The 70,143-nt window shown below is 41.8% G+C and overlaps 6 protein-coding genes across 13 annotated transcripts in view; 4 read left to right on the top strand and 2 right to left on the bottom strand.

Moving 5' to 3' along the window:
• Window positions 1-1,857, top strand: part of LOC115674685 (bZIP transcription factor 17) — a 3,680-nt gene extending 1,823 nt beyond the window's left edge. The window contains exons 1-2 of the mRNA XM_030597156.2: window positions 1-104; window positions 1,161-1,857. The exon at window positions 1-104 is cut by the window's left edge and continues 1,823 nt beyond it. Of these exons, the coding sequence (XP_030453016.1) occupies window positions 1-104; window positions 1,161-1,594 (538 nt within the window). The 3' untranslated portion in view covers window positions 1,595-1,857. The remainder of the gene's footprint in view (window positions 105-1,160) is intronic.
• Window positions 1,858-2,502: 645 nt separating this feature from the next.
• Window positions 2,503-6,177, top strand: LOC115674705 (exocyst complex component SEC15A). 2 transcript variants are annotated; one of them, XM_030597190.2, is made up of 3 exons: window positions 2,503-2,777; window positions 3,454-3,517; window positions 3,612-6,177. In XM_030597190.2, exon 3 carries the CDS (start codon window positions 3,655-3,657, stop codon window positions 6,022-6,024), a length of 2,370 nt encoding a protein of 789 aa, XP_030453050.2. In that variant the 5' UTR covers window positions 2,503-2,777; window positions 3,454-3,517; window positions 3,612-3,654; the 3' UTR covers window positions 6,025-6,177. The 2 variants fall into 2 exon arrangements, with proteins under 2 accessions (XP_030453050.2, XP_030453049.2); XM_030597189.2 differs by having other exon boundaries at window positions 2,504-2,777; window positions 3,629-6,177.
• A 6,459-nt stretch (window positions 6,178-12,636) lies between these two features.
• LOC115674875 (protein NRT1/ PTR FAMILY 3.1-like) lies at window positions 12,637-16,182 on the top strand. The gene is made up of 5 exons (XM_030597394.2): window positions 12,637-12,863; window positions 13,152-13,369; window positions 14,208-14,767; window positions 14,963-15,240; window positions 15,345-16,182. Exons 1-5 carry the CDS (start codon window positions 12,731-12,733, stop codon window positions 16,016-16,018), a joined length of 1,863 nt encoding a protein of 620 aa, XP_030453254.1. The 5' UTR covers window positions 12,637-12,730; the 3' UTR covers window positions 16,019-16,182.
• Window positions 16,183-17,131: 949 nt separating this feature from the next.
• LOC115674680 (ubiquitin carboxyl-terminal hydrolase 5) lies at window positions 17,132-25,718 on the top strand. Its single transcript, XM_030597150.2, has 13 exons — window positions 17,132-17,508; window positions 18,174-18,428; window positions 18,985-19,129; window positions 19,259-19,318; window positions 19,435-19,530; window positions 21,435-21,848; window positions 22,024-22,164; window positions 22,243-22,413; window positions 23,018-23,275; window positions 23,363-23,511; window positions 23,821-24,357; window positions 24,767-25,040; window positions 25,158-25,718. The coding sequence occupies exons 1-13, from the start codon at window positions 17,375-17,377 to the stop codon at window positions 25,326-25,328; spliced, it is 2,805 nt and encodes a 934-aa protein (XP_030453010.2). The 5' UTR covers window positions 17,132-17,374; the 3' UTR covers window positions 25,329-25,718.
• Window positions 25,719-35,952: 10,234 nt separating this feature from the next.
• LOC115665044 (cytochrome P450 CYP94D108-like) lies at window positions 35,953-38,341 on the bottom strand. 5 transcript variants are annotated; one of them, XR_008814288.1, is made up of 3 exons: window positions 37,429-38,341; window positions 36,420-37,145; window positions 35,953-36,258 (listed from the first exon to the last, which is right to left on the bottom strand). XR_008814288.1 is itself a non-coding variant. In XM_056302470.1 (3 exons), exons 1-2 carry the CDS (start codon window positions 38,293-38,295, stop codon window positions 36,471-36,473), a joined length of 1,542 nt encoding a protein of 513 aa, XP_056158445.1. In that variant the 5' UTR covers window positions 38,296-38,341; the 3' UTR covers window positions 35,953-36,258; window positions 36,424-36,470. The 5 variants fall into 5 exon arrangements, 3 of the variants coding, with proteins under 3 accessions (XP_056158445.1, XP_056158444.1, XP_030442783.2); XR_008814287.1 differs by having other exon boundaries at window positions 35,953-36,262; XM_056302470.1 differs by having other exon boundaries at window positions 36,424-37,145.
• A 9,990-nt stretch (window positions 38,342-48,331) lies between these two features.
• On the bottom strand, window positions 48,332-50,502 carry LOC115665052 (cytochrome P450 CYP94D108). 3 transcript variants are annotated; one of them, XR_008814268.1, is made up of 3 exons: window positions 49,590-50,502; window positions 48,581-49,306; window positions 48,332-48,453 (listed from the first exon to the last, which is right to left on the bottom strand). XR_008814268.1 is itself a non-coding variant. In XM_056302399.1 (2 exons), the coding sequence occupies exons 1-2, from the start codon at window positions 50,454-50,456 to the stop codon at window positions 48,632-48,634; spliced, it is 1,542 nt and encodes a 513-aa protein (XP_056158374.1). In that variant the 5' UTR covers window positions 50,457-50,502; the 3' UTR covers window positions 48,523-48,631. The 3 variants fall into 3 exon arrangements, 1 of the variants encoding a protein (XP_056158374.1); XR_008814269.1 differs by having other exon boundaries at window positions 48,332-48,501; XM_056302399.1 differs by lacking the exon at window positions 48,332-48,453 and having other exon boundaries at window positions 48,523-49,306.
• Window positions 50,503-70,143: the final 19,641 nt, after the last annotated feature.

Below are 70,143 nucleotides of genomic sequence, written 5' to 3' on the forward strand. Positions count from 1 at the left end.
GCAGAGGGCCCTTGCTTCTGGGAATGGCGATCCATTGAAGGAGCACATGAAGTCAACACCAGCAGATGGTAAGCTGCAACAGTGGTTCCGCGAAGGCCTTGCAGGTAATGATGGTACTTTGCTTTCAGTACCTGTGTACATTGTACCCATGTTAGAGTCTTTTGGGTTTGATGTAAATCTACAAACAGATATTGTTTTCACTGAGTTACCTTCTTTACCCGAAACCCTGTTATTATCTGAGTTCGAATGATCAGTTTATTTTGGTGCTTAACGCAGCAGTGAATAGATTCACTTCAATGGAGTAAGCTGGATCTATTCTTCGCTAGTGTGAAATGTTAAATTGCTGAGGTTTTGGCAGCTTGAAATTGCTAAACTATCTTTGTTTTTATTTATTGAAATTGATTATTTATTGCTTCTAGTGAGGATTTATCCACCGATGTGTTGTTTGATTGAATTCAGCTGTTATCAGCTGCATTACCTGTATGGTCTTCTTCATATACGGGTTGTCTTGCTGATGTTTCCTAGATCTTATTTAGGCTGATCCGTAGATTGCCGTCTATGAAGCTATCATGTTTCGTTCGGTAGCACTTTTATTTCCTTTTCACATTACTTTATCTATTATTAATAGGTGGGTGTTTGATCCTTAATCTTTTTATTCCCCGTGTTCTCTCCTTTGTAACTATGGGTTGCCAAGCTGATACTCGATCTCCTAGATATAGATAAAGATTTATCTGTAGATAGCTGTTTATGCAGCTATGTTATTTTGGCTGAAGTTTTACTTTTTTTTTTTCACACCACTTCATGTTAATAATTGGCGAGATCTGATCCTTAATATCTTCATTCTTTTCATGTTCTTCGATTTTTTCCAAGTCATCATTCTTCTATAAAGGGTGATCTCTTGCAAGCTCAGGGTCTATGTTCCACTTAGGTCATAGATCACACTGCTGTACTTAATTTGCATCATGGGTAATAATCATGTTGTTGCATCGTCAGTCAATCTGCTGCTTCAAGCAATTTTTGCCTTCATTATCTTTTCTGTCGGTGATTGAAATTAGGTTGTAGATTACCTGTTTTACGCTGTCATTTTGCCTGCAGTGTTATTATGAAGATGCACATCACGTATTCCTGTGAATGAGTGCGGCTATTTTTTCTTGTTGCAGGGCCCATGCTGAGTTCTGGCCTGTGCACTGAAGTGTTTCAGTTTGATGTCTCCTCGGCTAAAGGAGCCATAGTACCTGCTTCTCCAGTTGGTAACATGACTACTCGTCGGAACGCCACTCAAGCGGGCAAGGGGAGAAACAGAAGATTCCTTCACAATTTACCCAATCGCCTTGCTGGGTCCAATTTCAATGTGTCCGAGGAGCAAGCGAGAAGAAACTCGAAGACTCGGGACCTTCCAACTAACAAGTCTCTTTCCTCGATGGTGGTGTCCGTGCTTGTGGATCCCAGAGAAGCTGGAGACGGCGACGTCGATGGCATGATCCCACCAAAGTCCATGTCTCGCATCTTCGTGGTGGTACTAATGGATAGTATCAAGTACGTGACGTATTCCTGCGTGATTCCGCGTGCCGCTCCTCATCTGGTGGCCACTTGAGGTGGAGAGAAGTTCGAGAGCGGTGCGGCAACGACATAACTCACAGTTTTGTATATATGTCAGAGAGACGAGCTAATATGACCGGTACTATTACCTTGTAAGGGCTTTCCTGGAAGCAATCGAACTATTTAACTTTTGCTTATCTTATCGCTTCTCCGATCTCGAGTCCTGTTTTGTAAGGGTGATGGGAACTTTTGAGTTCTTCGGATGGTGTGGTGGGGTGTTCTTTCTAATCATAGAAATAAGGCAAATACAGTTCGACATACTCTTGTATCTTGCATCATCAAGTGGATGCTATCAGCTGAAAGTAGTTTGGTATTGCTTAGAATGCCAATGATCATCATCATACCTTTAGGCTTTTGCTTTCCATTAGGGTTCTGTAATTCGAAATTGATCTCGAGCTCATTTCAACGTGAGTAGGCTGAGAATCGAAGAACGGAAGAGACGAGATCCTTACACAAGACGTTTCAATCGTTTCGATCGAAATCCGGGTGCTACGGTCGAACCATCCATGATACATTCGGTGCCGGTCTTAACAATCCCGTGTTCGAAACCCGACTCGAGAAGTTACGAGATATTATAAAGAAATAATTTAATAATAAGCGAGAGTTTTTTTGAAATAGAAATGCAAAAATTATTTGGAACGTCTATGTCATGCGAGTAATATGATTGATCGATTACATTGTCCTAATCGCGTGGCTAATACAAGGATGCCTTTTGTCGCTTTACAACGTGGGAGCTCGCTTTGCTTAAGGAATATCGATGACACCAAATCTCTCTACTCGCTTTTGTTCGGGAGTGTTGGGAAAGGCTCCCCAAATTCGATCTCAGCCCTCCATCTGCTCCACGTGGACAGCGCGGGCAATTTTACCGAATATTTGTCGTCCTTCATTAAACAAATTCAATTTGAAGGAATAGAAAAAAAGGGGAAGAATCTCTCCCTTCTCTGAGTTTTTTCCCGAGAAAACGAAAGACAGTAACTCCTCTTTTCCTCGGCGGAAAATTCTCCCAGATCAATTCGCGTCACCTGCGTCTTCCTCCCCCCGGCGATTCGAAGCTGACAATTTCGAGGAAAACGGACGGACGAAGGAGGAGCAAAAGGGAAGCGAAAGTCGCGGCTCCATCGGCGAAGCTCCAGTTCCTCTTCCGATCGGCTCGCGGGCTCCTATCCTCGGCCGTGGAGGTATGAACGAGTTTTCTTTTCGAGGGATAGGTTTCGCGTGCGAAAAAGCTGACGAGAAACTCGCGTCCGCGCTTTCGGCGCCGCTTCCGGTGCTGTGGCCGTTGGCTCGACGTCGAACGGCCGCCGCCATTGCCGGTGTCTCTGCCTTTCGGAGGCCGAGACACGGCCGATTGCGTCATTTCACATGTTGACCGCGCCGGATACCGTGAGGACCGGTGGGTTTTCGTAGGTGCATTGGCGATTTCGTTTCAGTTCGTTGTGCTGTTTTTCGATTTTTGGAACTGCGTCTTGGTGGTGGATTGGTGGAGAGGTCTCCCTCTCATACGTCTCGTGGCTATCGAGTTTTTTCGTACCGCTTGGTAGCGTGGATCGGTTGGTGGCGACCTGAGCTCAGTGCAGTTGCTGATACCGATTTGGCGCGACCGTTTAGTGATGTCAATCTTCTGATACGAGCGTTTTTCGAGCAGCAGCTTCCATCATCTATCTATTTCGAACTTTTTTCTAACCATTGTCAACTAGGACAGCGTTTGTCTTAGCTCAATGCAGATTTGATTCGTTTCGTCTTCCTTCTCTGTGCCATGGTCGGAGTCTTACATTGTTGATTGGTAGTTTTCTGTATGTTTGGGCTAGAAGTTCTGCGTGCTAATCAGCTGGAGTGGTCTGCCATATTAAACAGGAATCGCCAGACATGAGGGAATGATTGCGACCAGCAAATAGTGCGGTTCTAACCATTTATCGAGGTATTTAAGTTGGAAATGATCTTTCTCTTTCGTTTCTATATTTGGAAGTGTGGTGCTATCGCATGATTGGATTTATTGGTCTGACACTTGGCAGTTATTGAGTTTTCGCAGCGTCGTTTTATGATTGGATTTGAAAAATGAATGCAAAACCTAAGAGGAGGACCGCTACAGAGAATGGAGATGCGGGGGAGGACCTGGTCCTCGCGACTTTGATTAGTAATGGTGAGGATTTGGGTCCCCTTGTGCGGCATGCCTTTGAAATGGGACGCCCCGAATCGCTCCTGCAGCAGCTCAAGCATGTTATGAAGAAGAAAGAAGTGGAGATTGAGGAGCTTTGTAAGACGCATTATGAGGAATTTATTCAAGCTGTTGATGAGCTCCGTGGCGTGCTTGTTGATGCTGAAGAACTCAAAAGCGAGCTCTCCAGTGACAATTTTAAGCTGCAGGAGGTTGGGAGTGCTCTTTTGATCAAAGTCGAAGAACTTCTCGAGTCTTATTCAATAAAAAAGAACGTTGCAGAAGCTATAAAGATGTGTAAGAACTGTGTGCAGGTCTTGGATCTTTGTGCAAAGTTCAATGGTCACTTTTCCAAGGGGCAGTTTTATCCTGCATTAAAAACTGTCGATATTATTGAGAGGAATTACTTGCAAAATATCCCTGTCAAAGCTCTTAAAATGGTTGTTGAGAAGAGAATACCGCTTATCAAATTGCATATCGAGAAGAGACTAAGCAGCCAGTTCAACGAATGGCTCGTACAGATAAGAAGCTCTGCCAGAAATATTGGGCAAACGGCGATAGGACATGCTGCATCAGCCCGCCAACGGGATGAGGAAATGCTGGAACGTCAAAGAAAGGCTGAAGAACAGAGCTTTTCTGGGATAGGAGATTTTGCTTATTCTCTTGATGTTGAAGAACTAGACGAGGAATTTGTGTTAAAGTTTGATCTTACCCCTCTTTATCGAGCATATCACATCCATACTTGTCTGGGAACCCGGGAGCAGTTTTGTGAATACTACTATAAGAATCGACTATTGCAGCTTAATTCAGACTTGCAGGTATCGTCTGCACAGCCATTCGTCGAATCTTATCAATCATTTTTTGCTCAAATTGCGGGTCATTTTATTGTAGAGGACCGTGTCCTGAGAACTAGTGGTGGGCTCTTAATTGCTGATCAGATCGAGACAATGTGGGAGACTGCTGTTGCCAAAATGACCTCAGTACTGGATGATCAATTCTCACATATGGATTCTGCCACCCATCTCCTCCTCGTGAAGGATTATGTTACTCTGTTTGGGGCAACTCTTAGACAGTACGGTTATGAAGTCGGGTCTCTTTTTGAGGCTATGGACAATAGCCGAGACAAGTACCATGAGCTTCTTTTGGAAGAGTGCAGACAACAGATTATAGGTGTTCTTGGCAATGACACTTATGAGCAGATGGTGATAAAAAAAGATGCTGATTATGAAAATAATGTCCTCTCTTTTCATCTTCAAACGTCTGATATCATGCCAGCGTTTCCATATATTGCACCATTTTCGGCAATGGTACCTGATGCTTGCCGCGTTGTCAGATCATTCATCAAGGGTTCAGTTGATTATTTGTCCTATGGAGTGCATGTAAATTCTTATGACCTCGTGAAGAAGTACTTGGACAAATTCTTGATTGATGTGTTGAATGAAGCTTTACTCCATACAATTCAGAGCAGCAATATAGGTGTATCTCAAGCCATGCAAATTGCTGCAAACATTGCTTTTCTTGAGAGAGCCTCTGATTTTTTCGTTCGACATGCTGCCCAACTTTGTGGGATCCCAATCCGATCGGTTGAAAGGCCTCAAGCTAGTTTGACAGCTAAGGTGGTTCTGAAAACCTCAAGAGATGCAGCTTATATTGCTTTGCTGAATTTGGTTAACTCCAAGTTGGATGAGTTTATGGCACTTACAGAACATATTAATTGGACAACGGAGGAGATAGCCGAAAATGGCAATGAATACATAAATGAGGTGCTTATTTACCTTGAGACTCTTTTGTCCACAGCACAGCAAATTTTGCCCTTGGATGCTTTGTGCAAAGTGGGAAACGGGGCTCTTGAGCACATCTCTAACTCTATAGTGTCAGCGTTTCTCAGTGATAGTGTGAAGAGATTCAATGCAAATGCTGTCATGGGGATCAACAATGACTTGAAGATGTTGGAGTCATTTGCAGATGAGAGATTTCACAGCACAGGCTTGAGTGAAATATACAAGGATGGTAGCTTTAGAGCGTGCTTGTTGGAAGCGAGGCAATTGATAAATCTTCTACTGAGCAGTCAACCAGAGAATTTCATGAATCCAGTGATCCGAGAAAAGAATTACGGTGCACTGGATTATAAAAAGGTCGCTACTATCTGTGAGAAATTCAAGGATTCCCCAGATAGCATATTTGGGAGCCTCTCAAACAGAACTACAAAACAAAATGCTCGAAAAAAATCCATGGATGTGCTGAAGAAGAGACTGAAGGACTTCAACTGAGACTGCCTGAAGCTTTCTTCGTTAGATTTAGAAATTCTGAAGCTTTTTAAGTTTTTCTAAATTTCTCCCTCTAAAAATGTTTAGGGTGGTATGGATTCTTTTAATTTCCATGACAATTTATTATGATAATCTCTAATCTTGCATTTTCATGTACTATGTGGCTTTCTCCATATTTTTGTTTTCTGATCTTGACCAACATATGGCGTATTGAGGTATTATGGCTGCAGTCACCATATTTTTTTGCAAAAATTACATTTCTTTATACATGACATTGAACTTCGAGGAAGTACTCTGTCCTATTCCTTCTTGACTTTGTGACCCATGAAATAGATGGGCAAGTTCATTATCCAATGTTAATGTTATATTTCAGCATCCAGGACTATCTATTTTGGGGTTCTATGAAATTTAGATTGTATGATTTCAACAATTTGGGGAGCTCTTTGACCTAGCCAAGCAGCATGGAGTTGCTAATTGAGAGCACTATAGGGAAGACGGGGAAATAATGTGTTTATGGGAGGGCTTGTGGAAATTATTCCCATTTCATGTCCCATTCACTTGCTTAAATAAGTATTGTGACTGTTGAGGGTTTAGTGAGATATCTCCGGGTCGTAATTTAGCAGAATTTCAAGTCTTTCAATGACTGGACTGAAGTTTCTTTTTTCTGCAGATAGCTAAGTAGCCTTAACAGGTGAAGAGTTTGGTACAGTAAATTAGCTTGAAAGGTATACTTGCTTTTCGAATCTCCAAAAATCTGACTGGCCTCCCACTCAAAATGAATTTCTGTGCTTTAGGGTTAGCTGAATGTGGCCCTTTTTCACATCATTGTGTTATGCTTAACAGAATATTTGATGAAATGGTTAATTGGAAGCTGCACTTTATCTTAAAGGGAGGAGCTTCACCTGGCAGAAAACAGTGCGAGTTAATGATAATTTATCTTCGGAGTGAGTGTCACTGACATGCAGAAGCATGATAACTGGGGGATTCCTCCTCCAGTGGTTAGGGTTTAGGATCAAGGGAGCTGCAGCAGCATCCGCAACATAAAATCGCCACTCTTACTTGTACCTCCAGAGCAGTCCTTTCTCTGATATCTGGAAATGCTAAACAGCAAATTGGCAGCAGAGCTGATCACCGCTAATTCTTCGTCAAATGATGATAGGAGCCCTTGCTTAACTGGAATAAGTTGGCTTTTACTCAGCAAGATCAATTATCCCACTACTTTTTGGGAAAAAAAAATTAGCATCTCTATGCTTACGGTTACAAGTTCTCTGAATTGGGATTTGATAGATGCAGCAGCTATGAGTTTCATGTCAGCAAACTCAATGAGGGTGATGAGATCAGAGTAAATAATGCGAGTGTGCATGCGTTGGCTTTTGGGCAAAAAGGTGAAGGCGATCACCTGTCACAGGGTAAGCAATGACATTTTCTTCTATTTTGCATGTTTCTTTGTGGTTCAACTCTTTATATAGTATATTACAATTCTATCTGAGCGGTGATAATTATTTTTTGCTTGGTCGGAAGCAAAAACAATCGACTGGGCTTAAAATTGCTTCAAAGTGGTGTTAATTGGAGTATTGATTCCTCAGCGATCAGCATGCTTATCTTGCATCTTACATGTGCAGTAGATTTGTTCCGAACCGCAGTGAGTCATGAAAAAGGTTTGTCAACCGATATCTATTGTGACCATTCAATTTAACTGAGAGAAGATAAAGAGTGTTATGATGCAGTGCATCTATTAATGTTGTTAATTTGATTCTCTAATAGTCAACATTTTCTGTATATCAAGGCTACTTTTTTCAGGAAACAGTCTAAAGAAATAGCAGTTCGCTGCTAGCCATGGAGACCATCAGGTTCTGCTTCCCTTTTCTCATTTCTTGAAGGAAATTTGAACCTTGGAATCCAAATTCTGAGTGAGTGCATTCTATTCATAAGTATGGCCCAGACGTTAATGATACATGTAATTCTGGTTGGGCGGGACAATGGACACCAACTTCTCTAACCCTCTTACCCAGTATTATATTTTGATTTGAGCAGTCTCTCTCTTTCTCTCTCAAGCGGAAATGCAACTCTGACCAAGTAAGCTGACCACAGGAACAGAATGGTTAAACACTGACAGGAGCACAATGGCCATTGTTGATTAAACCAAAGAGGCGGACGAAAGAACAGGTATGCTCCTGCTTGGTCACCGGATATAATGGGGAACGAGGGGCATAATTGCATCGTTTGTTAGTAAATTAATGTTGCAAGAAATTTGTGGGGTTCTGGAACTTTGCTTATTTTTTGCCTGATAATTCATCAGATCATGTGGAAGTCCCGTTGCCCGCTGAGAGATAACAGTATAATCGATAATGTCATCTATAGTAGACAGCCTCACAAGACAAAAAACCAGCTAGCAAAACATATTAAAAGGCTACCCACATACAACAAATGATCATCATCGGAATTATCCCAAGTTCCTAAAATGTTGACGCTTTGGTTCTGTTGCCAATCTCTATGTTTATATACCTTTGGTTCTGTCACGGTTTTATATCCTTTGAATCAGAGATTCCTTAAAGAGGTAGAAAATCCAAAATAAGCCAAACTACCCATAGATTGTCTTGTGATCTAAAGTTAGACAGAAGTATCTTTTGTACAGAGCCTTCTAGTAAAAATTTCCTTTTAAGTGAAGGACTCCATCGGATGGAAAAGCAAAAAGAGGAACACACATGGTCAGTAAACCAAGATTATTATAAGCTGTAGCTTGCTATTATGTTCATCTTTTAAGTGTAAACTTTGACAAGTGATGCAAGCTATTATGTTCATCTTTTAAGTGTAGACTTTGACAAGTGGTGCAAGGCCATCTTGATTAAGACATCTTACTGGTTCACCTATGTAGGATCAGAAATATCATCCACATCCTAATGTGATTTCAATGGTATTATAATGAACAAATCAAACAGTGATGGTGATAAGAAGTTATAGTACACGAAAGGATTCCCGAATGTGGACAAATGCCAAACCCCATCACGCGCATGCACATCTTCGTCTTTCTCTTCATGATTATGATTGACAAACAATCGAGTGCATGTGGGGTCTGGTCTTCTTCCAAAGCTATCACCCATCACGGGACTTCACTAGCATAGCTGGCCCCTTTCACCTTTTTCATTACATTTTGCTTGAATTCGGTCAACATCGTTTCGGACTCCCTATTGAAACTTGCGTAAGAGGGGACGTCACCCTTTGTGTCTCTTTTCGTGTCTGGAATCGCACGAACGTGTCGAGTGTGCCCATGTGTCCACCCACTACATGTTTCCGATACGTGTCCTCGGAGAAGAGTCCAACTGATTTCAGCAATTTTTGTCAAATTTGTCCTCTTTTTTGCTTGATGGGGTTTTCTTTGATCGTCTGAATCTCTTGTCGGATCTCAACTTGTGCCTCCACAAACTCATTAGTTTTCTTCCAGAATGGATGCCTTCACATTGGGTTGCCGATAACGTTTTGTCTTTCGATAGAGTAATTTAATGAATGGTCTCGCTTGCTCTGATAGCGAATGAGCCTTGAATTATCGGATGTTTTTTAGCACAATCCTTTGATTTTTCATCTTCTTTTTTTCCCCTCCACACTATTTATTCGAAGTTAACTCTTTTATATGGTCACAAAGAAACATTTTAAAAACCTATATGTGGAATGGTGAAGACAGACAACATGGCCAATGACATTTCACTGGGAACCACTCTTGTTGCACGTACCATTTCACATGCGAGATTAGATTACTCCCCGCAAGCTGCTGTTTCTAAAACATAATTGTCGGCCTCATGTCACGTTTTACTATAGGTGCCGTACAAGGAAAATCCCAAACAATTCTGACGTTTATAGAATCGAAACAATATTCTTCTGGAGCACCAGTAAGAGGTTGTTGCATCTGTTCTGATTGTTTTCTCAGCAAGGTTGCATATTAATGCTATTGTTATCTTTGCAAGACGAGAAAATGATACTAGAAATGTCATAACTTTTGTACGGCGCTCGTTTTAGTGCCAAAACTTTTCGTCATATTACTTGAAGTGCTATATCGGAGAAAAAACAATCACTTGAGTGCATTCGATTACAATTTGCGGCAAAAAGTCCTATGTGGCATTTTTAATAGAGTTTTATTCATATGTGGCTTTTTTATGTAAAAAAACAAGTCCAACATGGACTATGAAGTGGCCGTTCGAATTTTTTTTATTACAATTTGCGGCAAAAAGTCCTATGTGGCATTTTTAATAGAGTTTTATTCATATGTGGCTTTTTTATGTAAAAAAACAAGTCCAACATGGACTATGAAGTGGCCGTTTGTGACAAAACAATGCCGTTTCCTTCAAATTTAATCTCTCTCTCAAAATAGACGAATCTCTTACTTGTCGTTGTTTGTGTTGAGTTGGACTCTCTCTCTCTCTTTGCACCGCTCGCTTGCTGTCTCGCTCACTCAATCACTTAATCACCGTTATCCTTTCTCACTTACTCACTCAATTGGCACGGGAAAAAAATTAGAGCTCGGAACTTCATGGGAAAAAATTAGGGCTCGGAACTTCATGGGAATCAATTAGGGCTCGATTTTTGATTTGTTTTTCACTGCTGCCGCATATAGGGAGGGAGGTTGTTTTTGGGGAGGTTTTTGACTTGTTTTTTTGCTGGTGTTGTTGCATATGGTTGGGGAAAATTGTTGATGGGTAGGTTTGACTTTGCTTTTTGCTGGTGTCTTGTCGCAAATAGTTGGGAAAATTATTATTATTATTATTATTTTGGTCGGATGTTGGGAAAATTATTGATGGGTAGGTTTTTGAATTGTTTTTCGCTGGTGTTGCTGCATTAATTAGGGGAGGTTTATGTTTGGGACGTTTTAGACTTGTTGGGGACTTTATGTTAACGTATAAACATCCTTATTTCGAACGCAATGCTGTTTGATTTGAATCTGAGCTAGTGTTGATGGGGTAATTGTTTTTGTATGCGTTTTCAAGTTTGTACGCAATGTGTATTGCAAACCAAGTGATCCAATCACGTTTAAGAAAGTGCAATGAACAAATCACTTCTTAAAAAGTTAAAAATCATAAGCGATCACTTTTGATGAAAATTGACACTCAACCGATCACTTTTCACTGAACTTTGCCATGTCGGATTTTCGACAAGTCACGTCGGTCGGAAAAATGTGAAAATATTGTCATGTTGGATTTTCGGCATCTTTGATTGTTTTTTTTAAATATTTTTTTTATCAAAGATCAGAAAATTTTGGTATCAAAGTGAGCACCGTACAAAAGTTATGACACTTCTAATATCCTTTTCTTGTTATAAAATGTTTGTCGCATGTTGATTGTATCAAGTTAGGAGCATAGAATCGGACCGGTACCGGATAAATCCTAGCAGTTTAGATGGACCGGTCAGTGCCGGTGGTTCCTACCCTCATCAATCGTTTTCATTCCAGAGCCAACTGTTCCTAGATATACAAGTCTGAAGTCTCGAATCAATCATATATAAAGTGATTTAATCTCGTCTTCTCCGCCATTAAAATACTGTCAAAAGCAGCAAAGCCTCCCCTCTCTTTTTCTTTTGGACATTCAAAAATAGAAGATTTCACCTGGCCCGTGACAAAGTAACTTTCACATCCAAAGACCTAAAAACTTGAACACACCATACGGACGTTTTTGTCCCGGTGTTCCATTAATCATCTCACTGTAGCTTACCCCCCGTGGGTAACGCTGTCGCCTGATTTTCTTAGTCTTATTTTGGTGTTTTTAACGGAACGGAAAGACAGTGAAAAGAAAGACTCCAAAAGTGAAGTGTCTGATTGGCGTTACTAGTCCCACATGTTCTTCACCTCTCTCTCCGTCTCTTTCCCTTAAAATGGATTTCCTACATATCACGACCGAGGAGAAACCGCCAGGCGAATCCCGTTAACCGGTGGATTCCCTTAGATAGATTGCAATCTTGTTTTGCATCGCATATTCACGTTGAAGCTAATGTTAATCGTGTTCCCGTTTAACGTTACGGGTTGGTCCTTTCGATGCGTCCGCCCGCGTGCTCGGGGGATCGAACGCGATGGTTAAGGAAAGAGACATGTGAGCATTGGTTGTCGCCTTCTGAGACATGCTCTTCACGGCCACCTCCATCTCTCCGCCCTCCCTTCACTTCCAGTGCCTGTGAACTCCCTCGCATGTATATGTAAAAACTTCTTTGGGACTGAGAGAGCTTGATGAAGAGAGTGACCGAAGGTGAATCCGGGAAGGAGCAATGGTCCCCACCAATTGACTTATATTGGCATGATGCGATGTGGGTGTCTCCATGCCATGTGTGTAATGTGTGTCTCGGTACACTTTAGTGTCTTATCTGCAGGGCTTGACAAAAGCCGTCAAACTTTCGCAGGGCTTCTTTGATTTCACATTGAATTCGTGAGAAGATCGGTGGTCATTTGTTTTACTACAATGTCGCTCTGATAATGATGTCGATCACTCAAAAAGGAATCTTTGGGTTTGAATAGCAAGAGAACAGAAGATGACAGAACTACATACATTACACACATGACATGGAGACACCCACATCGCATCATGCCAATATAAGTAAATTGATGGGGACCATTGCTCCTTCCCGGATTCACCTTCGGTCCCTCTCTTCATCAAGCTCTCTCAGTCCCAAAGAAGTTTTTATATATACATGCGAGGGAGTTCACAGGCACTGGAAGTGAAGGGAGAGCGGAGAGATGGAGGTGGACGTGAAGAGCATGGTGGTTGCCGATGAGAATGACAAGCACGAGAGAGCCTTGGACGAACAGAGCAATGGCGCTGCGAAGAAGAGGAAGCTCGGCGGCATCAGAACCATGCCGTTCATCCTCGGTAATAGATCACCTCGATTTGGTGGCGAAAAAAGGAAAACAATATAGCTCAGTTCATCCTCATCTTATATCATGTTCTTGCTCTTTTCTTCTTATCTCTTTCAATGGAAAGTACATGACAATAACTCTGTTCCAAGACCATGACCTCAAAATCACCCCCGGGAATCTTCAATCTTTATCGGAATGAACATGGAAGACAAGGGGAGCTGAGTCTTGTGTGATGTTTTACTTCACATATTTCTCGATTAGCAATGATGTTGGTGATGATTATTTAAAAGTTGTATTGCAGCGAACGAGGTATGCGATAGGTTCGCGTCGTCCGGGTTCCACGCGAACATGATAACCTACCTGACCCAAGTGCTGAACTTGCCGCTGGTCCAGGCTTCCAACACCCTCAGCAACTTTGGCGGGACTGCCAGCTTCACGCCGTTGCTCGGCGCTTTGCTCGCCGATGCAGTGGCTGGCCGGTACTGGACCATCATCATCGGCTCCATTTTCTATGAACTGGTCGGCCCGCTCTCTCTCTCTCTCCGTAAATGGTGTACATTTTTTTCCTCCTATTCTGGCTTCTCAAGAGTTTCAAATCTATGCCTCGTCCTGATCCCCGGAGTAAGTTTTCATGTACTGTAGATACCATGTGATGCGATGTCGCCAATCCGAACAACACATTTTTTTACGCAAATATGATATCCCATCTCCATGACACGATATTGATCGTTGACGTTAGAATTCCCCGTGCCTACTTATTTGGTGAATACGACTATGCTTTCTGTAAAGTTCTCTTTTCATTATGACTCCAATAATAGATGGATTAATCACGATTACGGTAGTTCCGTAGCTCTTTTCTAGCTGGATTAAGTTCATATAACAAAATGAGCAACAGACGGAAGTACTTTGGTGAAACCAAGGGATTGAATTCAAGCTTGTACGGGCCCTTGAAGTTGATGTCTGAGAGTCAAACGAAAGTCAAGAAAAGTTGAGAATGGTGAGGGAAACAGCGGTCAACAGGTCAACTGAGCACAAGAGTCTTTAACACGGTGTCCTAAATCCAATTAAAGCTTTTCGTTCTTATAACTTTCGCAAGAGAAATTGCAAAAAAAAGAGGTTATAGATAGAGACAATCGGTAGAAAGTGACCAACACAACCAGTTATTGATAGAATGTGAAAGCAAAATTGAGTGGAGTTAATGGAAAAAAATCAGGATCAGATCGGTTTGTCTGTAAACAAGAAGAAAGTTCTACGATCATTGATGTGATTTAGCTGGTTTCCACATGATCTTGGAAATTCCAAAGAGGAAAATATCAAGAACTTGAATTTAAACTAACATTCACACAGCTGATTACAGGGTCTGGTCAGCATAGTCTTATCGGCGGTCCTCCCTTCCCTCCGGCCGCCGGCCTGTCCGACCCAGGTGAACTGTCAGGAAGCCTCCACCACCCAGCTGTGGGTCTTCTACATCTCCCTTCTTCTCACCTCCCTCGGTTCCGGCGGTATCCGCCCCTGCGTCGTCACCTTCGCCGCCGATCAGTTCGACATGTCCAAGTCCAAGGTTGCCTCCCGCAAGTGGAACTTCTTCAACTGGTACTACTTCAGCATGGGCATGGCCACGCTCACGGCGATCACTGTCGTTGTCTACATCCAGGACAACGTGGGATGGGGCTGGGGGCTTGGTATCCCAGCTGTGGCCATGGCAATTTCGGTGGTGGCCTTCGTTCTGGGGTCGAGGCTGTACGTTAAGTTGAAGCCCGGAGGGAGCCCACTCACGCGACTAGCTCAGGTGATAGTGGCGGCCGTAAAGAAGAGGAATGTGCCGGTGCCGGAGGATCCGGGGTTGTTGTACGAGAACAAGGAGCTCGACGCGGTCATATCCGTGCATGGGAGGCTATTGCACTCGGAGCAATTCAAGTAAGCTACCATTTCATTTTTGTAGACGAATGACGACAACGTACGACGCATGAGGTCTAACATAGTTATGGACTGCTAAACCATAAACTCTCATTTAGATTGTTTTCGCCATCAATCTGGAATATTGTGTTGCGTAATTCGGCCTAATTGATTCGCCGTTGAATCACACCTGTCTGCATATCAATTAATTATCAGGTGGCTTGACAAAGCCGCGACAATGACTGAAGAAGAAGCTAGGAGTTCAGGTCCACCGAATCTATGGCGGTTGGTCACGGTGCACCGCGTGGAGGAGCTGAAATGCATCGTCAGGATGCTTCCGATCTGGGCTGCCGGGATTTTGCTGGTCACGTGTTCGTCGCACCTCGGCAGCTTCACCATCGTCCAAGCTCGAAGCATGGACCGTCACTTGTCCCACTCCTTCCAAATCCCGCCTGCTTCGCTCTCCATCTTCAGCATCCTAACCATGCTCTCCGGTACAATCTCATGGGACCTGTAAATCTCAATCAATCATATTCATTTGAGTTTCTATTGATACAATTGGAAGCACAATGCTGATGTGAAGTTGCAATCCCTTTAGGTCTAGTTTTGTACGAGCGTGTATTCGTCCCCTTCATCCGCCGATTCACGGGAAACCCGGTCGGGATCACGTGCCTCCAGAGAATGGGGATAGGATTCACGATAAACATCCTAGGCGCAATCGTCGCGTCGTTCGTCGAGATCAAGAGGAAGAAGGTCGCCGCCGCTCACCACCTACTGGACGCACCGAAAGCCATCATACCCATCAGTGTCTTCTGGCTGGTCCCTCAGTACGTCATCCATGGAATAGCTGAGGTCTTTATGTCCGTGGGCCACCTGGAGTTCCTCTACGACCAGTCACCCGAGAGCATGAGGAGCACCGCCGCCGCGCTGTACTGGGTCGCCATATCGGTGGGGCACTACCTCGGCACGCTGCTGGTGACCCTCGTCCACGACTACACGGGCAAGGAGAGGAACTGGCTCCCGGACCGGAACCTCAACCGGGGGAGATTGGAGCGCTACTACTGGCTCGTCAGCGGGATTCAAGTCGTCAATCTCGTGTATTACCTGGTCTGCGCTTCGCTCTACACATACAAGCCCGTTGAAGAGTCGATCTGCAAGGAAGAAGAGGAGGCGGAGCCGGCGAAAGACGACGTCCTGGCTAAGAATATGGCCAACGGGACTAATGGGAATGCAGGGGAGATGGAGCTGATTGCCAATGCTGAGAAAGCTTAGAAATCTGCAGACTTCTTTTTTGGAGGGCTCTAGTGCCGCACCAGAAATGTCTACTATGTACTGATCATGGTTCGACGGCTTAAATCAGATCATGATTTTTAAGCATGTTACAATTTGATATGTGAATAGAGTTTAAGGATATATACATAGTTATTTAATTACTATATATCGAGCATGCTCAGTGGCAATTTCATGACAAGAAGATTTAGGAATTTAGAGCACACTACAATGCTGCTCATGCATCGACGTCGACCAATTCAAATGCATCATCGACCGAGGAAGGACCCTCCTGGCCAGACCGAAATAAGAAAAACAAAGTTGCAGTTAATCCTGAAGCAACTGGGTTATCGAGCTTGTGATCATGGCCGCTCGAGTTTCATGGATCTCGTAGAGCGAGGGAGATTTGGAGCTTGCCAATATGAAATGAGCGTGTGCTTAATTCTATCGGTGCTCTGTTGATTATCTTTGTTATATGGATTTGGCTTTGTTTTGTTATATCACGGGCTTTGCTTTGCTTCGATTTGTTTTGCCATGAAAGTTTATATACTTCTCATGTATCATTTTAAGCAATGTATACAATTTTCTTTCGACAAAAAAGAAAAATACGGCGGAACCAACTTACCAAAAAAAAATAAAAATATGACGGAACCATGACAGATGGAGCTTCTTTGAGCTCTGCCATGGTCGAGCCCTGTCTTGGTGGTCAATTACTCGAAATTTTATTTCGACGTGAACCCTTTTTTGTATGCATTTTAAAAGTTGAGAAACACATTATTTTCCATTTCTATTATCACCAAAACATCGTGGAAACAACACGGATCGAACACGAAAATTTCACATGAACACAGTAATTTGAACTCAAAACCCAAAACAACACATCACTATTCAAGAAGTGAAGCAGCTCATTCTACTCCAATGGTTGGTGTAATAATCTCAATTTTTCTTGATGGGATTATAGCCTTTATTGATTTTCATTCTTTCCCAAATATTGAAATTTAGTTTTCACTCTTTCTTACTACTGTCCCTAATTAATCTCACTTAACCCTCTAATTAATCACAAATTTTTGTTTTTTTCTGGAGGGAAAAGAAAAGAGAGAGAAAGAGAGAGAGAAAATCCAAAGGCCAATGGCCGTTGTCAAGAGGTGTCCGCAAGCGAGGGTTTAAGGGGGACGGTGGTGGTGGCGGAGCGACCAACCCACAAGCCTCCCTGATATTCTCTCTTCCTCCCTCAATTTTCCCTCCTCTTTCTTGGGTCCGGTCTGGTTTTCCCGGAAAATTCCCGGGACCGGCGGGGCGGGGGGGGCGACGAGAAAGCCCGGGCATTTCGCGTCAGATCCGGCGGCGTTCGGGGGACCGATGGCGGCCGATGTGCTGATGTGCGGGGGCGCGGAGCTGGCGCCCGAGGAAGAGAGGGTTCTGATCAGGGACATCGCGTTAGCGTCCGAATCCGGCACCAAGGAGGGCGATACTTTCTATCTCCTCACTCAGAGGTACGGCCGGCGATCGCTTTGGTTTTCCTGTGCTGTATGTTTTGCTTGCGTTTTTTTCTGGATTTTTGGGTGGAAATAGAGGGCTTCAGTAGTTTTGCTAGATTAGGCTTGGGATGGTTGCGACATTCCGACGCGACTCTGCCCCGTCTTCGCGAGAAGTCGATTCCGATACGCGCCTGAATTAGCATGTGCCGTTGTTATATCGACCTGTTTGAGGGTTTGGATTGGGGCTGTAGGTTCTGCAACTGGGGCCATTAGAAAGCAGGTGAGTAGCATTGGTGGCTGGATGTTGGTTTTTCTTTTTGCAAGTGGCGGGCGCTTCTGGCGAAGGAAAGATGAGATAGTTGAATTCAGTGACCTGACTCCTGAAAAATGTTATTACCCCACCATCTTTAGAGCACAAGCTTCTGAGCTTTGCGATTTAGACAATTCGACTGCGAATAGTGTTTAATTGCCGAAGTTGATTCGCTAAATTGGAAGTTGACTGGGGCCTGCAATTTATTCATGGCTTTTTCTCTCTCTGAAGACGTAATCGCATGTTGATTTAGGCACTCTTTATTGTACCTCACAGCTGAGGAGCATCTGATTAGGAAAGTTCGTGTTTTTTTTGTATTAAATATTGGTACATCGGGCATCTCTGAAACATGATTTAATCCCTGTAATAGATGGTGGCAGCATTGGATCGAGTATGTCAACCAAGACCAGTCAAATAACATGAATGATGGACCGTCCTTGACAGAAAATTGTGATTCAGCTGGCTCAATTACCCTTAGAAAGCCCAGTGTCATTGATAATTCAGATTTGATAAATGATTCTGCTTCAGAAGAATCAAGTGCAGGATTTGAGATTCATGATACTCTCTTAGAAGGTCGTGATTATGTTCTACTGCCATATGAAGTTTGGAATCAGCTGTATGTTTGGTGAGTTATTTCCTTTTTGCGCTTTGTAATATTATTTGGATGTGCTTTCCTGTTAACTGCAAAGGTGTTTCCGCTCAAGGTTTTGTATGGAAACTCGTTTTGATAGATTTATTTGGGTGTAGCATATATGATGATTATTGTATGCTTCCTCCTGACCCAGTGGGAAAGGAATATAGATAAAGAGGAGAACAGCAAATGTAGAAATTTGTCATATGTTTGTTAAAGTGTGTGGCTTATTTGGCTTCTGTGAGGGGTGGGAATAAGGTGCATAGGCTTTGATAATGATACAGTATTGTGGAAAGGAATTTGTTGTTTAAGTTTGCTGATAATTTCTGCTTTTATTATGTGCCTGCTTAGTGAGCTTTCGCATATTAAAAGTCATATGTGCAATCATCTTTAAACATTATGCTATAGATATCTCTTGAAAACATCTCTGTAATGTGTATCAAGTATTTTTCTCTCCTATTTGGAAGAAGTCATAAACTTGTTTTGTATACTGTAGTCTGATTTGCGAGGATCAGACTGAAAACTTGATGACAATTTCTGTTGGTATCAGGTATGGTGGTGGTCCCACCCTGCCTCGGAAGGTTATTAGCTCTGGTCTCTCTCAGACTGAGTTGGCTGTAGAGGTGTATCCTTTACGGCTGCACCTTCTTGTGATGTCGAAGGGAGACCGAACTACCATAAGAATAAGTAAGAAGGTATCATATGAACTTCTTGCTCTAGTGTCCTTTGCACGTCTAATGGAAAGGAAGCGTTAATGTCTTTTTGCATGTTTGCATTTGAGATTTCTCCCTCTTGTTAATCTGAAACCTGAATATATGACACAGGAAACTGTTGGAGATCTTCACAGAAGAGCCTGTGAGATTTTTGATCTTAACTCGGAACAAGTAAAGACTTCATGTATCTGTGCTACTTCTTTCATTTCCATCTAATTGGCCAAATCAATTTCTGGTTCAGTTCTTCATTAAGTTGATCATGTTTGGAATTTTTTTTTATGTTCCAGGTTTGCATTTGGGACTATTATGGTCATCGGAAGCATGCATTGATGAATGACATGAATAGAACTCTTGATGATGCGAACATTCAGATGGATCAAGATGTGGGTTCCAATATTCTGGCATTCTATTCCTTTTTTTACAATCTGGTTGCTCTTAGAACGGATTATCTTTTTTAGTAAGTTGTGAGAGAATATAAACGTCCAGGGAGGAACTTTTGAGAGTGTGTGGGATTGTTTTGGCATATATTGCATGCAATGAGTTGCTTTTTCTTCCCCTTATTTTCTGCTGTGCTGTAGTCTGGGATGGACATGTATGGGTTCGGGTAAAGGATCGCCTGTATTACTGTCGTTTTCAATGCTTACGAATGCTCCACGAGTCTCTGAGACATATGAAACTTTCGAGTTCTGGAAAGTGAATGTATCGCAAGATCATGAGGTATGTGCTATATTTTGGTGTCCCAATCTGGTGCTCTTCTGATAGATTGAGGATAAACAGAAACTTTTATCAAATTATATGCTTATTGGTATTGTTAATGGCAAACTAAATTCTTGGGCTAAGTCTGGTAAATAAGAATGGCATCCACTGTTACCTAGGTTGTTGATTTAGCATGTCCACCTTGCAGATACTTAGTTTTCTATTCTGTAAGTTGGTTTGATATTCTTGCAATATAATTTGCTGGTAACATTGCAGTAGATGGGTATTTTTGGGTGTCTTCTTCTGTCGCTGTGAAAAAAATATGAAGGCAACTGAATCCGATGGAATTATCTTTGAAAAGGATAGCCTGTATGTAAGTTTTCAGAAGTTGGATTTATCCTGTACTTATTCTGTTCATTCTTGAGTCTTTATGGTTTGATGGGAATTAGAATGCTTAACTTAATGATTTCTACCTCTACTGGATTCATTGTTCATATATGTGAACGTACTGCAAACCTGTGACTGCAGAAACGGTTTTTTGAGAAGATTAAGATCATTATGCTACATTAATCACTCACACAGGACCAGTTATGTTCTCATTAAAAAGATTAGCTTCAAATATTAATGATTGCCACCATAACAAGCCTGGGGGAGATTCGTATTTCTTCTAGTGCTTTGACTTGTTGTGGATAACGGGAGTGACTTATCATCATCAAATCCATAAGGAAAACAAGAGGAAGGCTGTAGGCTATAAAGGAAACTGGGATGTACACCATCAAGCATAATCGCTGCGATGTGGAAGGACAACATTGACAGTGAAAAACTAGTGCAGTAGCTCTTGTAATGTAAAGGAGCAGAGATCTTTATTGAGTTTAAGTTGTAGACTCAAGTTCTCATGATAATGCCTTGTCAGTCATGTAATGCTGGAGGAAGTTAGATCCAAGGATACTGGGAATATCGAGGGTGCAGTGCACTTATGATAAATTAAGCTGCTCTTTCCTTGGGCTGTTACTGTTGAAGAAGTAAAAGTATCGCTGTAGAGTGGATAAAGATTCTGATTGATGCTTAACATTACGGATATTGGAGAGGGAGGTTGAGGTTTAAATAAATCTGTTGCTTCACCCATTGGTGGATTGATCACTGATCAGTTGGACAAGATACTGCTACTGCTGTCTGGACTGATAAGGAATGACCCTCTTCATCTGTGCATGTTTGTCGCTTGGCACTTTGTGCAGCTTATATATCCTTGCTCTTTCTGTCGAAGAATATCTGTAGAGTGGAGAAAGATTTATTAAGTTATAGCTAGGTCAAAAAAAAGTGTTCGTTTGTGAATGCATTATACTTGAAGCAATTTTAGTTTCAGGATTCTTAAGGGTGAGCCTCTTTATCTATGCGTGCTTGTTGCTTGACACTTGTTGTCAATTAGTCACTACCTCTGTCCATTTTAAAAACAAGGAGCAAAAAACGACTTGCAATGACTCTTACCATGCAGGAGCTCTCTTAATTTATTAGCTCAAACTTTTCTTGTGCTTCTAACATTTTCCTTTAATTTTTTTTATGGATAACAATTTCTTTTTATTGCATTAAACAGATTCTGGTGGAGATCATCAACACTACAAATGGTTCTGTTTTAGGTGGGAGCATGATTCAGGGAAATGGATTTCTAGGGAAGGAAAATGCTTCTGTTGTTGCCGAGCCGTCGAAGTTGAACCCATCAATTATAGGAAATCTCTCTGCCAGCAGAGTATCACCTAGAAGCTTTGGTACAGACCTGGCACAAAGTCAGAGCCTGACTCCTGGAGTGAGGGAGTTGGAAAGCACGTCTAGCGTCAGTGGGGTGAGCACAAGGGGTTCATCTGGAGGTCTGACCGGATTGCTGAATCTTGGGAACACTTGCTTCATGAATAGTGCAATACAATGCCTTGTTCACACACCTGAGTTTGCCAAATACTTTCGGGAAGATTATCATCAAGAAATTAACTGGCAGAATCCTCTTGGCATGGTTGTAAGTCCTTGGTCATTGAAACATGTGAACTCACTTTGCACTGTGGTCTCGTGAAATATGTGATGTAAGATTATCATGGTTTGTGGTGGATGGGCTCTAATAAAATTGCTAAAGTTGAGTGCTGAGCCTTATATTTTTATCATCTCAGATCTAACTGATACTGATCTCTGGGCAGGGTGAATTAGCTCTGGCATTTGGTGAGTTGCTGCGGAAGCTTTGGGCACCTGGACGGACGCCGGTTGCACCGCGTCCGTTTAAAGCAAAGCTTGCTCGCTTTGCTCCCCAATTCAGTGGATACAATCAGCATGATTCTCAGGTTAGTAATGAGAATCACGTTGATCCCTATTTGATGTTTTTGAGACTTGTTTGGTTGACAGTGTTAATTCACTTTTAGGAGCTATTGGCTTTTCTGCTTGATGGTCTTCATGAAGATCTAAATCGTGTCAAGCATAAGCCGTACATCAAATCCAGAGATGCAGATGGTCGACCTGATGAAGAAGTTGCTGATGAATACTGGGCAAATCACATTGCCCGCAATGATTCAATAATAGTTGATGTTTGTCAAGTAAGTAATTCTGTAGACCTTAGCCCCTGACCTACCAAAAGAGTTTTAAGTAGCTCAACTTCAGTGGGGGAGATTCAACCCACGGGATGGGGGGTTGTTTTGGGGGGGGGGGGGGGGGGGTGTTGTTTCTCCTTTATGCCATCCTTTATTTTATGTTAATCCATTAGACAAAAAGTCATTCATTTGGAAGTTTGTTATTTTATTTCATTTGTTCTCTTGTCTCATTCAGTGAAAGCTTAATTAACTTTACAAGGATCAGATGAAAAACGACAAACTGGACCCAGAAAAAAGAGGGGAGAGAGAGAGAGAGAGAGAGAGAGAGAGAGAGAGATTAAAGGAAGTTGTGAATATCTTTAGTGGGTTGAAATTCTGAGATCATGAAGAGTTAAATATATTACCTTGTTTGCTCTATCTTTCAGAATTAAAAGACTGGGAAGAGATCGAATGTGTTGTTTTTTTGTATATCACTCACTCACCTGCAAAAAGTATTAACATTGGCACATGTAGTTAACTTTTGGGGGTATCCCTTCAAAATTTAACAGCCTTTTGTTGAAGAGATTTAATTGATCCTGAACCAATATTTGGATTGTTTACAAATAAACAGGGACAGTACAAGTCGACTTTGGTTTGCCCGGTATGCAATAAGATCTCTGTCACTTTTGATCCATTCATGTATCTATCTTTGCCTCTCCAATCCACGACCACTAGGACTATGACTGTGACAGTTTTTTCCTGTGGTGGAACTGCATTGCCATCTGCATATACCGTGACAGTGCCAAAGCAAGGGCGTTGTAGGGACTTAATCCAAGCACTTAGCGTAGCTTGTTCCTTGCAACATACTGAGAAGCTTTTGCTTGCTGAGGTTTGTACGTTAATAATCAACGACTTGTCAAGTTATTGATGTCTGTAAACTCAACTTGATGAATTTACTAATATGTGGCTTTCACAGGTAAGGAACCATCGGATTCAACGAATGATGGATGACACATTAATATTGTTGTCCACCATTAAGGATGATGATCACCTTGCTGCCTACAAGGTCTCAAAGTTTGAGAAGAATGTGATTTATCTTCAGTTGGTTCACCATTGTCGAGGACAGTATGTACTATATCTATCCTGTCATCAACTCGTGAATGCTCATTGTTAATGCTTTATGGGAAATATGATCAATATACTTTTGGTTCTACATTGGTATCAGTTACAATGTGTTTGTTTGATGGTTGCTTCAGTTTGGAGTTCTCTCTCATATTCTTCATTTCCTCTTATCATTATGCAGAACACATTGAGAGTGGAACTTTCCTCTATTGTCTTTCTTTATCTATTTATGACAGAGTAGAAAGATAAATACTATGTTGTTAATATATCCAGGTAGTTCCTGATTACTTGTTTTATTTGCTCCTCACTCAGGGGTGCTGGTGATGTCCATAATGCATCGGAATGGAAACCATGTGGAACCCCTCTTCTTTCAGTCATCTCTTCCAATGATGGGATTAAAAGAGCAGATATTCAAGCAACTGTTCAAAGAATGCTATCCCCTATGATTAAAAATAAGGCTGGACAAGGTGGTCCAGCATCAGATCGATGCTCCGAGACTATTGCTGGCAATGCACAGACAGACTCCTCTGTAATGAGCAAGGACTGTAGTAGCCCAAAACTCGATATGTCATCATCATTACCTCTTCAATGGGTTGATGATAACAATAAATGCACTGATCTGTCTGCCAGAGATGAAAAAGTTATTAGACTTCCCTCATCATCTAGTATGTTAGTTGCCATTAACTGGTCAGATGAACTCTTGAAGAAGTACAACACTCAGTGCCTTGAGAACTTGCCAGAGGTATTTAATGGCCCTGTGACCAAAAAGGCCAGGAGTGAACCTCTTTCCCTGTATACTTGCCTGGAGGCGTTCTTGCGAGAAGAACCGCTGGTGCCTGAAGATATGTGGTATTCTCTCTCTCTCCTCCCCCCCGCTTGTGCACACGCTATAAGTATTATGCTGAAAATGCTTTTATTTAGGTCTTGATGAAAAAGGAAAGTAGTATTTTAATTAAAGATGTTGGTCTATTAGTTGCTCTGCAGAAATTAGTTGGCGCGAAACTTTATATTATTTTTAGGTGCTCAAGGATGAACATTTGTATCCAACTAAGGAGTGGCCGATTAGATTATTGGGGAGGGTTGTAATCGGAAGGTGCTGGTCCAAAGTATTTGTTGATAGTGAGACTTGAATCCAAGCTTATTGCTTTAGCCAGGGTGGCCTCCTTAAGCTAGAAGTTCTTCAAAGCCTGTAACTGGCTTTAGGTGCAATTGAGGTCCATTATTGAAGTTAACGGTTACATCGTTCTCAATCTGTTAGGTACTGTCCCCAGTGCAAAGAACGGCGGCAAGCCAGTAAAAAGCTTGATTTATGGAGGCTTCCAGAAGTGTTAGTTATCCATTTAAAGAGATTCTCATATAGTCGGTCAATGAAGCACAAGCTAGAAACCTTCGTCAACTTTCCCATCCATGACTTCGATCTCACAAACTACGTTGCCAACAAAAATAACTCCAGACGCCAGCTCTATGAACTTTATGCTTTGACCAACCATTACGGAGGCATGGGAAGTGGACATTACACTGCATATATCAAGGTAAGCAGTTGTATAATACAACTTAGTATCTTCTTGTGGTTTATTATATCCGTCTTCCAGATCCTTCTACGAGTTACCAATGGCTTGACTCTCTCACATCTCATTGATGATGTGCAGCTTCTAGATGAAAATAGGTGGTACAATTTCGATGACAGCCATATATCTCCCATTAATGAAGATGATGTTAAGTCAGCTGCAGCATACGTTCTCTTTTATCGGAGAGTCAAAATTGGGGATTCCTCGGTTAGTAATGGGACAAGATCTGGTGCCAACTATAATGTATCTTGATCTTGAGTGTGGATTCAAGGATAATTTATTCGTTTAAGATCTGCAGTCAGTTGTATGCTATTGCTCTCGCCATTTATTGGGCAGGCCTAGGGCTTATTCAGGGGGATCAATCTAGTAAGCGAGGGATTTTTGGATGGTAGTCATTGATGAGACACTTGTTAATTTAACAGGCTTAGAATATTCTCCTTTGTATAAATTATTTTTCGTCAGGATAATACCTTCTCAATACACACCTAAGCGGGAGAGCATGGCTTTTGTAGGGCCACACCATGTAATTCAAGAAAGAAGAGTTAGGATAAAAATGACGATTCGCCTCCTAAATTCTTAGTTTGTTGTCTTTGTACTTCTGTGACCAAGAACTGTATGTAGATTATGCATGCTTTTTGTCCCTATTGCATTCTTGCACAGTGGGCTTATGAAATTCCATGAGAAGCTGTTATTCCACAAGACTGGTAATTCCTTATCCGTAAAGCGGTCGACGCAGGAAATCCAGTGACGAAAGGCAATTGGTCTATGGGTTATTGAGACTCGATGCCTTTAAACAGCCGAACTTTTTCTTCCTCTTTCGGACATTGAATAGTGTCAGTTTATGTCATGTCAGTTCCTTCCAAAAATCCCCTCAGATGAAGCTTTCGCTTAGTTCAAATAGCCCGTGCGTATTTGTATGTTCGGGGTGATCGATTTGAGGGGAATAGTGTCCAACGCTGACAGGGTCGGTTCTCAATTGCCATGTATCTAATAAGCTCATGGATATGGAGGTTCCACAAGCTGTACTTTCTGATAGTTTGTTTGAAGCAGTTGTACCATCGCAACATGGTCGACTCCATTTGTTAGAACAACTCTGATAGAATTGGAATGGGTAGGACCGTAGGAGGGTTTGCCCAGAGGAAACTGGCCAATAACTGTATGTAATTTTCTTTTAAACATAGCTTAATCTATAATTTATTTAACTGTGTTAAACATTGTAAATTAATATCTGAGTTCCCATGTCTTGACTGTCAAAATCCTCTTTCAAGCTAGAGAGTCATGCACCTCATTAAATCATTATTATCCAATTTTGCACCGTTTTCTGGCAGTTTTTACCACTTACTTTTGCTGAAGGGAACGGAAGTACTGGACCGAGGGGCGACCGTTGCCGTGTAACCTGCCCCCGCTTCCCCAATCCCTAAAGGCTGCGTTTGGTCGTTCGTATAAAACTCGGGATAGGATATGTTTTATCCTATCCCGTGTTTGGTAGGTGTCCCGGATAGTATAATGTCGGATATAGGGGGGATATAACCCGGATAAAAAAATCCGAGGGGAGGGGGTAGGATAAGGTCGGATAGGATTTCTCCTATCGGTCATATAAAAGCAAATTTTTAGAAACCCCACCCTTCATTCACGCGCTCTTCACCCACGCGGCTCGTCGAGATGCTTAACTGGAAGGACCCGTAGGAGGAGGAGATCAGGTGGTCGTCCGCGGAAATACTGTTGAAGCTTGCCGGGAAGAAGCGCTTTTCCGCACCTCGCCGGCGACATTAGAGAAGCTCCGACCCTCTTCGTCGCTTCTTCTTCTTCTTCTTCTTCTTCTAGGCGTGCCGACTGCTCTGCTCTGCTCAGCTCAGATATTGTTACTGTCCTCTCCAGTTTCGCACCGTCGTCAATGGCGTTCGTCGTGTTCGTCGAATCGTATCTAGTTCGCGGTGGAGCAAGGAATCGGTGGCCCTTCTTCCTTGCAATTGCTGATTCAGTTCTGTTCGATTTGTCTGTTTCGAAAAACAACGCGATTGCGGACGATGAAGGAACCCACCATCTCGCTGTTTCGATTGTTTGTTTTGTGCTTGCGATGCTCTGTGGTTCGGTGGAGTTGAGGTTTGGTAACTTGGAGCTTGTCTCTCCGCTCTTCACGGCTTCAGTTGATGTCGAAAGATGGCTTTTCTATTTCACATTCGAGTTCCATCTTTGTTATCCCATTTAAGATGTTCTTCCAACGTTGTTACGTGTAAACCCTGGTATTTGATGCTTTTGCAGATCAATGGGTGGCCTAGCTGTTAATAAGAAGAAGAAGGGTGCGGGTGCGGTGAAGCCTCCGCCTAAGAAGAAGCTGAAGAATGATTTGTTTGCGGAAAAGCGCTCGAAGAAAGACGATCATGACAATTTTCTTGTCTCATTTGTTTCTATTTTCATTTTTTTTTACAAAGAAATTTGAAAATCTAATAAAATGTCATATTTTCAAGTTTATTTGTGTATGAGAATGTTATTTTTATAGTAATAAGATCGAAATATTTCATGAGCATCACGTAGGGGTATATATGTCCTTTATATTGATATACAGTTTCTACCAAACGCAGGATAGGATAGGATATGAGAATATCTGACTTTAAATCCGTACTTCACCAAACAGTGGATAGGATATGGCCAAATCCCCAGATTATCCTATCCAATCCTATCCTGACCAAAAATACGGACGACCAAACGCGGCCAAAGTGTTTTCTGCTGAGCCTGGTGCTAAAGTGTGGGTTAGTGCTCAAGAATCATAGTTTTCTACCTATCTTTTTAACTTAATAATCATAGGATGAACAGAAGAGAGCAAATTATGGGCGTAACGTTTTGGCAAAGCGAGTTGAAATGACAGTAAAATTGATTTTTGGTAACAACGCCTCAGATCAAAAAATGATAGACGTAAAAAGGAGATCAAGAAAGCCATGATTTACCGCGGGCTGCATGTTCTCTATGGAATTCAAGACTAAAAGTTGATGAAGACTTTTGTCACCGTATTTATTGTGTGTGTAATTTGTGTTTATGATAACTGTGTATATTAAATACCATCATTGACATTTGTGAGGGTACGGCTTCTATATAAAGGTATGAGCTTGAGAGTTGTAAGTTTGAAGTGACAAAGAGAAAGCATTCGAAATTCTCCCTCGAATTTTTATTTGTGCTCTTATTCCAAGTTTCCAAAGATAATTATTGTTTTTTTTTTTCCAACATTTGATATCAGAGCTATAAATGGCATCTACTATTTGTTGGAAATATGGGATAAATTGATGGGTGAATGAACAAGAAATTGATGCTCAAAGAACACCCTTGAGGTGGAAGTGGGAAGTGGAAAAATATTAGTTTCATATTGAAAAAGAAAGAAGGCTATGGAGTGCTTTATATACAGTTATATTCATTTGAAGTGGTAACTATCATAGCACAAACACTATGCCTCGCGCGCGGGCGCAGAGGGGGTGCAAATCCGACGCCCGACAAGCTGAAACTTGGGCGCACGATTGCAGGGTCGAAAAGTGGGCCTCGCGACGAGCCCAATTTTGCCTTCTGATTTATTTTCAACTCAAGCTGTTACAAATTTTAATTTGTAACGTATGATTAATAGCAGGTTAATGGCTTTAAATTGTGTTGTTACGGAATTAATTTTATAACGGCAGATTCAATCAGCCGTTATTATTCCCAAAACGCTCCCCTCTGACCTTGTAAATAGATGCCTTCCCATTCTATTTTAAAAATCATCGAATTATTCCTCTCTTTCAATTCTCTGCATTTTGCGTTGTTTTTTGATAGTGTTCGGTTCCGGTTTGTTCAAGTTCGTCGAAAGCTTTGAAGTGCCGATTTCTTCTTAGCTGTCAACCGTTGTATCCAGGGAGACAAACGTTCGTGAAACCTCATACGCGTGCTGGAGTGAACAAATCTGTTTTAAGGAAACTGTGTCGAACACAAGCCTCGGTATCCATTTGTATTGATTCCAATTCTGTTATTGTAATTTCATTTCTTTACAATTATGTATTGTTCGTAATATTTATACTAATGCCAATTTGAATTTCGCTACACTATTTTCGTTTAATTACAACTTTCAAAGTTGAACATGAGGAATTTCAATAATTGGTTAGTCTGAATGAAGGTTCTTTTCGAATCACAAGATTTGGGGAATCTGGTGGAGAAGAGCTACACTGAAGTGGCCGATGCAAAAACGTATGATGTTTTAAGAAAGGCGGAGGATGATTTGTTAGCGGAGTCCCGAAAGAAAGATTGCAAAGCATTGATTGTGATCTTTCAAGCTGTAGAGGAAATGATGTTTGAAAAAATATCGAGCACAGAAACCGCAAAAGTAGGATGGAATATTTCGCAACAATCTTACAAATGTGATGATCGTGTTAGACGGGTTCGTCTTCAAACACTTAAAGGAGATTTCTAGTCTTTACGCATGAATGACTCAAAATCAATCTCGAGGTCTATGACCAAAAGATTCGATTACGTTGTTGCGGCGATCGAAGAGGGGCAAGATGTGTCAACCATGACGTTGGAGTGGTTAATAGGTTCATTGTGCTCGCATGAGAAAAGAATGAATCAAAAGTCCGTCAGTCCAAATCTTGAGCAAGCATAACAGAGTCAGGTTGCTCAATCAAGTAGAGTAGGCTGTCAAGGTGGCCAAGGTCGAGGAGGTGGCTGAGGTCGAGGTGGAAATTCAAATTCCGCCGGAAAATATAAAACACGTGGCAATTCAAAAATTAAGTGTTTTAAGCGTAATAAATTTGGACATTACAAATTCGAATGCCAAGCAAAGGTGGCATATGAGCATGTAGAACAAACGCTTGCTATTGATGCTAAGGAAAATATGGTGCTAGCTGCAAGAAGGATGACTCAAGCACCTTGTACCCTAGCATTTGGTACCTTGATACTGGGCACAGTAATCATTTAAAATAAATTTTCACTTTTTTCTTCTTCTTTTTTTCCATTTTTTCCTCTCTTTTTTTTCTCTTGTCTTCCCTTTAGCTAGTACTCAGCCATGGCCGGCGACTGACCACAAGCGAGGGTTGGACCCTCACGGCCTGGGTGAGGGTCCAGCCCTCGCCAAAGCCCGCAAGGGTCGAGTCCTCATTGGTCCTCACTTGTGGCCGGTCGCCGGCCATGGCTGAGTATTGGGCACATACAAAGGGAAGAGAAGCAAAAAAAAAAAGAAGATAAAAAAGAAAAAAATTTAAAAATTCAAAAAGTTACAAAAAATATTCACGTCAACACTAGCCGTGCCACGTAAGATGACTGTCGTATATGTCAGCGATTTTCGATCTAAATTGACCAGATGAAGTGAATTGGTGCCAATGTGAAAATGTTTAGAACTGAATTGATTCAATTGAAAGATTTATGATTGAATTGGTATTAATGCAATAGATTTACAATTTTTTTTGGTACTATTCTTGCAATCCATGTAATATTTGAGCTTAAAATTAAAGAGAAGAAAAAGGGCCCAAAGCCCAAACAGTTCACGTTCAGTGAAGGAAAAAGAAAGAAGAGGTGAGACGAGCACGATGGAACCGAGAAAGGGAGAGAAGGTTTCGCTGCATGTGTGCTCCAAAAGTCTCGACGGGTCAGATTAATTCCGTTTTGCAATGCACAATAAGGATTCGAACCCTTTGTTCATCAAATCGGAGTAATTTTCAAAGTCAGGACATATATTTGAAGTAACGTAATCTTTGAATTGCGGGTCCGATTTCAGAGTTGTAAACTTGTGGAGTTTTGTGGAAATGATAATTTAGGGTATTGTGGAGCCGAAAGGTTTAACGACAATCGATTCTAGCTTATGGTTTGATTGAGACAGATCTTTGAAGTTATGTGTAACGGATAAAGATGAATGTTGGCAATAAATGAGTTTCTTCGATAGCGTGTAGAAGTCGATTGGTAAACGGATAAGCGTAGTTTAGTCGACTTGTTCATTAAAGTAGTGTATTACTCGGATTTTGATATCATTTTTCAATTAATTGATAGAAATACAAGTGCGTCGGCTTTGAGTAACTTTTGTAGGTTGGTTTTCAGTTTTTTAAGGTGAGTGGTTGTCACGCCCCGTACTCCTCGGCGCGCCACATCCCTCGCAAAGGTCGATTCGTGTGCGACGTCCCAGGACGCGTCGCCGACCCAACACCAAACACAGAGATTTAAAGCACATGCGGAAGTAATTAAAACCACCCGTACATTAAAATACACCTAACCAAGGATAGCTATACAACAACCAGCACGGATAAATATACACTTGTTTTGACATTGGGAAACATATACAATATTCATATACAGCTCACCCTCAAAAGTCAAAAGCGGGTACGTGGCTCGGCGATCAAACACTATATCTAGCCGGGGCTCCTCCCAAAACATTTCAATACGCCTTGCATCCTCAAGGCTGGGGGTCTGAAAAATTGGGTTTCAACAACAGTGAGAATAAATCTCAGCGAGTAATTCCCTAAACCTAAATTAGGCTAAAGTGCACCTCCTGACGAGTACTAAATCAACACACTAAGCAAATCATAATTGACTTAGGCCCTCGGGCCCAAATCCAACACTCACCTTGCCCTGCAGGTTAGGCACTTACAGTTCAAGCATAAAACATAGGACCCAATCGCAGCACATGTACACATCATTTGGTCACAACGCATGTCATGCTTATGCTCGTGCTCATACGCGTGCTCATACGCGTGCTCACGCCTCATCAATGCATTTTCGCACGCTTGCACTCTAGCATACTTGCCATTTATCAATTTCTCCTCCGACCCGCGTTAAACGCATCAAGTCCGACCCGCGTTAAACGCATCAAGTCCGACCCGCGTAAAACGCATCAGGTCTATCACTATCCAACACTTCCTGGCCCGCGTAAACGCATCAGGCCCAGTGTCTCTAGCCCGCGTAAACGCATCAGGCGCAACACCGATCTCCATATACGGACCGAACCCGCGTAAACGCATCGGGTTGGCCGTCTTCCGCAAAACGGGCATCGTCCTGCGTTAAACGCCTCGGGACGGGTTCACTACCCCGCGTAAACGCATCGGGGTTTATTGTGATCACACATTCACAAGCACCAATTTTCATCTGAACCCCGCGTTAAACGCATCAGGGTATTTTAGGTGATCACAATGCACATGTCACTCGAGCACACTTGTAAATGCACATGCCGTGCCAATGCTTGTGATGCAAACTCATGGCCATAAACTTCACACTCGGGCATTCACTTGCACCGCACCACTTACTCAAATCATGATGCAATCATGCGCATTTGCACCACGCATATTCAATTTCATAAATCAACATGCCCAATCAGACAATCAATTCAAATCAGCCATGGCATCAACTTGACACACAATCCATGCACAATCCACACAACTGGATAACAAGAACCCTCGCATTCGAGGCCCGCCAAGCTATTCCATTCTTAGTCCCGCTAAACAAGCAACATGGCATCCTAAAATCAATCACAACAAGGCTCATTTAGCTAGTCAATTGATCAATGCGATCATTCCCGGTAATTGCACAATTAAACTTCAAATTGATCACGCCTCGCCTAAATCAAATCCTGTCGTGGCCAGCCACTATACCGCAATGTCTAGGCCAATAAATATCTTCAAAATGCCCCATTAAACTCCCCAAACCATCATTCTAATCAGCCACCACAAAGATCAAATGAGGCGCGCACTAAAATCCATATTTAAAGCCCGAACTTACTCCAAACTTGGACCACTCCGAACCAATCTGTCCAGCCATCTCCACGGCACCTCATGGTCACTAAATCTCAACTAAATTGTCGCACTAAGCTCGTAAAATAGCCACCAAGACAGCCACCATTCGGTCTCCCAATTTCACCCGCTAAATCCACAATTCCGTCCAAATCACGCGCACCTATGCCTCGCCACATCACAGCACACTATAGTCCACTAAACCTCAATTAAATCATCATTCTCGGTCACCAAACGGGCCACAAAAATCAGCCCATAGCGGCCTCCACTCGGTCCTCAATTTGCACCCGCCAAATTCACATTTTCGCCCAAATTAAGGCGCCTATGCCCAGCCGACTCACAGCACAATACGGGCCTCTAAATCTCAATTAAATCATCACACTAAGCCTCGAAATCAGCCACCATATCAGCCTCTAACAACCTCCACAATTTAACCCCTAAAATACCCTAATTAACCCCTAAAACCCATCTAGAAATGCAAATTGTCCTAATTAGGGCTTAGGGTCAAACTCACCGGATGTCCTAAGCTTCAAACCGAGCTGAACACGTGGTAATGGCGGCTGGACAGCGGCGGTCCCTCGCCGGAACAGTAACGGCGGCGGCGGCTCCGGCGAACGGCGCGAGCGACGGCGACGGTCTAAGCTAATCCACGGCCTAGAGAGGGAGAGAGAGGGGCGCGGTCAGAGATAGAGAGAGAAATGGAACGGCTGGACGGCCGGGCGAGGCGACGGATCCGCGCCGGAACAGTGACGGCGGCGGCGGAGCTCCTCCGGCTCAAGGCCTCTCACGGCCAAACCGAGAGAGAGAGAGAGAAAGGGGAGGGAAGGGGGCTTGCCGGTTGTTTGTGGTGGAACACGGCGGCGACTGGCAGCACCGGAGGCGGCGACGGCGACGCGGGGCCGGCCGGCGAGCCGGCGAACAGCGGCGGTCGGGCGCGAAAGGCAGCAGCGGCGAGCTCGCTGCTGCGCGCGCGAGGGAGGAGAAGGCGACAGTCGGGGCGGCGGCTGGCGGACGGCGCGGACGGCGGTCGAGCTGGCCGGCGACGGCGAGGCACGCGGCGGTCCGGCGAGCCCAGGCGGTCGGCGAGCTGGGCAAAGGTGAAGCAGACCCAGTCGGCCGGGAGGAGGAGAGAGAGTGGGGGCTTCTATGGTGGCGGCGACAGGGTGCCGGCAACGGTCGGGCGACGCGCGGTGGCGACGAGCGGCAGCTGGCGACGAGCGGGACGGCGTCGGGCGGAGCGGAGTCCAGACGCGACTCGTCGGGGAGGAAGAAGACCGAAGCAGAAAATAAGAAAGGAAGAAGAAAGAGAAGAAGAAGGAAGAAGAAGAGAGAGAGGAGAGAGGGTGTCAGAGGAGGGGGGAGAATGGGCGTGAGTGGACTTCTGCAGGGGGGTTGCGTGCGGCAGAGAGGAGAGAAGAGAGAGAGAGAGAGAAAGAGTGAGAGGGAACGTGCGCGGTCAGAAGGGGGGAGCGTGTGCGCGGAGGAGAGAGAGAGGGAGAGAGAGAGGGGAGAGAAATAAAAGAAAATAAACTTCATTCAAATATTAAATGCGATCTGATGGCAAATTAAAAACCGAAAATGGTCTCACCGTCCAAAATAGTTCCCGTAAAAGTGAAAAGGCCAAATTAATTAGACCAAATTATAACGAGGAGGCCTACTAGTCCAAATTCGCACGTGGTCAAAAACTCCCATTTTTCCATCATTCCCGACAATCTCAACGTTTGGCTACCATAATATTGACACCGTCAATTTATTTTGTCGAAACTCGAAATATTGCCAAGTTCGGGGTCCAAATAACGGTCAAATTTGATCGAGTGCGATTCTAGCGAAATCTCTAATTTAAAATGATAAGGGAGTGATCGGTTCCGGGCGAGATTTTACTATAAGCACACCGATGAAATTACGCGTTTTATAAATCCCAAAAATGGGCCGAAATTCGGGATGTCACAGTGGTGCTATCTCTTCTTTGAGTTTGTAAACCTATATTTCGAAAATGATATGAATTAGATATACTATAAATTATGAAATAACATTTTTATTGCATAAAATCCGGATAAGCATTTACTACCATTTTGCCTATTTGAAGTGAAAAAATATCTATTGGTTATAGCTTAAACTGATTACTAGCAAATGGTTTGTGAAACCTTGTTACGAAAGAATTATGAAAAGTTCTCGACTTTGAATATGGTTTACAAAAGGTTTTATGTTTGATGAATTAAATCGTGAAAAGAAATATGATTTGGTCAGTGAAGCCAAGTTTTGAAATGGATTTTGGATTTGAGTGTGAGTTATTGGAGAATGTTGTTAGTGGATTAAGCTTATGTCGCTTTGATAGGAATCCATCGAGAGGATAAGTATGCATACTATTATCAAGACGTCTTTCTAGGCCAAATCACTGGCTGATATAGGTGAAGACCTATTTAAGGGAGAAACTTGGTCACTTTTGTCATGCGCATTAAACGTGACCATAGATAGATACTGAGCATTAAATTAGTTGATGGAATAGATCATCAATGTTTAATTTGATAGAATTTAATCAATAATCAATGAAATGGAGCATTGATGATTGATTTGTTATTGTTTATTGATATGATATGAAAAGTTTTGTTGAAAAGATAAAACACATTTTTGATATTCTACGTATATATTATACTTGATTTGGGATTGATGAGTTATCATATAGTTTTATAAAGATGAATAGTGAATGTTCAATCTGCTTAGACGAGATGTAACACTCACTGTGTCGTGGTTGCTCATGCCATTCTTTCCAAATCTTTTCAGGTTCTTTAGTTAGCGACAAGCAAGACAAGATCACTATCGATGAGGAGCTTTTGGTAGTTGCGTTTTAAATATAAGTTTAGTTTGAAGATATATATTGTCGTGAGTGGATTTGAGAACTATGATTATGTAGCTAACTTCCTATATTATCATAATATATATAGTTGGATATATATATTTTTGATACTAGGTTTGTGTTTGAGGCTATGTCCTTAAGGTTGAAGGATGCAGTGTCAATACCCCTATACTTGTAGGAATTGGGGTGTGACAATCTAGAAGCACTCAAGCTCCCCAACAACACCGGATAATGATTCTTTCTACTTAGAAATTAAAACCATGGCATTGATGAATGAACTCGATTTATGTTAACACTATTTTCACAATCGACCTAATTTCGCCGCCCCAAATAATTTCAACCACTTATCGGTATAAGCTCATTGGTACAATCTATCGTCTCCCAAAACATTTACACCATTCTTAAGCTCGTTCATCACAATGAACTCTTAAATGTATAAATACTGCATACCTAATTCATATGAAGAGGGTCGAAGAAAGGAGCACATGCTTTGAATTTTATGATCATACCAAATTCTCCGATTTGAAATTTCTCTAAGCCGGTGCCTTGTTGTATCCAGAGATCCAAAATGATCGATCGATCTATCCATGTATCCACGCATCTGCTGGCTATCGGCCATGTATCCACGCATCTGCTGGCTATCGGCAGCAGAGGAGGCGTGTTGTCGACATTAGGGAATGCATTAGCTTCGCTTCCACCATGAGAACTTTTGAGACAAGTTAAATACGCAATAAGGCAAACAAACACAGATTAGTCATACATTACGTACATGCGAATCCATTATGTTCTTTGCTAATCCGCAGCTAAATGGAGGAGTCAGTCCACGCATCTCTTCCTCACCCTCACCGGAAGTCCACCCTTCATCCTCAGTGTCAATGACAGCAGGTGCTCGGGGCACGTATCCCGCCCCGGCACGTCGATCTCGAACCTCTCCAACACCGAGGCCGCGATGGACTTCATTTGGATGTACGCCATGTCCTTCCCGAGGCACATCCTTGGCCCGGCGTGGAAGACCGGGTACTTGAACGGGCTCTCCGTCCGGCAGAACCCGCTCTCGTCGATCCACCTCTCGGGCACAAACTCGTGGCAGTCCTCGCCCCATATGCTCTCCATCCTTCCCATCGCGTGCGTGTCGTAGGTGACGAGCCAGTCCTTCCCTATGAAGGTTCCGTCCGGCAAGACGTCGTCCTCTAGGCAGGCCTTCGTGTCCACCGGCACAGGCGGGTACAACCGCATCACCTCCGAGATCGCTGCGTGCAGATAGTGCATGTCCCTCAGTTCCTCGATACTGTATGGGTCTCCAAAACTTCTCCCGTTCTGTTTCCGGAGCTTCTCGAGCTCGCTCAAGATCTTCCGCTCCACTTCCGGGTTGTGCGAGAGCAACCAGAAGAACCAGGTCAGAGCCGACGAAGTGGTGTCGCGCCCCGCGAGGATGAAGCTGATCACAATGTCTCGGAGGAACTCGGTCGAGGCGGAGCCATTCTCATGGACCTGGCGATCCGCACAGAGTCAGGTCGAATTCGAGTTACAAATTCGTGCCAATATCATCAACTGGGCTGCTCTTTCATCGATTAAGCAAGCTAGATCGTGGCTTGAATTTCGAATTCAAGAACGACTGTTTACGTTGGTGCTTGACACAATGGAGCCAGTTCTGTCTACTAGAATAACTTTAGCCTCTATTCATCAATTAGTTCATTTTTTGTGAACCAATGAACTATAAAAAATATTCAATTTTGCTAAAATAACGTATTTTGTCAAAATGCAGTAGGCTTACACTTTCGTGGCCGATGAATCGAGAGAGCAAATCCTCGTCGCGAGCCTCCCTGTTCTCTTCCATCCGCGACCGTATGATTTCCTCTGCGAACTCGTGCACCGTCGCGATCGACTCCCTCAGCCGCCGCTCCGACCCCACGTTGAGCCACCTCTTGACCCTGTACAGCAACAGGAAGGCGTACATGAACCGCTCGGAGCTGACCCTCGCGGCGTCCTCGAACGCCCGCATGAACTCCCCCTCGCCGGTGCCGTCGCCGGCCAGGCACCCGGGGTCGACGTTGAAGGCGAGCTTGCATATGTTGTCGAACGCGAAGCGCTCGAGCACGTCCTGCAGGTCCAGGACGCAACCCGCCTCCTCGGCCGCCGCCCGGGACAGGATCGGGACCAGCCGGGTCTCGATCTCCACGGTCACGCTGCGCATGACGAACTGCCGCAGCGACCGGGTGTTGAACTCGTAGCTCGCCGTCTTGCGCTGGACCCGCCAGAGCTCGCCGTCGGAGTTGAAGATCCCCTTGCCGAGGAAGTCGCCGAGGAGGGCGATGAAATTGTCGCCCTTCGGGTAGTTCTCGAAGCGGGACCTGAGCACGTGCTCCACGACGGCGGGGTTCGCGGTGATGACGCCGGGGATGCCGCCGGGGAGCCAGAAGACGACGCTGTTGGTGGGGGCGGAGCGGAGGACGACGGACATCCAGTCGAGGAAGCGGTGGCGGTTCCTGAGGAAGTCCGGGAGGGCCCCGACGACGGGGTAGAGGCGGAAGCCGGGGGTCCTGGTGGGCTTGATGTGGGGAGGAGGGCGGAAGAAGGAGAAGTAGAGGTAGAGGGAGATGGAGAGGAAGAGGAGGACGGATTGCAGAGAGAAGAGCTCCATGGATGAAGGAAGAAGGTCAGCGAGAGTGAAAGAGAGGGATAAGATTTGGGGTGATCTTATCGTGGCTTTATCAGGTTTTTCTTCTTCTTCTTCTTCTTCGAGATAATTCTTATCCAGTTATATGTCTATCTACATAATACTTCGTTTATTTCCAGAAAAATAGAAAATTTGATAAAAAATTAATCGCTTACGTTATTTATGAAAATATGCAAACGAGAGAAAGATTCATTATTCACGAAAATATTTAAATATAAATTATTATTAATGATGGAATATTTTTTATCGACTAATTATTTTAAGCGATACGAACGATTATTTTTAGAAAATTATTTTTAAATTATTTATTTTTTTAAGAAATAAACGTGTGAAAAATGATTTCTTGTTCTCAAAAGGAAAAGTGCAATTACTTATCCAGGTTGCTTTGCTTCTTTTTTAAGTTAGTTATGAGACGTAGGTAAATATTTACACAGTAGAAGGAATAAGGTAGAATGGGTGAAGATTGCCAATTTCCTTATTTTTCTCATGTCGCGACACATGCGTGAGATTTCCATTATCTGTTCGGTTGATTTCGATATTTTCAAATAGATCAGTGGCACGGGCCATTGCAGAAAATTTATCGCATTACTCTTTCAAGGTTAGAATTTCTCTTTTCATATTTTCATCCTGAAGAAGCTTTTCTTTATAGTAAATTCAAAACTAGACGATAAGAAAGATCACCCGTTAGGTGAATTTTCAAAGCAAGTCACTTCATTCCCGGTTAATTTCATGCAAAGTTGGGAGTCGGGCTTTCCTAACGATGGAAATTCAAGGATCACACGACTCGTTTTATTCAATTGCAAGGATTTCTTTACGAATTGGACAAAGAAGGTCTTTAGAGTGGTAAATTCCAAAATAATTAAGTCAAAAAAGGCATGAGCAAAACGACATGAGAGTTCAAACGAAATGCAATTGAAAAGGTGTAAAAGGGGCGATCTCCAAGTGCACACTTGGTTTAATTGTAGGGGTGTGCAAAGGAATCGAGAATCGCCCGGAACCGGCTGTTCCCGTGAGGACTAGTCCGGTTCCCGGTTCTAGGCGTGAAACCGCCCATCCGCCCGCCCATCCGGACCAGACCGGATCGGTAATATATATATATATATATATATATATATATATATATATAATTTTTTAGAAAAATTTCAATAAAAAAGATAACATTTTTAGAAAAATGAAAACCATAAAATCCCTAATCTAAAGCTTGACTCTTAGCTCCCATCAACTCATGGCCGCGCTTTTAGCCGTTCATCACCTCCCTCTCTCACTTTTGATCACCTCCATTTGTATGAGACTTGATGGGACCAGTTCCATGGACCCACCTGAGAACCGGCGGTCCGGTTCCCGGGTGGGTCCATGGAACCAACGGGTAGTTTTCTATTCAAATTTCTCGGAACCGGTCTTTAGTGTTCGGTTTTCGAGTGGGTCCATGGAATCAACGGGCGGTTTCCGATTCCAATTTCTCGAAACCGGTCTTTATTGGGCGGTTCCTGGTTTCATGTCGGGAATCGCCCGCCTGGATCATGCTCACCTCTATTTAATTGTAGCCATGAAAACAAAAAATGTCGACTTGCTTCAGTCGGACAAGGACCTTTGACCTAAGACGGTAGTAATATCTTGGACTTGCCGTTTAACGTTGCCAAACCCAAATTATACGCCTTTACGTTAACTAAATCAAACAATCTCAATCACTACAAATGATGCGACAGGAAAAGAATTTCTATATATCGAGCCCTTGGAGAGCATGGAAAGCGAACTTATCTTGACCAACAAGAAATGGGTGGAACAGATATACTAAAGAAGTGAAGTGAAAAAGAAAAAAGAATAATGTCGGCTTCCTTTGAATTCTTGGTGTTCGGTTAAGAGGGAATTACATTGAAGGAATGGAGCTTTTGCTCCTACTAGGGCCTTCGTGGCTTGTACCCATTCTGTGGAGTGGATTCCATGAATGCGTTCTTTTTTTAATATGTCGGTACTCGCATGTCTCGCACTCCAAATTCCTCATGTATCTTTGTCTTTCCCAATGAGAGGCCCTTTGAAAGTTTTACATTCCGGTGATTTCGAAGTACGGACAAGAACCGAGATGGAGCCTTTTAAGGACTTGCTCAGGTCCTATAATATATATGGAGACTAGTTTACAAAGTTAGATGTATGTTTGCTAAATACATCCTCTCGTGATTAGCAAGAAAGGAGGATAATTAAATGGTAAAAGAGATAATTATAGAAAAATATCACCAACTCTTGTACCGTATCAAATATCATCATCGCATTTCAAAACCTACTCCAACTTAGAAAGGCTCATTTATCCTCATACATACCCAAAATCTACACCCAAACCCCTCTCCCTCTTTCTTCCCCTACCCTTTCTCTCGCCTCACACACAACAGCATGACACAGCAACGATCGAGAGCCACCCCCATAGCGTCGAGCCGCTGCTCCACGCCCCAGCTGTGCCCTGACGCTGACAATGAAACCCTCGCCCAAAACCCCTCTCCCTGTATCCCTGTCTCTATCCGTGGCGAGATTGTTCACAACTCTTGATGGCGAGGCCATGCGAGCTTGGCCTAAGCCCGTGGCTCGTGGTCACCAAGGCCGTGCAACGTGGCCACCTACGAGCCTCTATGACAAACTCACGAGCCGCACAAGCTCTATGGCAAAGCTTGGTCATGGCCGGTTGATTTGGCCTTGAGCTGGTGCGGCAGTCTTCGTTGGCCTTAGATCCGAAAGTCTAATCAGCTGAACTTCAAAGTGGAGTATTTGATATGAAGAGTAAACCTGAAGATGGCATTTGTAATTTTTTCGAATGATAAACAAAAATGAAAATAGGGGATTTGGGTTTGTTAACAGACTATTATAATAACCACCTCTTACAACCTTTGGCATGGGCGTGCAGGTAAATTTTTGTGTACTAACTACTAGGATTATCACTTCCTTATATTGGAAGATTTCTTAGCAAAGTGACCAAGCGATTGCCCATTAGCTAAGACGTTCCTATCAAATGAGTAGGATGGGTTTAGCTTCTTCTTCTTTTCGCGAGGTTCGTGCATATTTTGTCTAAAGCTATTTGGTAGTTCATGATGACATGAAAAGATTGATATATCCGATCTCACTTGGTGAGATAACACTTGACATCGTTGTTATTATTGTTGTACAATACTTGAACTTTCTGCTTGCGGTAATTTAATCTTGTTAAGATGTACGTACCATAGATCATGGCTATAATTCAGTATATTAGAGTTTAGAGTCGGGGCCAAAATCAAATCTCCTAGAGAAGAGTCAAATTCTTGAGTCATCTAATTTGCCACTCTTAAAGTCTAAATCATGTCACTCGCATATGTGAGATTTTAGAACAGTTAGGGTTCTGCATCCACTTCCTTGTTAGTTGCAATTGTGCCATGTACTCATTGTCATCCACTGGATGCTCAATTTCATCCCTCACCTTTTGAACTCCTGCAAGAAGGTGAGGCAGACTGCTTTTTAAAAGTTCGCTTGTGAGATTTTTGGTCTTAGCGCTAACGTTCCTCACCAACTCATATTGCTGAAAATATGTCTCAAGTTTAAGCTCGAAAAGAAAACTATCCTATTCAAGTGGTTTCCTAGTTTGATTGGATTTCTGAAAGGAGTTTCCTATTTTGTATCTAATTTTCTTCTGTAAATAAGAAGTGAGTCTTGCTTGTGAAGAGAATTTAAGAGGCTGGTTCTTCGTGAATCACACTCGGAAGAATTTTGAGAGTGTTTTTTTTTTGGTAAGGTTGAATTTTGAGAGTGTTTTTTTTTTTTTTTGGTAAGGAATTTTGAGAGTGTTGAAGCCAATTAAATCCTATAAGATTTTGTATTATTCCTTTGTGAGATTGAGAGAGTATTTCGTGTTGGAAGGCTAACTGTGTGAATTTTTAGGTGTGATTGCGGGCTGGGAAACATTGATAGCATTTGCGTGACTCGAGTGTGCTTGTAATTTCCGTTATTTGACTTGATCTATAATGAAATTATGTGATGCTTTCCCCTTGAACGTAGGTCACACCGACCAAACGGCATAAATCTAGTGTTCGATTTATTTTCTTAGTTTGTTATTTTACTGTTCACTCGCTTATTTCCACAATAGTTGATATCAAAGTTAGGCTTAGCTAAGGTGAATCGAATAGATGGAGATAGAAGAAGGAAAAATGAGAATAGATAGATCTGATGGGAAGAATTTCACTTTTTAGAGATGTAGATTCAGTTAACGTTGATTTCTCCAGGAAGAAACTAGAGTTGGTGAAGCAAGCTAATTGGAATTTGCTAGATAAATAGGTATTGGGTGTTATTCAGTTAACGTTGGCTTGTAAGGTTGCGTTAACATCAAGAAAGAGAAGACCATTGTATGAATGATGAGTGCCTTGTCAAAAATGTACGAGAAGTCATTTACGATGAACAAGATCAACTTAATGTGACATTTGTATTAGTTAAAGATGTACAAAAATGTGTCGGCTGTTGATCATTTCAATGAATTCTATGTGGTCATTAGTCAATTGAATTGAGTTGAGATTAGCTCTGATGATGAGGTACGTATATTTAATCTATTGTCCTCGTTATCTAGTAGTTGGAATACTACCATAACCGCTATTAGTAATTCCTCTAGGTCAAGAAGTTTAATTATTGATGAAGTTCGAAATTTGATTCTGAGTTAGCACATCCATTTAAGAGAATTTGATGAACATGTGTCTGCTATTCTAATAGGTGAAGATAGAGAAAAAACTAGTACTCGTTTTAATAGAAGTAATGTAAACCTGAACAAATGTAATCAGTGTAGGACTTGTAGTGTTGTTTGTTAGAGTTGTAGCAAGAGGAGCCATTTTAAAAGAGATTGCCTATAGCTGAAGAATAAGAAAGGTAAGAGAATTAAAGTTGAGTTTTACGATGATATTGTTATAATTGTCGATGGTGTCTCGTACGATGATGATTATGCCTTGTCTGTCACTAAGGATTCGTTATTTGACGGATGGATTATGGATTCAAATTATTTCTTTCACACTAAACCAAACACGAACTGATTTAGTAATTATCAATGCATGGATGGTAGTAAAGTACAGTTTGGAAGCAATACTAAGCGCGTTGCTACAGGTGTTGGCTATGTCAGAATTAAAATGCATGGCAATACTGTAAGGACATTGACTGGAATGAGGCGTTTTAAAATTAAAGAAGAATCTAATTTCCTTGAGGACCCTGATTTAGTTGGGTGTCAATATTCTTTATAATGTGGAGTAATGAAGGTAGTTCGAGGTGCATTGGTAATAATGAGAGTAATTAAGCACAATGACTTGTATGGACTTTAAGGTGAGATAGTGACGGATTTTGCCACGGAGACGTCAGATGCATAGTGGAGTAAACAAATTACTCAAAAATTAAGTAATCACCTACGTGAGAGAGAAGTGGGGCCGCTTCAAAAGAGAATTATTTAAGGACTAAATTCTTTAGAAACTCTTGCAGAACCAGGTTGATGTTTACGGCCAAAACGAACATAACTATGAGAACTGAACAAACGTTTAGATGCTCTGTGAAGTGTATGGTTCATTTACAAAAGAAAGCTGGTCAGTTCAAGGACATCATGTCTACTGGACAACTAGTAAAGTAAATATACTTTCACAAAGGAAGGTTCAAAGGGTAACACCTACCTATGCTATGTAGGTTTCAATTGTTGAACACTATCACAGAGTCAAAATTAAAACAATTTTCATTCATGTGGGGGATTGTTGGAAATATGGGATAAATTGATGGGTGAATGAATAAGAAATTGATGCTCAAAGAACACCCTTGAGTTGAAAGTGGGAAATCGAAAAACACTAGTCCCACATTGGAAAAAAAAAAGTAAGCTATGGAGTGCTTTATATACAGTTATATTCATTTGAAGTGGTAACTATCATAGTACAAACACTATGCCTCGCGTGTAGGCGGAGGGAGGATGCAAATCCGACGCCCGACAAGCCGAAACTTGGGCGCGAGCGTACGTCCCGTGTACACGATTGCAGGTCCGAAAAGTGGGCCTCGCGACGAGCCCAATTTTGCCTTCTGATTTATTTTCAACTCAAGCTGTTACAAATTTTAATTTGTAACGTATGATTAATAGCAAGTTAATGGCGTTAAATTGTGTTGTTACGGAATTAATTTTATAATGGCAGATTCAATCAGCCGTTATTATTCCTGAAACGCTCCCCCCTGACCTTGTAAATAGATGCCTTCCCATTCTATTTTAAAAATCATCGAATTATTCCTCTCTTTCAATTCTCTGCATTTTGCGCTGTTTTTTGATAGTGTTCGGTTCCGGTTTGTTCAAGTTCGTCGAAAGCTTTGAAGTGCCGATTTCTTCTTAGCTGTCAACCGTTGTATCCTGGGTGACAGACGTTCGCGAAACCTCATACGCGTGCTGGAGGGAACGAATCTGTTTTAAGGAAACTGTGTCGAACACATGCCTTGGTATCCATTTGTATTGATTCCAATTCTGTTATTGTAATTTTATTTCTTTACAATTCTGTATTGTTTGTAATATTTATACTAATGCCAATTTGAATTTCGCTACACTATTTTCGTCTAATTACAACTTTCAAAGTTGAACATGAGGAATTTCAATAATTGGTTCGTCTGAATGAAGGTTCTTTTCGAATCACAAAAATTGGGGAATCTGGTGGAGAAGAGCTACACTGAAGTGGCCGATGCAAAAACATATGATGTTTTAAGAAAGGCGGAGGATGATTTGTTAGCGGAGTCCCGAAAGAAAGATTGCAAAGCATTGATTGCGATCTTTCAAGTCGTAGAGGAAATGATGTTTGAAAAAATATCGAGCACAGAAACCGCAAAAGCAGGATGGAATATTTTGCAACAATCTTACAAATGTTATGATCGTGTTAGACGGGTTCGTCTTCAAACACTTAAAGGAGATTTCTAGTCTTTACACATGAATGACTCAAAATCAATCTCGAGGTCTATGACCAACAGATTCGATTACGTTGTTGCGGCGATGGAAGAGGGGCAAGATGTGTCAACCATGACGTTGGAGTGGTTAATGGGTTCATTGTGCTCGCATGAGAAAAGAATGAATCAAAAGTCCGTCGGTCCAAATCCTGAGCAAGCATAACAGAGTCAGGTTGCTCAATCAAGTAGAGTAGGCTATCAAGGTGGCCAAGGTCGAGGAGGTGGCTGAGGTCAAGGTGGAAATTCAAATTCCGCCGGAAAATATAAAACACGTGGCAATTCAAAAATTAAGTGTTTTAAGCGTAACAAATTTGGACATTACAAATTCGAATGCCAAGCAAAGGTGGCATATGAGCATGTAGGACAAATGCTTGCTATTGATGCTAAGGAAAATATGGTGCTAGCTGCAAGAAGGATGACTCAAGCACCTTGTACCCTAGCATTTGGTACCTTGATACTGGGCACAGTAATCATTTAAAATAAATTTTCGCTTTTTTCTTCTTCTTTTTTTCCATTTTTTCCTCTCTTTTTTTTTTCTCTTGTCTTCCCTCTAGCTAGTACTCAACCATGGCCGGCGACTAACCACAAGCGAGGGTTGGACCCTCACGGCCTGGGTGAGGGTTCAGCCCTCGCCAAAGCCCGTGAGGGTCGAGTCCTCATTGGTCCTCACTTGTGGCCGGTCGCCGGCCATGGCTGAGTACTGGGCACATACAAAGGGAAGAGAAGCAAAAAAAAAATTGATAAAAAAAAAGGGGAAAATTTTAAAAATTCAAAAAGTTACTAAAAATATCCACGTCAGCGCTGGCGTGCCACGTAAGATGACTGGCATATATGTTAGCGATTTTCGATCTAAATTGACCAGATGAACTGAATTGGCGCCAATGTGAAAATGTTTAGAACTGAATTGATTCAATTGAAAGATTTATGATTGAATTGGTATTAATGCAATAGGTTTACAATTTTTTTGGTATTATTCCTGCAAATCCATGTAATATTTGAGCTTAAAATTAAAGAGAAGAAAAAGGGCCCAAAGCCCAAGCCCAGATTCTTCTAAGTTTAGTCTTCGGCCCAAACAAGTTACAAAAGCTCATCTTCCCCTCCTTATTGCAGTACACGTTCAGTGGAGGAAAAAGAAAGAAGAGGTGAGACGGGCACGATGGAACCGAGAAAGGGAGAGAAGGTTTCGCTGCATGTGCGCCCCAAAAGTCTCGACGGGTCAGATTAATTCCGTTATGCAATGCACAATAAGGATTCGAACCCTTTGTTCACCAAATCAGAGTAATTTTCGAAGTCGGGGCATATTCGAAGTAATGTGATGTTTGAAATGCGGGTCCGATTTCAGAGTTGTAAACCTGTGGAGTTTTGTGGAAATGATAATTTAGGGTACTGTGGAGCCGAAAGGTTTAACAACAATCGATTCTAGCTTATGGTTTGATGGAGATGGATCTTTGAAGTTACACGTAACGGACAAAGATGAATGTTGGCAATAAAGGAGTTTCTTCGTTAGTGCATAGAAGTCGATTGGTAAATGAATGAGCATAGTTTAGCCGACTTGTTCGTTAAAGCAGTGTATTACTCGGATTTTGATATCGTTTTTCAATTAATTGATAGAAATACAAGTGCGTCGGCTCTGAGTAACTTTTGTAGATTGGTTTTCAGCTTTCCTAGATGAGTGGTGCTATCTCTTCTTCGAGTTTGTAAACCTATATTTTGAAAACAATATGAATTAGATATATTATAAGTTATGAAATAACATTTTTATTGCATAAAATCCGGATAAGTATTTACTACCATTTTGCCTATTTGAAATGGAAAAATATTTGTTGATTATAGTTTAAACTGATTACTAGCAAATGATTTGTGAAACTTTGTTATCAAAGAATTATGAAAGTTCTCGACTTTGAATATGGTTTATGAAAGATTTTATGTTTGATGAATTGAATCGTGAAAAGAAATATGATTTGGTCAATGAAGCCAAGTTTTGAAATAGATTTTGGATTTGAGTATGGGCTATTGGAGAATGTTTTTAGTGGATTAAGCTTATGTCGCTTTGATTGGAATCCATCGAGAGGATAAATATGCATACTATTATAAAAAGATCCTTCTGAGCTGAATCGCCAGCTGATATAAGTGAAAACCTATTCAAGGGAGAAACTTAGTCGCCTTTGTCCCGCACGTTAATCGTGACCATAAATAGATACTGAGCATTAGATTGGTTGATAGAATGGATCATCGACATTTAATTTGATAGAGATTAATCAATAATTAATGGAATGGAGCATTGATGGTTGACTTGTTATTGTTTATTGATCTAATATGGAAAGTTTTGTTGAAAAGATAAAACCCATTTTCGATATTTTACGTATATATTATACTTGATTTGGGATTGATGAATAGTGAATGTTTTATAAAGATGAATAGTGAATGTTCAATAGAAAAGATGTACCACTTACTGTGTTGTGGTTGCTCATGCCATTCTTTCCAAATTTTTTTAGGTTCTTTAGCTAGCAACAAGCAAGAGAGCAGTATCGGCGATGAGCTTTTGGTAGTTGCATTTTGGATATAAGTTGAGCCTGGAAATATATATTGTCCTCAGAGGATTCGAGAACTATGATTCTCTAACTAACTCCCTATTTTATCATATATATAAGTGGATATATATATTTTTGATATTAGGTTTGTGTTTGAAGTTGTGTCCTTAAGGTTGAAGGACGCAGTGTCATTACCCCTATAATTGTAGGAATTGAGGTGTGACAATCTAGCAGCACTCAGCTCCCCAATCACACCGAATAATGATTCTTTCTACTTAGAAATTAAAACCATGGTATTGATGAATGATCTCGATCTATGTTAACTCTCCACATGGATTTCACAATCGACCTAATTTTGCCACCTCAAATAATTTCAACCACTTATCGGTATAAGCTCATTGGTACAATCTATCGTCTCCCAAAACATTTACACCATCACATCTTAAGCTCAATCATCACAATGAACTCTTAAATGTATAAATACTGCGGACCTAATCCATATGAAGAGGGTCAAAGAAAGGAGCACATGCTTTGAATTTTATGATCATACCAAATTCTCCGATTTGAAATTTCTCTAAGCCGGTGCCTTGTTGTATCCAGAGATCCAAAATGATTGATCGATCAATCCATGGATCCACGCATCTGCTGGCTATCGGCAGCAGAGGAGGCGTGTTGTCGACATTAGGGAATGCATTAGCTTCGCTTCCACCATGAGAACTTTTGAGACAAGTTAAATACGCAATAAGGCAAACAAACACAGATTAGTCATACATTACCTACATGCGAATCCATTATGTTCTTTGCTAATCCGCAGCTAAATGGAGGAGTCAGTCCACGCATCTCTTCCTCACCCTCACCGGAAGTCCACCCTTCATCCTCAGCGTCAATGACAGCAGGTGCTCGGGGCACGTATCCCGCCCTGGCACGTCGATCTCGAACCTCTCCAACACCGAGGCCGCGATGGACTTCATTTGGATGTACGCCATGTCCTTCCCGAGGCACATCCTTGGCCCGGCGTGGAAGACCGGGTACTTGAACGGGCTCTCTGTCCGGCAGAACCCGCTCTCGTCGATCCACCTCTCGGGCACAAACTCGTGGCAGTCCTCGCCCCATATGCTCTCCATCCTTCCCATCGCGTGCGTGTCGTAGGTGACGAGCCAGTCCTTCCCTATGAAGGTTCCGTCCGGCAAGACGTCGTCCTCTAGGCAGGCCTTCGTGTCCACCGGCACAGGCGGATACAACCGCATCACCTCCGAGATCGCTGCGTGCAGATAGTGCATGTCCCTCAGTTCCTCGATACTGTATGGGTCTCCAAAACTTCTCCCGTTCTGTTTCCGGAGCTTCTCGAGCTCGCTCAAGATCTTCCGCTCCACTTCCGGGTTGTGCGAGAGCAACCAGAAGAACCAGGTCAGAGCCGACGAAGTGGTGTCACGCCCCGCGAGGATGAAGCTGATCACAATGTCTCGGAGGAACTCGGTCGAGGCGGAGCCATTCTCATGGACCTGGCGATCCGCACAGAGTCAGGTCGAATTCGAGTTACAAATTCGTGCCAATATCATCAACTGGGCTGCTCTTTCATCGATTAAGCAAGCTAGATCGTGGCTTGAATTTCGAATTCAAGAACGACTGTTTACGTTGGTGCTTGACACAATGGAGCCAGTTCTGTCTGCTAGAATAACTTTAGCCTCTATTCATCAATTAGTTCATTTTTTGTGAACTAATGAACTATAAAAAATATTCAATTTTGCTAAAATAACGTAATTTGTCAAAATGGAGTGGGCTTACACTTTCGTGGCCGATGAATCGAGAGAGCAAATCCTCGTCGCGAGCCTCCCTGTTCTCTTCCATCCGCGACCGTATGATTTCCTCTGCGAACTCGTGCACCATCGCGATCGACTCCCTCAGCCGCCGCTCCGACCCCACGTTGAGCCACCTCTTGACCCTGTACAGCAACGGGAAGGCGTACATGAACCGCTCGGAGCTGATCCTCGCGGCGTCCTCAAACGCCCGCATGAACTCCCCCTCGCCGGTGCCGTCGCCGGCCAGGCACCCGGGGTCGACGTTGAAGGCGAGCTTGCATATGTTGTCGAACGCGAAGCGCTCGAGCACGTCCTGCAGGTCCAGGGCGCGACCCGCCTCCTCGGCCGCCGCCCGGGACAGGATCGGGACCAGCCGGGTCTCGATCTCCACGGTCACGCTTCGCATGACGAACTGCCGCAGCGACCGGGTGTTGAACTCGTAGCTCGCCGTCTTGCGCTGGACCCGCCAGAGCTCGCCGTCGGAGTTGAAGATCCCCTTGCCGAGGAAGTCGCCGAGGAGGGCGATGAGCTTGTCGCCCTTCGGGTAGTTCTCGAAGCGGGACCTGAGCACGTGCTCCACGACGGCGGGGTTCGCGGTGATGACGCCGCGGACGCCGCCGGGGCGCCAGAAGACGACGCTGTTGGTGGGGGCGGAGCGGAGGACGACGGACATCCAGTCGAGGAAGCGGTGGCGGTTCCTGAGGAAGTCCGGGAGGGCCCCGACGACGGGGTAGAGGCGGAAGCCGGGGGTCCTGGTGGGCTTGATGTGGGGAGGAGGGCGGAAGAAGGAGAAGTAGAGGTAGAGGGAGATGGAGAGGAAGAGGAGGACGGATTGCAGAGAGAAGAGCTCCATGGATGAAGGAAGAAGGTCAGCGAGAGTGAAAGATAGGGATAAGATTTGGGGTGATCTTATCGTGGCTTTATCAGGTTTTTCTTCTTCTTCTCCTTCTTCGAGATGATTCTTATCAAGTTATATGTCTATCTACATAATACTCCCTTTATTTCCAGAAAAATAGAAAATTTGATCAAAAATTAATCGCTTATATTACTTACAAAAATGTGCAAACGAGAGAAAGATTCATTATTCATGAAAATATTTAAATATAAATTATTATTGATGATGAAATATTTTTCATCGATTAATTATTTTGAACGATACGAGCAATTATTTTTAAAAAATTATTTATTTTTTTAAGAAATAAACGCATGAAAAATGATTTCTTCTTCTGAAAAGGAAAAGTGCGATTGCTTATCCGGGTTGCTTTGCTTCTCTTTTAAGTTAGTTATGAGACGTAGGTAAATATTGACACAGTGGAAGGGATAAGGTAGAATGGGTGGAGATCGCCAATTTCCTTATTTTTCTCATGTCGCGACACATGCGTGAGATTTCCATTATCCGTTCGGTTGATTTCGATATTTTCAAATAGATCTGTGGCATGGGCCATTGCAGAAAATTTATTGCATTACTCTTTCAAGGTTAGAATTTCTCTTTTCATATTTTCATCCTGAAGAAGCTTCTCTTTATAGTAAATTCAAAACTAGACGATAAGAAAGATCACCCGTTAGGTGAATTTTCAAAGTAAGTCACTTCATTCCCGGTTAATTTCAGGCAAAGTTGGGAGTCGGGCTTTCCTAACGATGGAAATTCGAGGATTACACAACTCGTTTTATTCAATTGCAAGGATTTCTTTACGAATTGGACAAAGAAGGTCTTTAGAGTGGTAAATTCCAAAATAATTAAGTCAAAAAAGGCATGAGCAAAACGACATGAGAGTTCAAACAAAATGCAATTGAAAAGGTGTAAAAGGGGCGATCTCCAAGTGCGCACTTGGTTTAATTGTAGGGGTGTGCAAAGGAATAGGAATTGCTCGGAACCGACGGTTCCCGTGAGGACTAGTCCGGTTCCTGGTTCTAGGCGTGAAACTGCCTACCCGTTCGCCCATCCGGACCAGACCGGATCGGTAATATATATATGTATAATTTTTAAGAAAAATTTCAATAAAAAAAAAGAAAACATTTTTAGAAAAATGAAAACCATAAAATCCCTAATCTAAAGCTTGACTCTTAGCTCCTATCAACTCACGGCTGCGCCTTTAGCTGTTCATCACCTCCCTCTCTCACTCTTGATCACCTCCATTTGTATGAGACTTGATGGGACCGGTTCCATGGACCCACCTGAGAACCGGCGGTTCGGTTCCCGGGTGGGTCCATGGAATCAACGGGTAGTTTTCTATTCAAATTTCTCGGAACCGGTCTTTAGTGTCCGGTTTTCGAGTGGGTCCATGGAACCAACGGGCGGTTTCCGATTTCAATTTCTCGAAACCGGTCTTTATTGGACGATTCCCTGTTTCATGTCGGGAATCGCCCGCCTGGATCACGCTCACCTCTATTTAATTGTAGCCACGAAAACAAAAAATGTCGACTTGCTTCAGTCGGACAAGGACCTTTGACCTAAGACGGTAGTAATATCTTGGACTTGCCGTTTAACGTTGCCAAACCCAAATTATACGCCTTTACGTTAACTAAATCAAACAATCTCAATCACTACAAATGATGCGATAGGAAAAGAATTTCTATATCGAGCCCTTGGAGAGCATGGAAAGCGAACTTATCTTGACCAACGAGAAATGGGTGGAACAGATATACTAAAGAAGTGAAGTGAAAAAGATAAAAAGAATAATGTCGGCTTCCTTTGAATTCTTGGTGTTCGGTTAAGAGGGAATTACATTGAAGGAATGGAGCTTTTGCTCCTACTAGGGCCTTCGTGGCTTGTACCCATTCTGTGGAGTGGATTCCATGAATGCGTTCTTTTTTTAATATGTCGGTACTCGCACGTCTCGCACTCCAAATTCCTCATGTATCTTTGTCTTTCCCAATGAGAGGCCTTTTGAAAGTTTTACATCCCGGTGATTCCGAAGTACGGACAAGAACCGAGATGGAGCCTTTTAAGGACTTGCTCGGGTCCTATAATATATATGGAGACTAGTTTACAAAGTTACATGTATGTTTGCTAACACTACAAAAAAACACCGGATTAGCGACGGAATTTGCGACGGAAAACGTGGAAAAATCCGTCGCAAATCGAATTTGCGACGGATTTTGCGACGGAAAAAATTCCGTCGCTAATCGGTCGTCGCAAAATTTTGCGACGGAAAATTCACAAGTTCGTCGCAAATTTGCGACGAAAAATAATTCGTCGCAAAATTCGTCTCAAAATTCGTCGCAAATTTGCGACGGCACATAGTCCGTCGCAAAATTCGTCGCAAATATTCCGTAGCAAATTTGCGACGAACTTTGTTAGTCGCAAATATCCGTTGCAAAATTCGTCGCAAAAATCCGTCGCAATTTCGTGGCAAAATTCGTCGCAAAATCTGCGACGAACGTTTGTCCGTGGCAAAATTCGTCGCAAAATTTGCGACGGACGCTTGTCCGTCGCAAAATTCGTCGCAAAATTTGCGATCGCAATTGTCCGTCGCAAATTTCGTTGCAAAAAATCCGTCGCAATTAACGCAAATTTCCATCGCAAAATTCGTCGCAAAATTTGCGACGAACGTTTGTCCTTCGCAAAATTCGTTGCAAAAATCCGTCGCAATTTCGTCGCAAAATCGTCCGTCGCAAAATTCGTGGCAATTTTCGTCAAAAAATTTGTCGCGAATTTCGTTAGAAAATTCATCGCGAATTTCGTCGCAAATTAGTGACAAACTTTAATGATAGCAAAATTCGGCTTAAAATATTCGTCGCTATTTTTATATCATTTCGGCCATAAATTCTTATCCATATCAATCAAAGGAGACAATGATATATAATTGAAATAGAAAAACGAACAAACCATAAATTCTGACAAACCAGCCACAATGACATATAATTGAAACAAATAACAGAAGGAAAGTTGTAGAGTCTTACATGATACTATTTGATATCCAATCTTACAATACAGTCAAAACATGAACTAAGAGACGGGACAACCATAGAAGACGCAAAAAAATCATACAGAAGAAGACGCGGCTTTGGTACGATGGCGGGGACACCAAAAGTAGTCACTTTTGTCGAGACCTGAGGAAATGTCGATACATAAATCAGTCCAGAATATAAAAAAAGCGTTTATGCATGGATGTGGAACTAGGTGTAAAATAACAAAAGGGTTAACAAAAATACGTTTAGGGACGAACATAAATGTTCTTACATATGAATATGAGTGAAATTATGAAAAATCAAGATTATGAAGCAAGCTCACCCCCGATTTTGAGAATTTTAACTAGAAAGACCGGAGAAAATCTTCATCATCATCATCATCAGCAGCATTCTCGGCATCAATGTGTTGATCATCATTGTACCCATCACCTACTGGATTGGCTGGAGGTACAGGAGGATCGCCATAGCGATTGATGTTAAGGTGTTGCATAACGACTCTCATTTGTTCTTCCAAGTTTTGTATTTGTTCATCCTTCTTAACAAGTAAATTATTGAGACGATGCACTTCTTGGGTCAAATTCTCGTCTGGTCGTGACTTCCTTCGACCAGTCCCAGTGGATGATGAACTTCCAGGACCATTCGGCATGAACATCCTTGATAATGATCCCATCCCAAATATTTTCCCTTTTTTCACCCCACCCGTTGCCTCCATCCATAATGCCATATTATCAACTGGTGGCCGGGACTCAGGACAATCATCACTACCACTAGCACTGCTCATTAAAAGTTCATCATATTTTTCCTACATTAACAATGTAGATGAAAATAAAATCACTATATATATATCTACCAAAAATATTGAAAGCATTCACGGTTTTCATTATAGTTTACATATAAGCCAAAGTATAACCTTACATACCTTAACAGCTTTTGCTCGATCGCCAGTCCATGTCTTATCTTTCTTTTGAAATGTGCGTTCAAATGTAGCTGCAAATGTCGGTTCCGTCCCCAATTCATGTGCCTACAAAATGTAAACATGAGTAATTGAATTAAATTAACTTATAAGTCATTTAACAGACTTACCATTCGTTTACGATGCTCCGCAATGTTGATAGAGCCCCCAGCATATGTGGCTGACCCATCACTAGAACTAGAAGATCGATTCTTCTTATTCCGCTCACAGAGTTGCCGACTCTGTTCAAATGCCCAAAATGTCTTAATTGCCTCCCAATTGTCAGCTGTAAAGAAAGACGGCTTCGCTTGCATGCTCTTCGCTCTATTCATGACATTTCGCATAAAATCACTTATTTTCTTATCGAAAATTCTTCTCACTTCATTGTCTTCCGATTTCTCCCACTTGAACTTCCGCTGCAATGAATAAAAACACAAATTAAAAATTATTATGATGATTACATATCCATAACCATGCACCAGACAAATATAGACAGATTTTGTAAAGATCATGTCAGGGAAAATATCTGGTCCTTTAGGTATCGAAAACTACAGAGTTGTTCTGGTCCCTTTACATCATTCTTGACCATCAATATACTACACCACACTTAATTGGTGAGAAAATAAAATATGTAAAACTTACCTTGAACTCATTCCACCACATTTCTTTCACTTCTTGTGGAACATTTCTGTAAGTAATATACTCTCCCATCCAAAAGTTTCTTACTATTTTGTTCAATTCCCTCACAACAGACGGAGCATCCGTGAATCTGCATTCATATGAATATTGTGCAACATGGACAATTCAATTGACATCAATATCTAAAGCCCTAAATATTACATATACTAAAATAAAAATGAAGTACTTACGAATCTCCAAATGGGCATATGAAGAATCGGTTATCTTCTTGACCTATGTTTCCGTCAATATTCGATTGTTCCGCCGAATAATGGGGTGGAACGGAAGGAGAGGGAGCTAAAGGAGATTGAACTGGAGAACGTTCAGTTCGCATGTGGCCAAGTCCCGTAACATGTTGTTGAGTGTTGGAGGAAGGGCCAACGTGTCCATATTGTGATGGACCATACTGTGGTTGAGGGTTAGATGCTGGGACAGGGGAAGAGGAAAGGGCCGGGGACGAGGACGAGGAAGAGCCTTGTCTTCTAGGCATGTGACCTCCACGTTTAAACTGACAAGTAGGAAGGTTATGCGAATATGTACAAAACTATTGACACGTATTACGAACACATAATGATGTACATGACGAAGCTTACCATTTTGATGGAAAGACTGAGAAAATGTTTCCTTGAAATGAGCCAATGTCGAGTGTTTATGATGTGCAATTTCCTACAAATAAATATACTATGAATCCCATTAATTTTGATATGAAACATCAATGTATGAGCACGACTTGGGTGGCTACAGGTATTGAACATCACTATATGAATCGCATTCATTTTGATTAAATTTTTTTTTACAACGTACAAAAATTTAAATTTCACTGAAAGTGGGTGGCCACAGGTATTCTGAGTCATTCTGTACAGTTTTGTAAGAAAAAAATTATTATTATTGCAAAAAAAAATTCTGGGCCCTAAAAAAAAATTTCACTAACAGTTAGTGGCCACCGATATTCTAAGATATTTTGTAAAGTTTTGAAATTTAAAATTATAAGCATTTTTAAATTATTATTTTTTAATATAAAATTTTTTTGTGAAATAAAAAAATTTGTCCATACTAAAATTGGGTGGCCACAGGTAGTCTAAGCTATTAGGTAAAGTTTCCAAAATTTTTGTCTTTATTTATTTTAATAGTTTTTAGGGCACGTTAAAAAAATTAAATATAACTAAAAGTGGGTGGCCACAGGTATTATAAGTCATTCCGTGAAGTTTTGAAAATTTTTAAATTCTAATTTTTTTTGGCCATCTAAAGAAATTTACATTTCGCTGCAAGTTGATGGCCAAATGTTTTCTAGGCAATTCTGTGCAGTATTGAAATTTTATATTTTTTTAATTTTTTTTTCACCCAAAAAAAATAAAAATTTCCCTCACAATGGGTGACCACATTTATGTTAAGCCATTTTATAATGTTATGGAAATTTTTAATTTTTTAATATATTTTTCCCCGGAACGTTAAAAAATCTAAATTTCATTGAAAATGGGTTGTCACTATTAATTTTTGCCATTTTGTGATATTCTGAAATTTTTGTTTTTTAAAAAGTTTAAAAAACTTTTACGGTCAAATTTCATATTTGTTGCCAACATATACCATTGTTTTAATTTTCCGTAATTTTCCTTGATTTTTTATAGAATTATTCAATTTTCAAGCATTTTCTGTGAAAACGCTTAATCAATCAACTTATCGTCATTTAACGCTTAATCATCCACATAATAGACAAATTAACCAGTCGACCATTGATCAAAGCCACATGCAATCCTGAAATCGACCAGTAATTTAGCCAACGAAAAGTGACCCTAAATAATCCTTAAACAAGTCCGACTAATTACCTAATTATACTAACTAGGGTTTAGAGAGTTGCTTACTTGGTTCAAGGACAATAAAAATCGGCCGATAGAACAGTGGCGGTCCCGGTGCAAGCGTGAGCTCAAATGGTGACTAGTCGGCCAGTGCTCGGCCACGACCGGAGAACGACGGCGAAGCTCGCTCGGTGGCGGCGTCGACGGGCGGCGGCGGTGGCGGCGGCGGCGCAGCGGGCGGCGACGGCGGCGGCGGCGGCGCGGCGGGCCGACCGGGCCAGCCGGCCTCGGCCGCGCCCGGGAGGCGGGTGGCGGTGCTGGTCGGCGGCGGCACGGCGGCGCGGCGGCCCTGGCGGTGCGGACAGTGGACGACGGCGTCGGCGGTCGGCTGCGAACGGGCTGGCCGGCTCCCGGGCGGGCGGGCGGCGACGGCGGCGAGGCTTGGCGGCGAGGCCGGGCGGCGACGGCGGCCGGGCTTTGGGGACGCGACCGGCGGGGGCGGGCGACGAGGCGGAGCTAAGAGGGCGACCGCGGGGGCGGCGACGGGCCGGCGGTGGGGTGGCGGTGAGGCGACGAGGCGGGCGGTAGCGATGCGAGGGGGCGGTCGGCGAGGCGGCGAGGGCGCGACGGACGGGGGCGGGCGACGGGCGGGGGGCCGGGCGAGCGGGCGGAGGCGACCGGGACGGGCGGGGGCTGTGGGTCGGCCCGGGGCAGGCGGGGCTGCCGGGCCGACCGCGACGAGCGGCGACGGCTGGGCGGCGACGGCGACGGCTGCGACGGCGAAGGGCGGGGGGAATGCGCAGATCTGGCGGGGGCCGACGTCGGGAAGGGGTAATAACATGTAAATTTGCGACGGACTTGCTCGGTCCGTCGCAAAATTTGCCACCGACAAAAATTCTCGACGGATTAATTTTTCCTTCGCAAATTTGAACGGCAACAATCCCTCCTAAATTTTGCGACGGACAGCTTGGTCCGTCGCAAAATTTCCGACGGACTCAACTGTCTGTCGCAAATTTTGCGACGGACTCAGCTGTCCATCGCAAATTTGCGACCGATTAATTTTCCGTCGCAAATTTCGCAAATTTGCGACGGAATGATTTTTCCGTCGCAAATTTAAACGGCAAATTTTTTACGGCAAATTTGCGACGGACTCAGCTCGTAAATGTTGCGACGGCCGCCGCGAAAATGTTGCGACGGAAATCATAGTCCGTCGCAAAATTTGCGACGGACAGCTGAGTCCGTCGCAAAATTTGCAACGGAAATCTTAGTCCGTCGCAAATTTACAATGGATTTTTTTACGCCGAAAATTTCGAGCGGTAAAAATCTCATCGCAAAATCAACTATCCGTCGCAAATTTGCAACGAACTTTCTATATCGGTCGCAAATTTTGCGATCGACAAAAAATTTCCAGCAGAAATAAAAACTCGTCGCAAATTTGCGACATAAAAAAAATTCCGTTGCAAATTTGCGACGGATTAAATTATCCGTATACAATTTCGAACGATACAAATTCTCTCGCAAAATTTGCGACGGATAGCTTGAGTCTGGCGCAAATATGCACATACTACACGAACGTTGTAAATTTGTGAATTTTTTTTTTGGTCAAAAATTTAGCATCTCATTTATTTGGGTCCTAAATTTGCTACATCTTTTTTTCAATCCAAAATTTAGGCATTTCAAATGTTGCAATAGAAATTAGAATATCGGAAATGTTAGGGCACGTTAATAATGTTAGACTTGTCGGCATTTAGGGACAAAATTTCGGACGATCAATTAAAATAAAAAGAATAATCGACAATAACAATAATAACAAGAACAATAATGATAACAACCAAAATAGCACCTGTAACATTAATAATTACACATCTGTAGTGTTTTGTGACAAAAATTTTAATCTTCGTCCTCGTCTTCGTCCTTGTCCTCGTCCTCGTATTCGTCATCTGTCTGAAAATCAGATTCTGAACATTCTTGTACATTTAACTCGCAAATTTCAGTTGGCTCCACATCTATCATTGCTCCACACGGATCTCGTAAAGTTGGTATGTTATATTCCTCAATTTCAACCGTGTTAGACACTTCCTCCTGTTGGTAGGCTCTATCCGTCCAGTGTTCCTCGATTTTCCTCCGTGCTTTGATTTTACATACAGCCCACCAATCAGCTTTGTCACGTTTCAAACTAGGATATGATGCATAACATACTTGAATTGCTTGTTGTGCCAAGACAAATGGTTCATACTTCATGTACCTTTTCTTGTGATTTATTTCAACCAAATTGAACTTCGTATGCACCTTCATTCCTTTGACGGGGTCGAACCACGTGCACTTAAATAACACAACCCGCATCTTTAATGGTCCAGGGTACTCTATTTCTATGATTTCATCCAACAAGCCATAAAAATCATCTTTCGAACTATCACCATTGGATGACCGAACAGACACACCACTATTCATTGTGGATTTTCCCATTCCATATTCTTGAGTATGAAAATTATATCCATTTATGAAATATGCTGGCCAACTTCGAACTCTTAACTGTGGACCCCATGACAGATAATGTAGCAATCCTTGCCCTCCAATTTGATCATAATTACTGTGAACCTAAGGTTATACATGCAAAGTTAATAATATATATTTAACTAAATGATGTATATAATTTTAATAACGTGGTTTTGATCCATAGGCAACTTACATATGTCTTGAACCATGCCGCAAATTGTTCATCGCACAAACGGTCAAACTCATTTGGTTGTAGTCCAAACATTGAAGTTTGGAAAATCCTAATATTAAAAACCATATTATTATTAGCAAATATTTGACACGCAAAACATATATTTACAAATTTACACTTACTTGAAGTATGGCTCGACTTCTGGACAGTTCAGTAAAATATAAGTATGGGCTGCATGAAGTTCTTCGCCTGATAAGTAACGAAACTGACATCCGCCGCTTGGTCGACCCAGATAATTGAAAATAGAGAATGTTGTGCAATTGGGATCAATGGGGCCCTCATCATTTCTGCCTCGCTCTCCGCCTCTTGCATTGAACGTGCGGCTCAAAATAGTATGATGCAAATGTCGTCACTTCTTCCACAATATATGCATTACAAATTGAAGCTTCAACATGTGCCTTATTCTTCACTTTTTTCTTCAAATGATATAAGAATCTAGTTGAAATAGAAAGAAGCTTATCGGGACATATTATATGATAAACTCATTTGAACTGTATTTTAAAGAAAACATTACCTCTCAAATGGATACATCCATCGAAATTGGACGGGACCTGCAACTTTAGCCTCATAAGGCAAGTGAACTAAGAGATGCTCCATCGAATCAAAAAATGCTGGAGGAAATATCCTTTCTAAGTTGCAAAGAATAATTGGAATATCTCTCTCTAGTTTTTCCATGTGCGATGCTTTTAACACTGTCGAGCAAATATTATGGAGGAAATTGCTTAATTCTGTAATGGCTCCCCATACAAAATTCGGTAAAACTTCCTTCAAAGCTATTGGAATTAGTCTTTCCATCAGGATGTGACAATCATGACTCTTCAAACCTGTCAATTTGCATTCCTTCAAATCAACACATCTCCCGAGGTTCAAAGCATATCCATCAGGAAACCGCACAGATTTCAACCATTGACAAACAACTCGCCTCTGCTCCTTATCCAATGTATAAACTGCTTTCGGTTTTGGTCCCCTGCTGCTTGCATCCACAGCTAGTATTGGCCGATCGCAAATATCTCTCATATCTTTTCTTGCGTTCAAGTTGTCTTTTGTTTTTCCGGCGACATCCATCACAGTATTTATGACATTGTCAAAAACTTTCTTTTCTATGTGCATGACGTCAAGATTATGATGAATAAGATGGGCCTTCCAATATGGTAGATCCCAAAATATACTGCGTTTTGTCCACTTATGTATACTTCCGTACTCAAAAGTCGTGCCGTGCGGGTTTTCAACAACAGTTGGAAAGTCCTGTACACGCTCCCAAATTTGATTGCCAGTCAACCTCAATGGTGGACGCGTTCTTTCAGTCCTATTCTTGCTGAACTCTTTCTTATTCCTTATGAAAGGATGACTTGGCGGTAAAAATTGTCTGTGACAGTCAAAATAGCTAGGCTTCTTTCCATGTTTTAATCTAAATGACTTTGTCCTCTCCAAACATATCGGACATCCTAAGATCCCAGCTGTACTCCATCCAGATAACATTCCGTAAGCTGGAAAGTCATTTATCGTCTAAAGAAGGGCAGCCTTCATAACAAATGTTTGATCGGTAGAAACGTCATACGTAGGGACACCTTCAACCCATAGCCGTTGTAACTCCTCAATCAATGGTTGCATATAAACATCTATCAACTTTTTCGGATTTTGCGGCCCTGTCACGATCAATGTCAAAAACATATAAGGTGTCTTCATGCACATACCAGGTGGAAGATTGTACGGCGTTAAGATAACTGGCCAGCATGAATAACTTTTTCCTGTTCTCCCAAATGGAGCAAATCCATCGGCACAGAGACCTAACCTGATGTTCCGAGGCTCCATTGCAAACTTAGGGTATGTTATAACAAAATGTTGCCATGCCTCTGCATCTGAAGGATGACACATTAGACCCTCTTCTGTTTCATGATTTGCATGCCAAGTCATGTGTTCAAGAAGGGCTTTAGACGCATAAAGCCTTTGCAACTGGGATTAAGGGCGGATAAAACATTTGCTTGCATGGTTTACGCTTCGATTACGACCCGGCCTCCCGTTAATCTTGTACCTAGGTTGGCCACAGAATTTGCAAGATTCTGCATTTTCATCATCTCTCCAATATATCATACAACCCCTACTACATACATCAATCCTTACAATCGGAAGACCTAAGTTATCCACTAGCTTTTTCATATCATAAAAGTCACTTGGCATGTTGTTATCACGAGGCAATGATTCCCGCATTACTTCAACAAAAGAGTTGAAGTAATCCGCAGACACATTATGCTCTGCCTTGATATTTAATAGTCAGGTTGTCACCGATAACTTAGTGTGGTCCTCACAACCTGTCCATAGAGGTTCATCTGCTGCTTTCAAGACATCCCAGAACTGATTAGATTGAAAAGTTTCATTATACACATTCTCCTCAAAACCCGTTACTCTTATATCTTCCAATTGTGAAGCATGACTAGTACCCACTTGTTCACGTGTAGGAGTAAAACTAGTACTTGCATGATTTGCTTCTGTGACAAAATTATAACTAGCTGCATCAATCACCATCCTCTTGTATGGGTTCAATTGCTCATAATAGCCACATTCTTCCCTAACTGAAAATTGGTCACTTCTTCCATATCCTTCAGCAGATATAAATGGTTCACCATGGGAAGTCCAATTATAATAGTTCGGAGTAAACCCAAATCTAATAAGGTGCTCTCTAACTTGATCACACACAAGAAATTTACCATTACCGCACTTTTTACACGGACACCTTAACTTATTTCCATCCATAAACTCATATTTACTACTAGCAAAGTCTAAAAATAGTTCCAATCCAGTACGAAACTCATCTGTCAATCCTTGACGTCCAGGTAAGTTCTTATTATACATCCAAGCCCTTTCTCTTTGCATTGTGTCTGTATTAAAATAAAAAATTCTGGTAAAATATTTAAAATATCATATCTATTGTTGTTAATTAAAACCATAAAATTTTGGAAATTATAATTTATGTTATTCACGCAACAATTAATATCAAATTGCAAAAATAGAAAAAACTACAATGTAAAGAAGACTTACCCAAATATTTGACTGAAATATTTGTAGGAGAAAGTGATCAATTTGATGAGAATTGCAACGTCCACTTAGATTGCGAGACCTTCAATTAGGCACATACCCAAAAAAGAATAATCACTTATGTTGACACCTAAATTTTGGCGTATCATTTAGTGTAATTTGCATAGAAAATTAGGGATTAAATTTTTAACCCCTAAACAAAAATATTTAGGTTGCATAACATATAGTTTAAATTCATTTTAGATTAATTGCATTTTGCATCGGACCGGCGGTGACGAACGAGCTTAAATTTCATCGAATGGGACTCGGCTCGCTCGGAAGGCAAGGGCCGGGAATTACAAGTCAAACGGGCTCGGTTGTTTTAATTTGAGCTTAATTCAGCCCATTATCCTTAATTAATTCAGCCCATTTAAATTAAATTAAAATCTAAGCCCAAGCCTAAGCCCATTAGGACTAGGAAGCCCGGTTAATTAACCTAGGGTTGCGATATAAATATGTCGTTATGCGTCATAATCACAGGGGGCTTTTCATAATTCCTAGAACACAATTCTTGAGAGCACAGGAGATACATTGAGAGACGGCAGAAAAAAAGGAATAGAGAGGGAGGCTGGGGTTGTTTCCTCGGCAACACCCGCCACAATACACAAGGAAGAAGAAGCTGGCGACAGAGTGCACTGGTCATCCACGCTTCACTTCAACAATTCACGCCCAAGTCCAAGCTTCTTCACGGGAGGCCATACAATTCAGAATTCACGGCCACAAAACAGAGAATACAGCCCCGCAGAGGGAGAGAAAAAAAGCGTCAGAGAAGAAGACCAAGAAAAGACAAAAGAGGGGGTCTCTCTTCTCTCTCGGTGAATTCTACATCTTCAAGGGGGAGAACACACTTTGGCCACAAAAGAGAAAAAGACAAAAAGAAAGAGTCTAAAAGATTTTCCCGGTAAGACCATCGAGTCCAGTCGCCTTGGCGTGAAGTCCAAAATATTTCACCCGTCGTCCGGTGATTACCTAGCAGCCTTCACGAAGACTCGTTGTCGCGCTCAACAGCCGTCCACGCTTCAGGTCAGGCGAGTCTTCAAGCAATTCCAGCAAGACCCAAATTCATTGCCGCGTCATTCATCATACCACAACGAGTCTCCCGCCGTCGGTCCCGCCACCACCGCGCGCTCCACTGCGCCCGTCGCCGGACGCCACCGTGAGCCGCCGCGCCGACGCCGCGTCGCCTGTCGTCCGAGTCCGATCCCGATCCGTAAACTCGATCCCGAGTCGATTTGAATTTGGGAATTATCTGCAAATTAGGTAATTCAACATTATCCGATATTTTCAGAATATTTAATTTCCTAATATGGGTGTTTGAATATTTCGTGAATATCATGTGGATATTTAGATATCTTAGGATAATGTTTGATATATCCGCAATATTTTTAAATATTCAAAATTAGGAAAACTTCCTAATTTAGCAACGTATCTGGACGACTATCCGACCTTATCCCTAAGGTTCGATACGCGGCGATACGGAAAATTATTATCCTATCCATAACCACTTGGGTACGATAATGATTTTTATCCGCTTTCCAAATTTGAATAATCGGCTTTCCGTCGATATCTATAACCCTATAGATATGACCGATAGTTTGATTTTTGTGCCTAATCCGAGTTTGAAACAAATATGGCGGATCGCGTGGACGTTTTGAATGTGGTTGCCATCCTTGTTTATTTAATTGCTTTCCTTTTTCAAATAAACAGAAAATTCAAAAAATATTAATTAGATTTGAATTAGAGTTTTTGCATGTCTAGGAATCCTAAATGTATCTAGAAGATAGAGTAGTTATTTAATTTAAAATTAGGACTTGAGATGATCTATTTCCTAGTTTAAATTAAGTAATATTCTAATCTTAATAGATTATTCAGGTTATTTTATTATTTCGAATTTTAACAAAAATCCTAAAAAGAAATCATGCTAGGGTAGATTAAGTCATCATAGTTTGCATGTTAATTTAGGCATTTTTATTATTCCGAATTTAAATTGAGAAAATACCAAAAATAATCATTCGTCCTGTCATTAGAAATAGGTCACGTCGTCGCACGACATATAGTTTGCATGCTAGGTTGCATTAATCGCATGTCATTTTCGCATGTCATTGCATATAGGCTAGATTTCATTTAAATAAGTGAAAATCCAAAAAAAGAAATTGAGTGAATTGCTTGTTAATTAGAAATCATATTAGGGTGTCAATGTGATTTTCTAGCTAACAATGCAGATGCTTACGTTGCTTCCAGGTAAGTAATTCTTCCAAACTTGCAATTTATTTAATGCTTTCTGGGTGTTAAATTGGTGGTTTGCGCACTCGCATGAACACCTCACATGCTAGTGACTAAGTTGAAATGGATCTAAACTGCCTGCCAAAACATTTTTGAAAAGAAAAGGTACCGAAAGGGCGTTAGACTAGACCTAGCGTAACCAAGTCCCCGAGCTTAGAATCTCTGGTTCGTAGGAATAAAACATATCTCCCTATGTTTTATTTAGGTTTCTAATCAACCTATCATAAATCGATTAGTGGCGACTCCGAGCATAAAAACTTTTGCATGTTAAAAATTTAAACCCTAAGTTGCGAATTGGTAGGGCTTGGGAGGGCCCGAGTTAGGCTTAGTCTTAACAATCCATTAGCCTGAGAGAAATTTTAGGTCGCGACAACTTAAGAATCATTTTTTAATAATTTTTAATGTGCGATGGAAACGGAATGTATCCGTCGCAAATTTGCGACGGAATTAGTTTTGCGTCGCAAATTTCCGACGGATACTCAACTCCGTCGCAATTTGCGACGGAATTTTCATTTATTCGTCGCAAATTTTGCGACGGAATTTTCTTTATTCGTCGCAAATTTTGCGACGGAATTTTCTTTATTCGTCGCAAATTTGCGACGGAATCAGGTATCCGTCTCAAATTTGCGACGGAAATAGTCTTCCGTCGCAAATTTGCGACGGATACTCAAATCCGTCGCAAATTTTGCGACGGAATTTTCATTCATTCGTCGCAAATTTGCGACGGAATCAGGTATCCGTCGCAAATTTGCGACGGAATCAGGTATCCGTCGCAAATTTGCGACGGAATTTTCATTTATTCGTCGCAAATTTGCGTCGGAAACTATTTCCGTCGCAAAACGGCGTGGCCGTTCGGCCTCATCCAAAGGCCGGCGAGGTGTCGCCGGTCGTTAAACCGGTGATGCAGATACAAAAAAAAAAACAAACATAAACATATATTAAAAAAACGGAAATTACAATGCAACGACGAATAGTCACGAAGCTAGCTACGACACTTACCGGTACAAAAGCTTCACCGAGATTAATATGTGCGTGCGCGGATTTTGCTTATTTCAGACAAACGAAAGAGGGAGAAAAACGAGAGAGAGCGAGAGAGAGCGAGAGTGAGAGATAGGGTTGGAATATCACGGGCTGATAAACTACGAATTTGCGACGGACGAAGTTTTCGTCTCAAATTTGCGACGGACGAAGTTTTCGTCGCAAATTTGCGACGGACTTACAATGCCGTCGCAAATTTGCGACGGATTTTGCGACGGTTTTATTTTCCGTCGCAAATTTGCGACGGAAAAACTTTCGTCGCAAATTTCGTGTTTTTTTTGTAGTGTAAATACATCCTCTCGTGATTAGCAAGAAAGGAGGTTAATTAAATGGTAAAAGAGATAATTATAGAAAAATATCACCAACTCTGTACCGTGTCAAATATCATCATCGCATTTCAAAACCTACTCCAACTTAGAAAGGCTCATTTCTCCTCATACATACCCAAAATCTACACCCAAACCCCTCTCCCTTTTCCTTCCCCTACCCTTTCTCTCGCCTCACACACAACAGCATGACACAGCAACGATCGAGAGCCACCCCCATAGCGTCGAGCCGCTGCTCCACGCCCCAGCTGTGCCCTGACGCTGACAATGAAACCCTCGCCCAAAACCCTCTCCCTGTATCCCTGTCTCTATCCGTGGCGAGATTGTTCACAACTCTTGATGGCGAGGCCATGCGAGCTTGGCCTAAGCCCGTGGCTCGTGGTCACCAAGGCCGTGCAACGTGGCCACCTACGAGCCTCTATGACAAACTCACGAGCCGCACAAGCTCTATGGCAAAGCTTGGTCATGGCCGGTTGATTTGGCCTTGAGCTGGTGCGGCAGTCTTCGTTGGCCTTAGATCCGAAAGTCTAATCAGCTGAACTTCAAAGTGGAGTATTTGATATGAAGAGTAAACCTGAAGATGGCATTTGTAATTTTTTCGAATGATAAACAAAAATGAAAATAGGGGATTTGGGTTTGTTAACAGACTATTATAATAACCACCTCTTACAACCTTTGGCATGGGCGTGCAGGTAAATTTTTGTGTACTAACTACTATGATTATCACTTCCTTATATTGGAAGATTTCTTAACAAAGTGACCAAGCGATTGCCCATTATTAGCTCAGACGTTCCTATCAAATGAGTAGGATGGGTTTAGCTTCTTCTTCTTTTCGCAAGGTTAGTGCATATTTTGTCTAAAGCTATTTGGTAGTTCATGATGACATGAAAAGATTGATATATCCGATCTCACTTGGTGAGATAACACTTGACATCGTTGTTATTATTGTTGTACAATACTTGAACTTTCTGCTTGCGGTAATTTAATCTTGTTAAGATGTACCTACCATAGATCATGGCTATAATTCAGTATGTTAGAGTTTAGAGTGGGGGCCAAAATCAAATCTCCTAGAGAAGAGTCAAATTCTTGAGTCATCTAATTTGCCACTCTTAAAGTCTAAATCATGTCACTCGCATATGTGAGATTTTAGAACAGTTAGGGTTCTGCATCCACTTCCTTGTTAGTTGCAATTGTGCCATGTCCTCATTGTCATCCACTGGATGCTCAATTTCATCCCTCACCTTTTGAACTCCTGCAAGAAGGTGAGGCAGACTGCTTTTTAAAAGTTCGCTTGTGAGATTTTTGATCTTAGCACTAACGTTCCTCACCAACTCTTCTTGCTGAAAATATGTCTCAAGTTTGAGCTCGAAAAGAAAACTATCCTATTCAAGTGGTTTCCTAGTTTGATTGGATTTTCTGAAAGGAGTTTCCTATTTTGTATCCAATTTTCTTCTGTAAATAAGAAGTGAGTCTTGCTTGTGAAGAGAATTTATGAGGCTGGTTCTTTGTGAATCACACTCGGAAGAATTTTGAGAGTGTTGAAGCCAATTAAATCCTGTAAGATTTTGTATAATTCCTTTGTGAGATTGAGAGAGTACTTCGTGTTGGGAGGCTAACTGTGTGAATTTTTAGGTGTGATTGGGGGCTGGGAAACATTGATAGCATTTGCGTGACTTGAGTGTGTTTGTAATCTCCGTTATTTTACTTAATATATAATGAAATTATGTGATGCTTTCCCTGTGAATGTAAGTCACACCGACCAAACGGCATAAATCTAGTATTCGATTTATTTTCTTAGTTTGTTATTTTACTGTTCACTTGCTTATTTCCACAATAATTGGTATCAAAGTTAGGCTTAGCTAAGGTGAATTGAATAGATGGAGATAGAAGAAGGAAAAATGAGAATAGATAGATTTGATGGGAAGAATTTCACTTTTTAGAGATGTAGATTCAGTTAACGTTGGTTTCTCTAGGAAGAAACTAGAGTTGGTGAAGCAAGCTAATTGGAATTTGCTGAATAGATAGGTATTGGGTGTTATTCAGTTAACGTTGGCTTGTAAGGTTCCGTTAACATCAAGAAAGAGAAGACCATTGTATGAATGATGAGTGCCTTGTCAAAAATATACGAGAAGCCATTTACGATGAACAAGATCAACTTAATGTGACATTTGTATTAGTTAAAGATGTACAAAAATGTGTCAGCTGTTGATCATTTCAATGAATTCTATGTGGTCATTAGTCAATTGAATTGAGTTGAGATTAACTCTGATGATGAGGTACGTATATTTAATCTATTGTCCTCGTTATCTAGTAGTTGGAATACTACCATAACCGCTATTAGTAATTCCTCTAGGTCAAGAAGTTTAATTATTGATGAAGTTCGAAATTTGATTCTGAGTTAGCACATCCATTTAAGAGAATTTGATGAATATGTGTCTGCTATTCTAATAGGTGAAGATAGAGAAAAAACTAGTACTCGTTTTAATAGAAGCAATGTAAACCTGAACAAATGTAATCAGTGTAAGACTTGTAGTGTTGTTTGTTAGAGTTGTAGCAAGAGGAGCCATTTTAAAAGAGATTGCCTATAGCTGAAGAATAAGAAAGGTAAGAGAATTAAAGTTGAGTCTTACGATGATATTGTTATAATTGTCGATGGTGTCTCGTACGATGATGATTATGTCTTGTCTGTCACTAAGGATTCGTTATTTGACGGATGGATTATGGATTCAAATTATTTCTTTCACACTAAACCAAACACGAACTGATTTAGTAATTATCAATGCATGGATGGTAGTAAAGTACAGTTTGGAAGCAATACTAAGCGCGTTGCTATAGGTGTTGGCTATGTCGGAATTAAAATGCATGGCAATACCGTAAGGACATTGACTGGAGTGAGGCGTTTTAAAATTAAAGAAGAATCTAATTTCCTTGAGGACCCTTGATTTAGTTGGGTGTCAATATTCTTTATAATGTGGAGTAACGAAGGTAGTTCGAGGTGCATTGGTAATAATGAGAGTAATTAAGCACAATGACTTGTATGGGCTTTAAAGTGAGATAGTGACGGATTTTGCCACGGAGACGTCAAATGCATATGTTCGAGAGTCTAAATTGTGACATATGCATTTAGGGCTGTCGCGTCCCGCCGAATTTTTCCTCGGAAGGAGGAAGATGCTGCGTAGCCTAGTACGCGCTAAGTCTAGGTTTGGGACTTAGCTTGGGCTTTCCCAAGCCCATACCACATCTCGACTTGTGGATTAGGTTTTTAACTAGCAAGTGATTTTTATTTATGAGTTATCACTAATCGATTTGGGGTGGATCGATTAGAAACTCAAGTAAGATGACAGGAGAATCACCCTACTCCTCCAAACCAGAAATTAAATGAGTTCGAAGACTTGATTACACTAGTTGAGTGACTAGTGCCCTTTCGGTACCTTTTTACCCTGTTCATTTTAGAAAATATTTGTCAGATAATTTGGATTGACTTTAGGACCTATCTCCGAACATGTGAGGTGATCAAATAAGTACACAATCATTAACGATTAACAATCAAACTAGATATACAGCTTAGGGTTCTAATCTTAACTAAGGAGACAACATTCAAAACATGACAATTTGTGCAATTATATTCTAATTAAAAAACAACATGCATAATAGTAATACAACAATAGTAAAAATAACATGCAAAATACTACTGCATAATTCTATAGGATTATCCGATTTAAACATGATCATTAATCAAATAATTCTCATAATTTAGA

The sequence above is a fragment of the Syzygium oleosum genome, unplaced genomic scaffold, assembly GCF_021117445.2.
Source record: "Syzygium oleosum isolate NSW1041296 unplaced genomic scaffold, Sole_v2.1 Sole_v2.23, whole genome shotgun sequence".
Lineage (NCBI taxonomy): Eukaryota > Viridiplantae > Streptophyta > Magnoliopsida > Myrtales > Myrtaceae > Syzygium > Syzygium oleosum.

Bases quoted from the DNA above. Each gene is read 5' to 3' on its own strand.
- LOC115665044 (XM_056302470.1), bottom strand. From the start codon at position 38,295: ATGGAGCTCTTCTCTCTGCAATCCGTCCTCCTCTTCCTCTCCATCTCC. The intron at 37,146-37,428 runs GTAAGCCTACTG...GCGGATCGCCAG, and splicing joins GATTCATCGGCCACGAAAGT to GTCCATGAGAATGGCTCCGC.
- LOC115665052 (XM_056302399.1), bottom strand. From the start codon at position 50,456: ATGGAGCTCTTCTCTCTGCAATCCGTCCTCCTCTTCCTCTCCATCTCC. The intron at 49,307-49,589 runs GTAAGCCCACTC...GCGGATCGCCAG, and splicing joins GATTCATCGGCCACGAAAGT to GTCCATGAGAATGGCTCCGC.
- LOC115674680 (XM_030597150.2), top strand. From the start codon at position 17,375: ATGGCGGCCGATGTGCTGATGTGCGGGGGCGCGGAGCTGGCGCCCGAG. The intron at 18,429-18,984 runs GTGAGTTATTTC...TGTTGGTATCAG, and splicing joins TGGAATCAGCTGTATGTTTG to GTATGGTGGTGGTCCCACCC. The intron at 25,041-25,157 runs GTAAGCAGTTGT...GATGATGTGCAG, and splicing joins ATTACACTGCATATATCAAG to CTTCTAGATGAAAATAGGTG.
- LOC115674875 (XM_030597394.2), top strand. From the start codon at position 12,731: ATGGAGGTGGACGTGAAGAGCATGGTGGTTGCCGATGAGAATGACAAG. The intron at 13,370-14,207 runs GTCGGCCCGCTC...AGCTGATTACAG, and splicing joins GCTCCATTTTCTATGAACTG to GGTCTGGTCAGCATAGTCTT. The intron at 15,241-15,344 runs GTACAATCTCAT...CAATCCCTTTAG, and splicing joins CATCCTAACCATGCTCTCCG to GTCTAGTTTTGTACGAGCGT.
- LOC115674705 (XM_030597190.2), top strand. From the start codon at position 3,655: ATGAATGCAAAACCTAAGAGGAGGACCGCTACAGAGAATGGAGATGCG.